Source organism: Tachyglossus aculeatus (genome assembly GCF_015852505.1).
Source record: "Tachyglossus aculeatus isolate mTacAcu1 chromosome 12 unlocalized genomic scaffold, mTacAcu1.pri SUPER_6_unloc_1, whole genome shotgun sequence".
Lineage (NCBI taxonomy): Eukaryota > Metazoa > Chordata > Mammalia > Monotremata > Tachyglossidae > Tachyglossus > Tachyglossus aculeatus.
The window spans coordinates 17,825,678-17,886,625 of NW_024044828.1; the positions used below are offsets into that span (position 1 = coordinate 17,825,678).

General features: G+C 47.7%; 3 protein-coding genes across 4 annotated transcripts in view; 1 reads left to right on the top strand and 2 right to left on the bottom strand.

Annotated features, from left to right (window-relative positions):
• SLC7A8 (solute carrier family 7 member 8) overlaps positions 1 to 465 on the bottom strand; it is a 74,836-nt gene extending 74,371 nt beyond the window's left edge. Inside the window, exon 1 of the mRNA XM_038741127.1 lies at positions 1 to 465. This exon is cut by the window's left edge and continues 484 nt beyond it. The gene's annotated coding sequence lies outside the window, so the exon portion shown is untranslated.
• Positions 466 to 12,812: 12,347 nt separating this feature from the next.
• On the top strand, positions 12,813 to 34,088 carry RNF212B (ring finger protein 212B). The gene is made up of 16 exons (XM_038741446.1): positions 12,813 to 12,875; positions 14,829 to 14,985; positions 16,251 to 16,351; positions 18,143 to 18,195; positions 18,683 to 18,757; positions 22,671 to 22,786; positions 23,388 to 23,448; positions 24,306 to 24,334; positions 24,837 to 24,883; positions 25,482 to 25,524; positions 25,682 to 25,736; positions 26,422 to 26,470; positions 28,232 to 28,271; positions 28,729 to 28,823; positions 32,846 to 32,886; positions 33,595 to 34,088. The coding sequence occupies exons 3-15, from the start codon at positions 16,252 to 16,254 to the stop codon at positions 32,848 to 32,850; spliced, it is 768 nt and encodes a 255-aa protein (XP_038597374.1). The 5' UTR covers positions 12,813 to 12,875; positions 14,829 to 14,985; position 16,251; the 3' UTR covers positions 32,851 to 32,886; positions 33,595 to 34,088.
• Positions 34,089 to 35,775: 1,687 nt separating this feature from the next.
• HOMEZ (homeobox and leucine zipper encoding) lies at positions 35,776 to 52,796 on the bottom strand. 2 transcript variants are annotated; one of them, XM_038741229.1, is made up of 3 exons: positions 52,748 to 52,796; positions 39,952 to 40,003; positions 35,776 to 38,608 (listed from the first exon to the last, which is right to left on the bottom strand). In XM_038741229.1, the coding sequence occupies exon 3, from the start codon at positions 38,575 to 38,577 to the stop codon at positions 37,021 to 37,023; it is 1,557 nt and encodes a 518-aa protein (XP_038597157.1). In that variant the 5' UTR covers positions 38,578 to 38,608; positions 39,952 to 40,003; positions 52,748 to 52,796; the 3' UTR covers positions 35,776 to 37,020. The 2 variants fall into 2 exon arrangements, with proteins under 2 accessions (XP_038597157.1, XP_038597158.1); XM_038741230.1 differs by lacking the exon at positions 52,748 to 52,796 and adding an exon at positions 49,784 to 49,839.
• Positions 52,797 to 60,948: the final 8,152 nt, after the last annotated feature.

The window sequence follows — 60,948 nt, forward strand, 5'->3', positions numbered from 1 at the left end:
GCTTTATACCAGCCGCTCCTTTGCTCAGATGTGCCCCCAAAAAAGGTTTGGATTTTCCTTCAGGTCTCTCCCTGAACCAGAACATAAATTGGCTTTTTGGCTCTTCTGTTGTCTCTTGTTGGAAGGTAAGGGGGTTTGTCACTGACTGGGGAAAAGACAATCCTCAGGTGCTTTCTTCTCTCAGAAAAACAGAGTGGAGACACAACCGGTTTGCACTTGATTTTGTTTCCAAAGCGTGGGCTTTCTTTTCCCCCTCCCCTTCTCCTCTTCAGAATTTTGCAATTGCTCTCTCCTTCTTTCCTAAAGTCTTCTCTTTTTTCCTTCTTGTTATGCTGGTTGTCTTTTCTCTTTTTTCAGTCCCTCTATCCTTGAACGTGCTGGTTAGTTTTCCATCTCTCTTCTTGGTTACAGGAGAGTAGCTCCTTCACATGTGCAAAGCCCTTTCCTTCTGCATGGGTTTTATTTCCTGAACTGAATAAGCAGGCTCCACCTCCTCGCTCTTTCCTCTCCATCCTCAACAGCTTTCTCCTCCCTCTTCAATTTCAATATTAGCACACACCACCAAAAATCCCTCTTTGAGAAAATAGAATAAGATGAGCCTTTCTGTGCCGGCAGTGTTTCCCTTTGCCATCTCTCTGCCGGCACAAAATGGATGTAAAATCCCTCCCCACAAAAATGATCCAAGAGAATGTATTAGTCAGTATAGCATTACATGTCAGCCAGCATATGTAAGCTTTAAAAATAAGAGAACAGTTGTGGAGACAGTTTTAACTCCATCTGAAATAAACTGGAGCCGGGACAAGTGACTAAAAGAATTATATTTGCATTACTTAGGGCCAGATGATGATGACTCGTGGGGGTTCAGGGGTTAAGATTAAAGATAACCACTTTGAAGTTATTAAAGGATGCAGTATCATTTTAGGGGAATCAAAATGGGAGGGTGGGGAAGGTGGGGGAGAACTGTGGGGAGAGAACTAAGGGTAATGAAATAGACTGACATCACCAAAATTGAGAAGTTTGTGGAAAATGGGACTCTCAGGGGCTGCGAGTCTCAGAGAAATGGTGGGAATCTCATTATTTAAATTCTTTGCCAAAAGGCCCTGGGTGAAGCACTGAGAATAGACAGACTAGACAAAACTCTTGCGGTGGCAGGGAAATGTGGAGGGGTGGGGAGTCTTGAAAGATGACCTAGCAATATTAAATTAGAAAAAACGAATCCGTCCGTGTTGCTCAAACTGGGTGTCACGGGGGAATCCAAAGTGGTTGCAGACCTAAAATTGCAGTGCTCTGAACAGCTGTTTGTTGGAGGTGGCCACCACAAGCTCCCCCGCCCCCCCACTATCTCATAGCCACCCTTCTCTTTTCCTTATGATCCAGTCAGCTCTGGGCTCTGCCCCGCCCTATTTTCACCTCCTCCTTCTCCTGTCCCTCCCTCTTAACCTCTCCTGTCCTGGGCAAAGATACTAAGGTTCTTTAAAGTTGCTTTTCCAGTCTCAACAGCTTTCATACCACAGTTTTCCTAGACAGGGTTAAGGTTTTGAGGGGACTAAGGGGTCCTGGGTGGGGGTCGGGGGGGTGAAACGAAACCCTTTGAAAACCTTTAGTTTAGAGGATGGTTGCCTCATTTCCATAGTAGTGTTATACTTCTATTCTCATTTCACCCCAGAGATAGCTGCATTTCAATCAGCTACTTCATTTCAGTGGTGAGGGCTGTGATTTCTCTTTTGAAATTTTCCAGCATGTAAGTACTAGTCACTCAGGGAACAAAACGATTCTGAGTTTAATTGTGCCAGTGACTAAGAGTGAACCTGTCTTCTTCCCGGTGTTAATTACAGCCTTCAAAAATTTGACCAAGGTCACCTTTTTTTTATAATGCCGACAGACCTTGACTTGTATTTTTTTAATCGTTTTAATGCTACCAACATTCAACACGTTGATAATAACCTTGCGTAGGATGCAGATTTTCAAAGAGAATTAAAAGTCACTGATCAAGCTTTTCACTCTTGCAAAACAAATTTTCTTCTCTCTGCCCCCTGATTGGGTTAGCACTATTAATAGGCTTCAAAGGTTATGGGCCTCTGTCCTCTGTCTGCCAATTCAAGACGGTGCAAACTGACAACATCAGCAAAAAGAGCCCACAGAGAAGGATTCCAGAAGATAACAGACAAGGCAGGCGATGAACAACTAAGATATAATACATAACTTCATGAGAGGCAGTGAGTCACTACAAACATGATTTCTTCTCAGCTGCCTCTGGCTTTTTCTCTACCACATTAGAATGGCGCTACTTGACATGCAGGAAGCATGACCTTCTCTCTGATGGATTGGCTCCTTAATCGATTTGATTGGTGGCTTCTGCAAAGATTCCAGCATTAGAGCACAATGTAGGAGTTATCTTTCATTTTCCTGTTCTTCCAAGCCCGGCTTGTCTCATTGTTTTCACATTTAATTAAAAGGACACTGATTGAAAGCCTGGGGAGATCATCAGTGGAATAAGTTTAAGGTCTCTGTGGCTCTACATCACCTACAAAACCAATCCCAAACTCCCTGAATGCTATTCAGAATGCTTTATGAATCTCATCTCGTAATTGACTAGAAAAGTGGCAAACATGGTCTTTTTGGCACAGGGTGCTGTCTAGGAAACAGAATTGGCAGGCAAAATTTGCTACTGATCGTTATTTCTCTTTTCTTAGCACTTAGCATGTGAGAAGTAATTTCTACTCATCTTTCATTCCCTTCTCCCATGTCAAAGTTAAGGTGCGGTTGTCCCCTGGTTACAGCTACTCCAATGTAAATAAATTACACAGGAATTATAAGGCCCTTTCCCAAATTGATCCTTGAATACAACAAAATTCTGTCCACGAAGAGAAGGAAAGGAATTCTAGGAAAGAAGCAAGATGCGGTGGAAAGAGGGAAGAGAAAAATCCCTAAGAGCACTTAACTGAGGCAAATTCCATTTCGTACTCGCATTTATCTTTCCCACTGTTGAAAGTCTTGTTTTCTCTTTCATCTGAACTCTTACAATAGTGATGGTATTTGCTAGTTCCTTACTCTATGCCAAGTATATTGTTAGGCACTGGGATAGATACAAGTTGTACTCTCCCAAGTGCTTAGTATAGTGCTCTGCACACATTAAGTGCTTAAGAAATACCATTGATAATTCATTCATTCAATTGTATTTATTGAGCGCTTACTGTGTGCAGAGCACTGTACTTAGCATTTGGAAAATACAATTCGGCGACAGATAGAGACGAGAGGATCCCTACCCAACAATGGGCTCACAGTCTATAAGGGGGAGACAGACAACAAAACAAAACAAATAGACAGGTGTCAATACAATCAAAATAAATAGAATTATAGATATGTACACACCATTAATAAAATTGAGTAATAAATATGTACAAATATACACAAGTGCTGTGGGGAGGGAAAAGGGATAGGGCAGAGGGAGAGAGTGGGGGTGATGGGGAGGGGAGGAGGAGCAGATAATAATGACGATGAAAAAGTCCGTGTCCCACACTGAGCTCACAATCTAAGGGACAGAAAGAACAGGTATTTTATTCCTATTTCACAGATGAGGAAATTGAGGCATGGAAAAGTGAATTGGAATTCACTTGGAATTCATTGGAATTCTGATGTTGGGGTTCATAATAATAATAATGGCATGTATTAAGTGCTTACTATGTGCAAAGCACTGTTCTAAGCGCTGGGGAGGTTACAAGGTGATCAGGTTGTCCCACAGGGGGCTCACAGTCTTAATCCCCATTTTACAGATGAGGTACCTGAGGCACAGAGAAGTTAAGTGACTTGCCCAAAGTCACACAGCTGACAATTGGCAGAGCCGGGATTCAAACCCATGACCTCTGACTCCAAAGCCCGTGCTCTTTCCACTGAGCCACGCTGCTTCTCATCGTGCAGGCTCCAATGCCAAGTGGTTGTTGTTTACAATGAAGCTGAACTGCTCCCCAGGAAAAGATTTGAGAAATGGTGGAGGAAAAGGAAGCTTACTCCCTTTAGCAATGTCATCTCAGGCTGGGTATGGGTGACATCTACTGAACAAAAATAGACAAAGCACGGGAGACATACTGCTTTAGTAGGACTGAATAAACAGTTCATATTTTATCTTTTTCAAACTAGGGGAAAAGGTCCTGGAATTAAAAAATGGAGTGTCAAATCACACTTTGTCCTGTATCTACCCCAGCGCTTAGAACAGGTTTTGCCATGTAATAAGTGCTTAACAAATACCTCAATCATTATCTTTCTCCTATTTTCTTTTTGTCCCTATTTGGTATATACTTATCTGTGGTAGGTGGGCACTGCGGGTCTGCCTGGGCCTCTTCTACAAATGCAATCGCTCAGCTTGGCCCACAGTTAAGACAATGGGGACAGAAGCAAGCCTGGGAGGATAAAGATCACCTTGTAACCCCCCCCCCAGTGCTTAGAACAGTGCTTTGCACATAGTAAGCGCTTAATAAATGCCATTATTATTATTATTATTATTATTATTATAAAGAGAAACAGTGTGGCCTAGTGAAAGAGCCCCAGACCTGCGAGTTAAAGGACATGGGTACAAGCCACCACTCCTCCACTTATTAATAATAATAATGATAATAATAATAATAATGATAAGGATATCTGTTAAATGCTTCCTATGTGTCACTGTTCTAAACTTCCTCTGTTCTAAATGCTGAGGTAGATACAAGCTAATCAGATTGGACCCAGTCCTTGTCCCGCACGGGGCTCAGAGTCTTAATCCACATTTTACAGATGGGTATTTTAATCCATAAAATCTCTGTATTTTATTATAGAGAAATGAAGTGACTTGCCTAAGGTCACACAGCAGACATATGGCAGAGCCAGGATTAGAACCCAGGTCCTTCTGATTCCCAGACCTATGCTCTATCCACTAGGTGACAGTTGCTTCTCTTGTCTTTTGTCATCTTAGGCAAGTCACTTCACTTTCCCGTGCCACAGTTCCCCCATCTGAAAAATGGGGTTCAAAACCTGTTCTCCCTCCTACTTAAACTGTGAGCCCCATTGTGGGACCTGATTATCTTGTATCTACCCCAGCACTTAGTATGGTATGTGGCCCATAATAAGTGCTCAAAAAATACCACAATTATTATAAAGGGACACTTACTCTCACATGCCAACACCCTCAGTCTGGAGTAGGACAGTAGTGGCAGGAGCAGTTAAGAACAGTGCCAGCGCTTAGTACAGTGCCTGGCACATAGTAAGTGCTTAACAAATACCATCATCATCATCAACAGAAATCTGGACCGCTGCTACTGACAGCAAGGCCACTGTGGCTGATAACCGGAGGCTGGTACCTGTGGTGACAACGGGGCCACGGGTAAGAGAAGCAGTGTGGACTAGGGGATCCAGCGCTTAGTACAGTGCCTGGTACATAGTAAGCACTTAACAAATGTCATTATTATGATTATTATTATAGAGCACGGGCCTGGGAGTCCTAAGGACCCGGGTTCTAATTCCGGCTCCACCACTTGTCTGCTTTGTGACTTGCACATCACTTCTTTATGCCTCAGTTGCCTCATCTGTAAAATGGGGATTAAGACTGTGAGCCCCATGTGGGACAGGGACTGTGTCCGATCTGATTAATTTATATCTACCCCAGGGCTTAGACTAGTGCCTGGCATGTAGTAAGCGTTTAACAAATACCACAATTATTATTATTATTATTAGCAGTAGCAATCAATCATATTTATTGAGCGCTTACTGTGTGCAGAGCACTGTACTAAGCGCTTGGGAAGTACAAGTTGGCAACATATAGAGACAGCCCCTACCCAACAGTGGGCTCACAGTCTAAAAGGGGGAGACAGAGAACAAAACCAAACATACTAACAAAATAAAATAAATAGAATAGATATGTACAAATAAAATAAATAAATAAATAGAGTGATAAATATGTACAATATTTGTACAATGTACAATAAGTAGCAGCCAGAGTGACTTGAGATTCTGCTCTTACCTAATCTTGCCACTGCTGATCTGCTTCTTGCTAGCCTCCAGTACAGGGAGGAATGCCTGGGATCAATCAATCAATCAATCAATCGTATTTATCGAGCACTGACTGTGTGCAGAGCACCGTACTGTACTACGCACAGAATTATATTGGGAGTAGGGAATGTGACAATAGTTTTCCTTTCTTTTGTTGGATTCCCTAGAGTTTTTGCTCCACTAGGAGCTTAGCAAGACAGCCTGTGTCAGCTGGCTGTGAGCATGATTGGGGCAGATGCATAGGGATATGATTTTTCCCTTATGTACACATTCACGTATGTTTCACTAAAGGGACTGAAATGTGAGACCCGGGGGCTGAAGGTAGAAGGAGCAAGGGACTAAAAAAAAAAAACAGGACAGGGTTCTTAACCCACATCTTCCCGGTTGTCCTGCTGGGTAACTTCCTGTAATATTACTTAAGTGAACCTCTTCAAACTGGCTTCAGTTCGATGATTTGTAAAACGGAGATAAAATGACAACTCTCCCTCCCTCTTAAACAGTGAGCCTGCTGAGGGACAGGGACCTGTATCCAATCTGATTATCTTGTAACTATCCTAGAATTTAGCTGTGTGTTTAGCACAAAATGAATATTTCATGCCACAATGATGATGACGGTTTGTTTTATGGTACTTGTTAAGCACATACTATGTGTCAAACACTGTTCAGATCTCTGGGGTACGTAGGAGTCAATTAGGGCAGACACAGTCCCTGTCCGACATGGGGCATGCACTCTTAAGAAGGTGGGAGAATGGGTATTTCATCCCCATTTTACAGTCGAGGAAACTGAGGCACAGCAAAGTTAAGTGACTTGCCCAAGGTCACACAGTTGACAATTGGCAGAGCTGGGATTAGAACCCAGGTCTTCTTCTCCCAGACCAGTGTTCTTTCCACTAGGCTGCTTCTGTGGTCCTTAATAATAATAATGATGGCATTTGTTAAGCGCTTACTATGTGCAGAGCACTGTTCTGCTAATTCCTCTCCATGCTGTCTAATCACAACTGAAAAATCATCTAAACCCAAAATGACTGCCCATTTCTTCCACGGCATTCTTGACCATTGGAAAATGGACTCGACCTCTGAGTTAATTTCCTAGAGGTCTATATTTCTTGGTTACTCTTTAGACACAAAAGAAATTGTAGACGAGACAGAATGAGACATAAAGAGAGAGGGGGGTGAAAGGACAGGAAAAAGACGAATTACAGGTGTCCTTTGAACAGATTCACAAATTCACAAGGAATACCACAGGAGGTTAAAATAATCCTGGGGCTTGGTATCAAGGCTGGCATGACCAGGCACTGTTTTGTTATGATAATTCACATTCCACTGCAGATGTTGCTAAATTCTTCCTCTGACCCTAAAGACAAAAGTTTCAGCAAATTGTTCTGTCTACCGCCCTTAAGCTTTGTTCTATGTGCTAGCTCAGCTAATAGCTGCAGGGGAAAATAAGCTGGGAAAGTAGTGGGTGGGAGAGAAGGAAGGCAACTGTAAAAGCCCAAGGCAAACTATACTTAATATAATTCTCTTCACCATTTCATTAAGTCGTTTTCAACCCCACCCCATTCCTTTAACCTAAATGCTTTACAGCATCTAATTAAATGCGTTTAAAAATGAATCAACTCAACGTAATGCAGTTACTTATTCTGCAATCGTTACAAGAGGTGGATTCCATGTCCTCTGAAGGAAGCAATTCATTCATTCAATCGTATTTATTGAGCACTTACTGTGTGCAGAGCACTGTACTAAGCGCTGGGGAAGTACAAGTTGGCAACATATAGAGATGGTCCCTACCCAACAGTGGGCTCACAGTCTAGAAGGGGGAGACAGAGAACAAAACAAAACATATTAACAAAATAAAATAAATAGCATAAATATGTACAAATAAAATAAAATTAATAAATAGAGTAATAAATACGTACAAGCATATATACATATATACAGGTGCTGTGGGGAGGGGAAGGAGGTAAGGCTGGGGGGATGGGGGGGAGGGGAAGAGGAAGGAGGGAGCTCAGTCTGGGAAGGCGTCCTGGATCAGATGGGTTGTTGGATGAAATCATTAGGGGCTAAAGAAATCATCTGAATTTAAAATGTGCAAGGGCTCCAGACCTTCATATAAAGAGAGTTACACTCCTCTGCGGAGGGACATATAGAAATAGCACATCAAGGAGCCCCAGAATTTCATCCTCAAGAACATCCTTACTTCATCAATCCTTTCTGCTCCATTACTTTATTAAAATTGTGTCAAGCTATTTGTCAAGCACTGTTCTAAACATTGGGTTAGATACAAAACAATGCAATGTGTGGCAGAGCATGGGTTAGGGGAAAACTGAGGGAGTGGAAGTTTCTACTTTATTTTAAATTTCCAGCTACTGCGAAGTGTGGCCTGTTTTCATTTAAATTAATCAGCTGTCAACTTTCTAACATTGTTACATTGTTATAGAACAAAATGACAGTCTCTGTCAGATTTCACAGCATTTAAACATCAGACAAAAAGAGACACAAAGCTCAAACACATAAAAATGACCGCAAATACGGTGGGCTCGGTTTTTCCATTATAGATTCGGATCTACGTATAATTCCATATGGACACACAAACCTGTGCAAAGATACAGAGTATAAACATACACACCTTATCATCAATGGTACTGATTGAGAGCTTACTATGTGCAGAGCACTGTACTAAGTGCTTGGAAGATTACAACAGAGTTGGTAGACCTGCTCCCTGCCCACAATGAGGTTACAGTCAAAGGGAGGCACACATTAGTATAAATCATTTATAATACATAATTTCTAAATATGCACATAAGTACTTTATCCCTTCAAAACCCAAGTCCCCAGAAGTTTCAATCTTCCTCTGTGGCAGAGGAAACCACCCAGCTTTTATGTTTAAACCACGAGAATAATTATGAAAGTTAATGCAACATATTTTCCCCTCATACATATATCTAAATAGGTTTTGTCAGTCATATTTGTTGAGCACTTACTGTGTGCAGAACACTGTACTAAGCACTTGGGAGAGTACCACAATAAAGACACTTTCCCTGCCCACAATGAGCTTACAATCTAAAGAGGAGACAAACATTAGCATTACAGATACGTACATAAGTGCTGTGGGGCTGGGAGGGGGGGAATGAATAAAGGAAGCAAGTCAGGGTGATGCAGAGTAATAATAATAATGATGGCATTTATTGGGCGCTTACTATCTGCAAAACACTGTTCTAAGCACTGAGCACTGTTCTAAGCGCTGAGCACTGTTCTAAGTGCAGAAGAGAGTGGGAGAAGAAGGAAGGTGGGCCTCAGGGAAGTAGTCAGGGAAGGCCTCTTGGAGGAGGTGGGCCTTCCATAAGGCTTTGAAGGGGGGGAGAATACTTGCCTGTTTTGTAAAAAGTCAATCATTTATTAAGCCCACTGTATTGTTGTTACAAAGGAAGTACCTTGGAGCTTAAAATACAAAGGAAATGGGATAAGATGGGGGAGTGGGACTCAGTCCAGGCTTTCTTATCACCAATATAAATGATCAGATGATCAGCTTTCTTCATTCCCCAACCCGCTCACCCGTTTTCCCCTCTACTTGCGTCCCACCCTGTGACTATTAATGCTTGGTTTTCTCATATCCGACAGACAAAGCCTTATTGAAAGCACATCTCCTCCAAGACTTCTTCCCTGATTAAGCCCTCCTTTCCTCCTCTCCCCCTCCCTCCTTGCATCACCCTGACTCACTCCCTTTATTCATCTCCCCCTCCCAGCCCCACAGCACTTATGTACGTAACTGTCATTTACTGATTTCTATTCATGTCTGTCTTCCCTTCCAGCCTGTAAGCTACTTAATAATAATAATAATAATGATGGTATTTGTAAAGCGCTTACTATGTGCAAAGCACTGTTCTAAGCGCTGGGGAGGATACAAGGTGATCAGGTTGTCCCAGGTGGGGCTCACAGTCTTCATCCCCATTTGGCAGATGAAGGAACTGAGGCCCAGAGAAGTAAAGTGACCGGCCCAAAGCCACACAGCTGACAAGTGGCAGAGCCGGGATTTGAGCCCATGACCTCTGACTCCAAAGCCCGGGCTCTTTCCACTGAGCCACACTGCTTCTCCAGTGACGATTGAATGAACGAATAAGACATTTCTCAGCCCCTCTCCACAGCATCCCCGAGGGCTGAGCCCATTTTGCCTGGGGGTGCAAAACAAACCACCATGCCTTCATTCATTCAATCGTATTTATTGAGCGCTTACTGTGTGCAGAGCACTGTACTAAGCGCTTGGGAAGTACAAAATGGCAGACCCCAGTCCTGGGAGCCAGAAGGACCTGAGTTCTAATCCCAGCTCTGCCACTTGTCTGCTGTGGGATTTCGGGCAGGTCACTTGACTCTTTGGGCCTCAGTTCCCTCATTTCTAAGGTGGGGATTAAGGCTGTGAGCCCATTTCTAGACTGTGAGCCTGTTGTTAGATCCCCCAGCCCCACAGCGCTTATGACGGCATGGCTCAGTGGAAAAGAGCCTGGGCTTTGGAGTCAGAGGTCATGGGTTCAAATCCAGCCTCTGCCAATTGCCAGCTGTGTGACTTTGGGCAAGTCACTTCACTTCTCTGGGCCTCAGTTATCTCATCTGGAAAATGGGGATTGAGACTGTGAGCCCCCCAGGGGACAACCTGATCACCTTGTAACCTCCCCAGCGCTTAGAACAGTGCTTTGCACATAGTAAGCGCTTAATAAATGCCTTCATCATTATCATCATCATAATTACAAGTCGGCAACATATAGCGACAGTTCCTACCCAACAATGGGCTCACAGTCTAGAAGGGGGAGACAGACAACAAAACAAAACAAGTAGACAGGTGTCAATGCCAACAGAATAAATAGAATTATAGCTCTATACACATCTTTAATAAAATAGAGTAATAAATACATACAAATATAAATCATGTCTCCTCCAAGAGGCTTTTTCCTGACTAAGCCCCCATTTCCCCTCCTCCCGCTCCCTTCTCCTCCTTGCATTAAAAACTGGGGTAGTAATATTCATTCATTCATTCAATCATATTGATTGAGCACTTACCGTTTGCAGAAAACTGGACTAAGCGCTTGGGAAGTACAAGTCGGCAACATATAGAGACGGTCCCTACCCAACAACGGTCTCACCATCTAGAAGGGAGAGACAGACAACAAAACAAGTAATAATGATAATAATGGTATTTGTTAAGCATTTACTTTGTGCAAGGCACTGTACTATGCGCTGGGGTGGATGCAAGCAACTCATTTATTCATTCAATCGTATTTATTCATTCATTCATTCAATTCATTTATTCAATAATATTTATTGAGCGCTTACTGGGTGCAGAGCACTGGACTAAGCACTTGCGAAGTACAAATCAGCAACATAGAGAGACGGTGCCAGTCTGACCTCTCTTATCCATTCATTCATTCATTCAATCAATCATATTTATTGAGCACTTACTGGGTGCAGAGCACTGGACTAAGTGATTGGGAAGTACAAGTTGGCAACATATAGAGATGGTCCCTACCCAACAACGGGCTCACGGTCTAGAAGGGGGAGACAGGCAACAAAACATGTGGACAGGTGTCAAGTCATCAGAATAAATAGAAATAAAGCTAGATGACCTCATTAACAAAATTAATAGGATAGTAAATATGTACAATATATCCACACGAAGAGGGAGGGGGCCGCCATCACCAGCCCCAAGATGGGAGGGACAACATTCCTCTGAGATGACTAGAGAAGCAGCGTGGCTCAGTGAAAAGAGCACAGGCTTTGGAGTCGGAGGTCATGGGTTCAAATCCCAGCTCCAGCAACTGTCAGCTGTGTGACTTGGGGCAAGTCACTTAACATCTCTGGGCTTCAGTTCCCTCATCTGGAAAATGGGGATTAAAACTGTGAGCCCCTGGTGGGACAACCTGATCACCTTGGAACCTCCCTGGCGCTTAGAACAGTGCTTTGCACGCGGTAAGCGCTTAATAAATGTCATTATTATTATTATAGAGGAGCTGGTTTCCGCCCCATGGGGCAGAAGGCCTAGAAGAGAGCCCCGTCCTGTGGAGCCATCTTATCTCCTTCCCTTCCCCACAGCACCTGTATATATGTATATATGTTTGTACATATTTATTACTCTATTTATTTATTTTACTTGTACATATCTATTCCATTTATTTTATTTTGTTAGTATGTTCGGTTTTGTTCTCCCTCTCCCCCTTTTAGACTGTGAGCCCACTGTTGGGTAGGGACTGTCTCTATATGTTGCCAACTTGGACTTCCCAAGCGCTTAGTGCAGTGCTCTGCACACGGTAAGCGCTCAATAAACACGATTGATTGATTGATTAGAACAGTGCTTTGCACATGTCCAGTGCTTAATAAATGTCATTATTATTATTATAGAGGGGCTGGTTTCCACAGGGCGGAAGGCCTAGAAGAGAGCCCCGTCCTGTGGAGACACCTGAGGCGTAATAGAAACACGCGTTCTCCCACTGCCGACGTTCTCCCAGCCCCACGTGACCTGCCACGTGACCGCCCGCGCGCCCGTCTCTGCAGCCCCATTGTCCTCGCGCTCTTCTTCGCGCGCTTCCCCCGGCGGCTCTGCGCATGCGCCTCGCCCCTCCCGCCCCCCGCGGCCTTGCGACCATCCGGGGACTTTCCCTTTCCCGCCTTTTTTTTTTACCTCAGGTCGGACATTTCTTCCCAGACGAAGCAGGTGGCTTAGGGGAGCGTCGAATGATTAAAAAGTGACAGGGTGGCCGCCCCTCCCGGCCACGTTTGCTTACAAAACTCAAGGGTGTGAAGTCCTTCCAGCCCGAGAGTTTTGAGAATGGCTTGCTTCAGCCCCCATTAGATTGTAAACTTCTTGAGGGCAGGTACACGGTTGCCATGACGTTCTCCCAAAGGCCCAGGCTGGTGTTCTGCCCACGGCAGTCACCACCCAACCTGTGAAAATTCATCCTTCTTTTATTATATTAATAAATAATAATAATAGCATTTATTAAGCGCTTACTATGTGCAAAGCACTGTTCTAAGCGCTGGGGAGGTTACAAGGTGATCAGGTTGTCCCACGGGGGGCTCACAGTCTTAATCCCCATTTTACAGATGAGGTAGCTGAGGCCCAGAGAAGTTAAGTGACTTGCCCAAAGTCACACAGCTGGCTATTGGCGGAGCCGGGATTTGAACCCATGACCTCTGACTCCAAAGCCCGGGCTCTTTCCACTGAGTCACGCTGCTTCTCTGTTATTCATAATAACAACAATAATAAGTAGCGTGGCTCAGTGGAAAGAGCCCGGGCTTGGGAGTCAGAGGTCATGGGTTCCAATCCCGGCTCCGCCACTTGTCAGATGGGTGATTTTCCCGACATGTGAAAATTCATCCTTCTTTTATTAATAATAACAACAGTAATAAGAAGCGTGGCTCAGTGGAAAGAGCCCGGGCTTGGGAGTCAGAGGTCATGGGTTCCAATCCTGGCTCCGCCACTTGTCAGCTGGGTGATTTTCCCAACCTGTGAAAATTCAGCCTTCTTTTATTCATCATCATCAATCGTATTTATTGAGCGCTTACTATGTGCAGAGCACTGGACTAAGCGCTTGGGAAGTACAAGTCGGCAACACATAGAGACAGTCCCTATCCAACTGCGGGCTCACAGTCTAGAAGGGGGAGACAGAGAACAAAACCAAACATACTAACAAAATAAAATAAATAGAATAGATATGTACAAGTAAGATAAATAATAAATAGAGTAGTAAATATGTACAAACATATATACATATACTTCACTTCTCTGGGCCTCAGTTGCCTCATCTGGAAAATGGGGATGAAGACTGTGAGCCCCCTGTGGGATCACCTGATCACCTTGTAACCTCCCCAGCGCTTAGAACAGTGCTTTGCACATAGTAAGCGCTAAATAAATGCCATTAAAAAAATTGTTAAGCGGTTACTATGGCAAAGCACTGTTCTAAGTGTTGGGGGGAGACACAAGGTGGGGCTCACAGTCTTCATCCCCATTTTACAGATGAGGTAACTGGGGCACAGAGAAGTTAAGTGATGCACAAAGTCACACAGCTGATAAGTGGGCCGTCTCTATATGTCGCCGACTTGTACTTCCCAAGCGCTCAGTACGGTGCTCTGCACACAGCGCTCAATAAATACGATTGAATGAATGAATGAAGTGGCGGAGTCGGGATTAGAACCCACGACCTCTGACTCCCAAGCCTGGGCTCTTTCCACTGAGCCACAACACTTCTCTTTTCATTCATTCATTCAGTCAGTGGTATTTCTTGAGTGCTTACTATGTGCAGAGCACTCTACTAAGCGCTTGGAAAGTACAATTCCGCTTCATTCTTTTCATTAAATGAGGAATTGTTAAATGAGAAATCAATCAATGGTATTTATTGAGTGCTTACTACGATGACTAATAATAATAACTGTGGTATTTGTTAAGCTTTCACTGTGTGTTGGGCACTGTACTATGCGCTGGGGAGGATATAAGCAAATCGGGTTGGACACAATCCCTGTCCCGCATGGGGCTTCCAGTTTCAATCCCTGTTTTATCATCATCATCAATCTTATTTATTGAGCGCTTACTATGTGCAGAGCACTGTACTAAGCGCTTGGGAAGTACAAATTGGCAACATATAGAGACAGTCCCTACCCAACATTGGGCTCACAGTCTAAAAGTCACTTCCGGAATAGTAAACTCACTTGCTTAGAGAAGCAGCATGGCGTAGTGGAAAGAGCACTGGCCTGGAAATCAGAAGGTCGTGGGTTCTAATTCCAGCTCCTCCACGTCTGCTGTGTGACCCCTGTTCTGATTTATTGCCCAGCTTTAACAGAAACGCTGTCTAAAGAAGGTAGATCTGGACTTGCCTCCAAGCTCCGGTAGGAATACGACCGTCAGCGTACAGATGAGGCAACGCGAACCACCATCGTGGTAATCAGGCTTTCAGTTCTGAAGTGTTCCCGATGAACGTACCAGAAGTGGTAAGTCGGAGGCTTGTTCGTCATCTGATGGGAGAGTCCATCAAGTAGATAGGACAGAGGTAGTAAGTCACTGCAAGTTATAAGAATTCTACACATATTTTGACTCTGACTAGTAGGATTGCCAGTGTTCTGATAATGGCCCTGAGAAAAATTAGCATCAAAGTGTGTATGTCAGTGTGCACGCTAATATACAGGTTCGCATGAGCGCTTCAACAATATAATAATAATAATAATAATAATGGCATTTGTTAAGCACTTACTATGTGCAAAGCACTGTTCTAAGCGCTGGGGGGATGCAAGATGATCAAGTTGTCCCACGTAGGACTCACAGTCTTAATCCCCATTTTACAGATGAGGTAACTGAGGCTCAGAGAAGTTAAGTGACTTGCCCAAGGTCACACAGCAGACATGTGGCAGTGCCAGGATTTGAACCCATGACCTCTGACTCCAAAGCCCGTGCTTTTTCCAGTTACAGATGAGGTAACTGAGGCATGGAGAAAAATAATAATTGTGGAATTTATTAAGCTCTTACTACATGCCAAGCACTGTTCTAAGTGCTGGGGTGGATATAAGCAAATCGGGTTGGAGACCCTAATGTGTTTTAATGTCTGTCTAGAGTCTAAGTTTCTTGTGGGCAAGGATCAAGTTTACTAATTCTGTTGAGTTTCCCAAGTGCTTAGTACAGTGTTCTACACAAAAAGGCACTCAATAAATACCACTGAATGGCTGATTGATATGTTAGCAATACAACCGTGTTCTTTTTAAAAAAATGAATTATTACATTAATTTTTGATTGGGTGGACATATTTTCATTTAAAACAAACCAATAAAATTCCCAAACTCTCCTGCTTTGGTATTTATTCTTTGAGTTAATCAATCAATCAGTGGTATTGACTGAGTGCTTACTGTGTTCAGAGCATTGTACTAAGCACTTGGGAGAGTACATTAGAGTCAATAAACACAATCCTTGCCCTCAAAGAGTTTCAGTCTACTATGTGCAGACTGCATAAGCTCTTGGGAGAGTATAATGGAGTTTAATATGATTCCTGCCCTTAAGGAGTGGGGGAGTTAAATAGACAGTAAGGGAAAAATAAATTATCACCCAATCTTTGTGTTAAAATATGTATAAAACTTAGTGTTCCAATTCTTTGTACTTTTGACAAGTCATTATTCACTTTGGGGTTGTCATGGTGTTGACAGATTTGTGTCAGCGTGCACAGGAATATGACTTTCTGAATGTTCTCTCTTCCTCTCTCCTGCTCCAGGATGGATTGGTTTCACTGCAACCAGTGCTTCTGCAAGGATGCGGCCCCCTTCTTTGTCACCAACTGTGGCCATGTTTTCTGTAGAAAGTGCGTAACTGAGGGTGAGTAATTTGTTTTGCATCCAGCTGGCAATATCTTCATTTGAGTGCAGCAGAGAGAATAATAATAATTATGTTAAGCGCTTATTATGTGCCAGGCACTCTACTAAGCGCTGGGGTAGATGCAAGGTAATTGGGTTGGACACGGACCCTGTCCCACATAGGGCTCACCGTCTTAATCCCCATTTTCCAGATGAGGGAACTGAGGCGCAGAAAAGAGAAGTGATTTGCCCAAGGTCACACAGTAGACAAGTGGCAGAACCGGGATTAGAACCCAGGTCTTTCTGACCCCCAGGCCCATACTCTCGCCACTAAACCACACTGCTTCTCTAGCAAAGAGTATTTTACCGAGGAGTTGAAAAGGGGCAGATCTTTTCCCCGACTTTGCTCATGGTGCAGGACTGCTCAAATGGAAAATGTAGTGAGTGAGGACCCTGTGATTACAGGAGCAGCAGGAATGTATTTTTTAGGAGATGGGTCATCAACTGGAGCCAATTTATTACTACTGGATACGGAACATATCCAACACTGTTGGGTAGAGAAAACATAAGGTGACCTTATTTTGAAAAGCAGGGCCTATGAGGGCAGAGTCATTAGCCTATAGAAGACTGTAAGGCCCAAAAGACAAAAATAGGCAGGGAGGCACAAAGAGATAAAGAAAAAGGCAGAAGGAAGGAGGTAGAGATGGGAAAAAGTCAGAAAGAAAAAGAAAACAGTAGAGTGACTAGCTGCCAAGGAAGAATTTTTAAAAAGTTGTCACCTTCCTGTACTTCACTGCTGCCATTGTAACTTGTCACCTTCTAGTCAAAAGCATGACTTTAATAGTCCTGTGGGAGACTTTCCAAGAACTTAAAAATTTGTAACCATCCCGCAGGATGTCTTTTTACATTAGGAAAACCCCAAGGGTTAATCGAAGGAGTAAAAGAAGGGGAGAAAATAAGAGGCATGGAAGAGAGGAAAAAGGCCAGCTGAACCTCAAGAAATATTCCCGTTATGATGAGGAACTGACTGCTTGGATGGCCTTTTACTCAAGGGACAAACCGAGACCTGGGAGAGCAGACTTCAGTGAACAGTTCAGTCGTTAAGGACAGGGCCCCTGGATTCATTCAATCGCATTTATTGAGTGCTTACTGTGTGCAGAGCACTGTACTAAGCCCTTGGAAAGTACAATTTGGCAACAGATAGAGACAATCCCTACCCAACAACAGGCTCACAATCTAGAAATGAAGTGGAATTTCATGAGGATTTTCCTCTCTGCAGCTTCTGACCAGGAGTTTATCTGCTGGTGTAGCAAAATTGTTTACTAAGACAACAGCAGCTCGCTTAGGAATTAGTCATCTGTGGGAATGTCACTGTGATACACATACAATATTTGCGTCTGACAGGTCATTTATATTAGCCAGTCACCAGCAAAGAAAGCAGCTCTCACTTTGAGAAATTTCGGTTTCTGTGTTCAGATTGGGAGAAGCTGGGGGAAGCTGCAAGGGACATTTATAAAATAGGAGGATCGCGTCAGAGGGCAATATAAAATGAGATGGGTGTGATTTAGGACTGGAATAGTAAGGAGAAGCTGCACGTTTGAATAAAGAGTAATCATCTGCTTTGGGAAGCTCAACTGAACTTAAAATTTCTCTCCCCTTTACATCTCATTTCTTTCTCAACCCCCTAAAAGAGCCCGCTCTTCCGTCTTTGGCCCCCTGCCCCATTCAGCTGCTTTTCACGTGTTACGAATGAACTCTTTGACCTTGTGTATGCGAAAGTCATTAACTCTCTCTTTCTTTTATCCCTGGTCAGAAAAATGTTCTATCTGCGGGACTGCATGTAAGCACCTGGCGCTTTCCGATAATGTGAGTGTATCCTTTATCCCAAAACATGCACAGTGTCTCTTACTCCTTCAGCCCTAGAGAAGTGTGCCTGAAACATAGGAGAGCAGAGCCTAGGGAAAAAACAAAACCTCATAAACAGCAATTGTGTCAGGTGGAAAGATTGCCTGTGTAGATCTGAGGTGAAAACATCTGGGAGATAATAATAATAATGGTATTTGTTAAGTACTTCTTATGTGCCATGCACTGTACAAGGGTCGGGTTAGATACAAGTTAATCAGGTTGGATATAGTCCCTGCCCCATGTGGGGCTCACAGTCCAAGGAAGGAGCAGGATTTAATTTCCATTTTACAGATGAGGTAACAGGCCATAGTGGGAAACAGGAAGCGTTTGGTAAGGAGGTATATTTCCTCTGCCACATTTATATTTCCTCTGCTACTTTCGTTGCATTCTGAATACTTATAGGCATGTTAATTCTTTTGCTGACATTCAGATTCTCTTTTCCAAATAGCTTAAACCCCAGGTGAAGATGTTCTTCAAAAGTCCTAAGGAGACAGCGTTGCGATATTTAAGTCACGTCTCCCAGGTGAAAGGACCCGTCCTGAACTATTTCTCTAATCATATGCCAGCTATAAAACTTTCTCATCTTTAAGACAGTCCCATGTTAAACTGCAGGGGGTCATAATGTAGATAAATTGCCTACTGTTTGATGTCTCTTTCCAGGACAAAAAAATGCCCCCTTCTTCCCTCTATTTTGGACACAAAATATTTACTCACCGTCTCCAACCTACCCTCAAGCTTTCTAGTTCTACTGCAGCAGTGTTATGGCTAAATGTGGGCTCTGACGTGTGGACCTCTGGGGGTGCTAGAAACAACCGTCAAGGTCATGAGCATTTAATTTTGTGCTTACACACATAAATTTAGAGTACAGGAAGAAATTTCCTGTCCATCTGCCCCTTCCCAACACATATAATAATAATTAATAATTGTCACATTGAATGCTTCCTATGTACTAAGTGCTGGCATAGATTCATTCATTCGATCATATTTATTGAGCGCTTACTGGGTACAAAACACTGTACTAAACTCTTGAGAGAGTACAATATAACAGGAAGCAGACACATTCCCTGCCCACAGTAAGCTTACATTCTAGAGGGGGAAACAGACATTTAATATAAAATAAACAAATAAATGTACATTTCTGCAGATACAAGGTTATGAGATTGAACACAGTCCCTTTCCTTCATGGGGCTCTCAATCTATTTTACCTCCATTAGGCCTGTGGCGGAGCTGGGACTTAAATCTGGGTCTTCTTTTTTTTATATTTTTTTTACAGTATAGGTCAAGCACTTTTCTAAATGCTGGGGTAGATACAAAATAATCAGATTAGATACCCCTGGGCCACCTGGGGCTCACAGGGAGGGAAACCAGGTATTTAGTCCCCATTTTACAGTTGAAACTGAAACACAGAGAAGTTAAGTGACTTTCCCTAGGTCACACAGCAAACAATTGGCAGAGTCAGGATTAGAACCCAGCTCCTCTGTCTCTGAGACTTGTGCTCTTTCCACCAGGGCACACTTAGCCCCTCATTCTGCTCTGCACAATCAGCAGGCACTATGCTGGGGAAATTTTTGTCTTCCCCATACACATGGGCCATGGTGAAAAGTGGATCCCTAAGTTGACCATTATCCCTATCTGATGAAACAAATGGTAGGAAACCGGGCTAGCACGATCATTAGGAAACTTTTTTTTTGGAAGTGATATTTGTTAAGCACCTACTAGGTGCTAGGCACTGTACTAAGTGCTGGGGTAGATACAAACTAATCAGGTTGGACATAGCCCCTGTCCCACATAGGGCTCACAGTCTTAATCCCCATTTTCCAGATGAGGTCACTGAGGCACAAAGAAGTGAAGTGACTTGCCCAACATCACAGAACAGCGTGGTGGAGCCGGGATTAGAACCCAGGTCATCTGACTCTTAGGCCAGCGCTTTTTCCACCAGGCCACCCTGCTTCTCATGTGCCAAACCATTATCCCAGTTCTCTTGTATATGCAAAGGACCCCAAAACAGTAAAGGTCTAGGGAGGGCACTGTAACCCCTTTTCTTGGCATTAAGTGATCGCCTCTTTGGAGAATGATGTGTAGGGAAGCAGGGTAAAATTAATCCCTGAGAGTCCATCTGCACAGCTCTTGTCAGTGTCCCAGCGAGGAGGGTTGGAAGCTTTAACGACATTCATTCAGCCACATAGGTAAGCATCATATCTAAGCCACCATGAACAGTACCAGGAGATAAAATCCAGCTGGGACTTAGGGCAAAATATAAACAAGGTCAAATGAACAAGAGAAAGAGAGAGGGACTTTGGTTAATAACCAAACCCTAGACTAGTTAATGATCAGTAGAGAAAATATATATAATAGGACTCCTAACTGGCCCAATCATGGAACTAATTAATCATGGTTAAATAATCAAGATAAGAAGATAAATGAAAAGGATTAGTTAATCATCACAGGATAGTTCAGTGAAGTCAGCAAAGTCTGAAAATGTGTTTTTCTGATCCCTTAGGTTGAATTGCTGGTCAGAAGGCTGTAGCGATTACTATGCTGTGTTAGTCCATGATTCATTAAGTCTTGTCTCGCTTCTCCTTCTGTCCCAGAACACCCTCTGACCCGTCCAGCTTGATACCCTCTTGCTGATTAGAGTGTCTATTCAAAATTCCCTTTTCAGCTAGTTTATTTGTCTGAGAGTTGGACCATAGTGGCTTATTTTCTGAACCCCCCTCCTGGCTCCAGGATCACGGGGCAGCAAAGCAGAGAACCTGCATTTTGTAATGGATTGTAAAATTCCTTCCTCACTTACAACTTCTATAGTTGCCATCTTCACCCCATTCCTCAGCTGCTAGTCTACAGAAGCTCAGGTCAAGAGGTAGAGGTTACAGTTACTGATCCTGAGACAAAGATTCTTATCAGGGATTTAATAATAATAATGGTATTTGTTAAACACTTACTGTGTGCCAGGCACTGTTTTGGATACAAGCAAGTCGGGTTGGACACAGTCCCTGTCCCATGTGGGGCTCACAGTCTTAATCCCCATTTTACAGGTGAGGTAATTGAGGTACAGAGAAGAGAGGTGACTTGCCCGAGGTCACCCAGCAGACAGTGGTGGAGCCCATGGGATTAGAACCCATGACCTCCTGATTCCCAAGCCCATGCTGTATCCATTAGGCCCTAACAAAACATCAACCATGGAGCAGCAGCCTCTCTGATTCCATCGGCCCTAAAAGGTGGTGAACTGGGTGGGCAGAGAAGTGGCCTTTTTTTTAAAAAAAAAGAAAATATAAAGTTGCTTCTCAGGAACTTTCCCTGCAACATTTTCCCAAGGGGTCAGGGTGGAAGGGAAGTCGCTTTATTTATTTATTTTTATTTAGAAAATGAAAATTGCTTCTTAGGAACTTTCCCTGCCAAGTTTTCCCAAGGTAGCTCTTTGGCCGGGAAAACCTATTTTTTAAAAAAGCAACTTTCAGTTCCCCCAAAAATCAAAAGTGGCTCCTCTCCCACTCCTGTGGGAGTTCCGTTCTCTCTTCCCTCAGTGATGATGAAGGCAGAAGTCCGACTGTATCGGGTGTCAGCTGCTCTCAGCACTCTCATTAGGGGTTGACACGCCAGGCTCTGACCCTGGTTTGGCTGACCCGAGCTTCACCATTATAAAAATAATAATCGCTGTGGTACTTGTTAAGTACTTACTATGTGCCAAGCCCTGTTCTAAGCGCTGGGGTAGATACAAGTTAATCGGGTTGGACACAGTCCCTATCCCACATTATTAATCCCCATTTTACAGATGAGATAACTGAGGCCCAGAGAAGTGAAGTGATTTGCCCACCCCTGGGACCCACCCCACTCCCTCACCCCTGCCACAAGCTAGCTCCCTACCAAATCCGTTCCAGTCCACCTCCATCTTTGCTCAGACGACAGGGGCCCTGAAAGATTCTGGGTGTGCCAACCCATGACTCCGACAGGACTGGCATGAGCTCCGCCAAACCCCTCTTCCACCATCAAGGCATGACTGGTGCTACTTGGGAATAATCGGGTATTTCAGCCATGTCTTAAAAGGGACCTTCAGCATAAGGCCACTGGACTGCATCACGCCTTCCCAAGATCCTGAACAAATGTCGGCCCTGAGGTTTTGCAGGCTAATGACCAATTTTCTCTCCAGTCCTCCTAAAAGTTTCAATTCCCTTGACCCCGGGCTAGATTCTAGTTGGCCTGTAGGAGGAAACCAATCAATCGTATTTATTGAGTCCTTACTGAGTGCAGGGTACTGTACTGAGCATTTGGGAGAGTACAACGTAACAGACATACTCCTGGCCCACAGCGAACTCGCAGTCTAGAGAAAAATGACTTAAGGAGGAGAATAACCAACAAGGCGGGTTTCCTTTTCATGAGGAGGAAGTGAGAAGAAAGATGGGGGGAGTCTGGGGGTGAGTAATCTTTTCTCCCAGCAGGTATGGAGTTTCCAGAAGAAGCAGATGGATCTCCTTATTGCCTTTTACAAAGACAGGCTCTCCAAATTAGAGCTAATGGTGCAGGAGTCTCAGCAGAGAGTGGCTAACCAGGAAAAGTGAGTAAAGGAGCCTGCCCTTTTTATTCCCTAATGGTATTTGTTAAGCACTTACTATGTGCCAGACACTGTACTAAGTGCTGGGGCAAATACAGGTACTCAGTTGGACACAACCCCTGGCCCACATGGGGCTCACAGTCTTAATCCTCATTTTACAGATGAGGGAACTGAGGCCCAGAGGAATTAGTTGACTCGCCCAAGGTCACACAGCAGACAAGTGGTAGAGCCGGGATTAGAAACCAGGACATTCAGATTTCCAGGCCTGTGCCCTCTCCATTAGGCAGGCTGCTTCTTAGCATGGCCCTTTCAGGGGCCTCCCCAGAGCACAGTGGACAGTTTCTTCTTAGAGAACTCAAGCATTCATTCACTTATCATTCATTCATTCATTCAGTTAGTCAGTCACCTCTGTCACCTCAACCCAGCCTCTGTCTCCCTGTTCACCCATGCCTTAATCAGTAACCACTGGGACTTCACCTTGTGTAGTTTGATACATCCCGAGCCATTCAATAATTCTTCGTGGATGATGAGAATTATCAGCAGGAGGAGGGTGGGGGGACTGAGGGAAAAACACCAAAATGGAGAGTTCTGATTTTCCTCTTAGGGAGTTGGCAGTCCTGAAGAAGGAGAATGGTGAACTGAAGAAGTTACTGTCCATTCTGAAGGTGAGAAAAAAAAAAGAAACACCCGATCCCCCCTTAACTATCCTCCCTTAGTTCCCTGATTGAGAAAAGTCTCATTCATTCATTCATTCAATCGTATTTATTGAGCGCTTACTGTGTGCAGAGCACTGTACTAAGTGCTTGGGAAGTACAAGTTGGCAACATATAGAGACAGTCCCTACCCAACAGCGGGCTCACAGTCTAGAAGGGGGAGACAGACAACAAAACAAAACATATTAATAAAATAAAATAAATAGAATAATTTGTACAAATAAAATAGAGTAATAAGTACATACAAACATATATACAGGTATATACATATATACCTTCCATAATTGCCCCAAATCATTTCAAATCTGTCTCTCCCCACCAGCAGCTTGGCCTAGTTGATAGAGCACGGGCTTGGGAGTCAGCAGGACCTGCGTTCCAATCCCGGTTCTGCCACTTGTCTGCTGTGTGACCATGGGGATGTCACTTTTCTGTGCTTCAGTTACCTTATCTGTAAAATGGGGATTAAGACTGTGAGTCCCATGTGGGACAGGAACTGTGTCCAACCTGATTATCTTATATTTACTCCAGCGCTTAGAACAATGCCTGACACACAGTAAGCACTTTGTAAATACCGTCATCATCTCTCAAACCTCAACTTTTTTCCATCCCTTAATTATCCTATTTGTATCCTGCCCCACTTTCCTGTTACCACTTGGTGTCTCCGGGTTTTCCATCCCTGTGGCCCTCCTGTCAGCTTTCATCTCCTCTAATTCCCTAGTATCCTCTCACCCACCCTCTTGTCCTCATCTTTCCCACCCTCATGGGGCAATGACAGCCCCCCTCAACTCCAGGCTTTCTTCCCCTTGCAGGAATGTCCCAACCGATGCCAAGGAAGCAGGTCAGTTCCGGAATTCCCTCCCAGGTGCTTTCCCTGTGAAAGTTCTGTTGCTCCTCATCCCAAGTCAGTGGGTCCTGGAAAGACCAAAAGATGTAATGGGAATGGGAGAGGGTGGATGATGGATTTAAATGCAGTCTGTCAAAAGCCGAGCTCCTCATGAAGACAATTAGACTGTTTAGTCTGTAGGCCCTCTACATTGGAAGCTCACTGGGGGCAGGGAACGTGTCAACCAACTCTGTTACTCTCTCCCAAGCGCTTAGCACAGTGCTCTGTACACAGTAAGCGCCCAAGAAATATGATTGATTAAGGAGACGGTGTGTGTGTGCTCCTCGTTCTTGACGAGTTTACTCTTGAAACAAATCAGAGATAGTCAGTGAGAGTTAGCGTCAGTGAACAACTGGTGGCCAAGGAGGGAGCTTCTCTCGGTTTTAGCTGCTGCCCTGATGGCCACTTTCTAATCTATTTGCTTACTGAAATAAAAGCTTTTTTTTTTTCCCTGCAGGACTTCTACACCCCGGCCAGTGGGCATTACCTCCCCCACACAGTTAAGTAAGTTTCCCATTCTCGCTTGCCCAAACAACTGAGGGGAAATTAATAAACCCCCTGCCACCTGTGTTTGAACTCCCTGGCTGGGCTTCTTTTACGGGAAGGACCACTTCCTCTTTGAAAGCCACCTTGCCATCCAGTTAATCTTATGTGGAAGTGAGAAAGAAAGACACCCTGCCAACCAGGCAAACGTACAAATATGCAAACAATTAGGAAAGGTGGAACTTGTTTTAGATTTAGGGAGGTAGCTAACCAGAGATCATGAGAATGGCCAATCCCTAAGAAGGAGCAGAGCCCAAGTGGAAAGAATTCCTGTTGCAGAGTCAGGGGACCAGGGTTCTAATCCTGGCTCCATCACTTGCCCGCTGTGTGACCTTGGGCAAGTCACGGCCTCTCTGTGCTTCGGTTTCCTCATCTGTACAATGGGGATTAAGTACTTGTTCTCCCTGTGAGCCCCGTGTGGGCCAGGGACTGTGTCTGACCTGATTATCCTGTATCTACCCCAGCGCTTAGTATAGTACTTGACAAATAATGAGGCACTTAACAAATACCACAATTATCATCATTTTGGTACCTTGACGATATCTCACTTCTCTTCCAGCTACTCCTCGCCCCAGCTCCCAGCCCGGTATCCACATGGTCAGGTGACTAGTAGGACAACACAAGGTGGGAGGCAGGTTAAAGCTCTGACAGATGGGGCGAAGAATGAAAATTTACCTATACATGGTACGGAGGGAACTGAGTTCAGATTCCAGGGATGTTTGACATTAATTTTTTGTTTTTTCATTTGGGTCACAATAGATCCTCCTCCCGGGAATCCACCCCCTATAGAACGGCGACTCTGGGCAGCTGGCAAGTACGTGTTTTATTTATCATTTATTTATTTATATTAATGTCTGTCTCCCTCTCTAGACTGTAAGCTCATTGGGGGCAGGAAATGTGTCTGTTTATAATTACATTATACTCTCCCAAGTGCTTAGTACAGTGCTCCGCACACAGTAAGCACTCAATAAATACGATTGAAGGGATGAAGGAATACTTTTCCCTTAGGCCAGGTCTTCTCTGTCAAACCAAAGAAGATTGAGGTGGAGCCTTCAAGTTAAAATATTTGGCTTTGGCCATAGAAACTTGGCAATAGGTAGATTTGTGGGAAGAGGGGGGAAGTGTTTAATCCAAGTATTGACTAGAGATTTCATCTAATTCCAGGAACAGAGGGAGGAGGTTAAAATGTGTGCCTGCACAGCTCTAGGTTTTCAGAGGCAGAGAGGGATACGAAAGCCTAAACCGAATGATAGTCGTAGCTGGAATTGGGAAAATACCTTCCTTTTTCCAAAGCACTTTTACATCAGCCCTCTCGTGACGCGGAGAGGTGGAATGACTCGCTCGCATAGGGCTGGGACTAGAACCCAGATCTCCTAATTCCCAAACCGGGGGACCCTCCATTAAGCCACACTACTCAGTGGCAATGTTTGTTCAGTCACACCGCCAAAGGGTCAGCGTGGTGTTTGCTCAGCTGTTCGTGTTTGTGATTTGTCCGGCAGGGAGGAAGAGGCTTGCAGGGAAGAAGCACTCCCAGAGAATCCGTCACTGGTGAGAAAAGGAGGCATCAGAGACCTCCGCACGCTATGCAAACACCAGACACATTGCGTACCCTTTTTCTTACTGCCCTTATGTGACGGTACATTCTCCCTCCAGCTCTTTGGGCCAATGATCTTTGTCTTCCCAATTGCCCTCCCTCCCGTATTTTCCAAAGTGATGATTCCCGTTCTCGGGCACGGAGGAGGAAACTTGGCGAGCCCCGGAAAAACAAGGCAACTGGTCTCTGTCCAGCAGAGGGGATTGACCAATTCCCTACTGTAGACAACAGCTCAGGACATCAAACAAAAGCCACAAGGCGGCAGCAAAGTCTAGAAAATAAGACGACGACTGCGGTCTGATATTCATTCATTCAATTAGTATTTACTGAGCGCTTACAATGAATCAATCGTATTTATTGAGCGCTTACAGTGTGCAGAACACTGGACTAAGCGCTGGGAAGTACAATCTGACTACTGTCGGGTCTCTGGCCCCTCACAGATAGGATCTTATTACTCTATTTTACTTGTACATATCTATCCTATTTATTTTATTTTGTTAGTATGTCTGGTTTTGTTCTCTGTCTCCCCCTTTTAGACTGTGAGCCCACTGTTGGGTAGGGACTGTTTCTATATGTAGCCAATTTGTACTTCCCAAGCGCTTAGTACAGTGCTCTGCACATAGTAAGCACTCAATAAATACGATTGATGATGATGATGATGATGATCACCAGGGCAGAAGCTGTCCAGTGATCCAATTTTTCCCCATCCCTAAGCCAAAGAGCAGAGCCCATTATTTCCCAGCCCCAGTGAGATGCCCTGGAGATTCCCCCCCTCTAGACTGTAAACTTGTTGTAGGCAGGGAAGGTGTCTGTTTATTGTTATCTTGTACTCTCCCAAGTGCCTAGTACAGTGCTCTACACCACAGTAAGCGCTCAATAAATACGATTGATTGATTGAATGGATCTGTCATTCTCCCATTGAACTGGGCTTCTGTAGTCCTGGAGGAAGCGTGTTCAGCAGCAGGAGTGAAAATGTCTGTTTGTTGTTGTCTTGTACTCTCCCAAGTGCCCAGTACAGTGCTCTACACCACAGTAAGCGCTCAATAAATACGATTGATTGATTGAATGAATCTGTCATTCTCCCATTGAACTGTGATTCTGTAGTCCTGGAGGAAGCTTGTTCAGCAGCAGGAGTGAAAGGAGCACGTTTGGAGAGGCCATCCCAATCAATTGTGTTTATTGAGCGTTTACTGGGTGCAGAGAACAGAACTAAGCGCTTGGGAGAGTACAGTATAACAGAGTTGGCATACATCCCCCAGCCACAGTGAGCTTACAGTCATAATGTGAACCATTTTCATTCACTTGAGGTCTCACCACAGAAGTGAAGGTCTCCAACCTTGGGATGAAAATGTAGGATGGGCTTTATCCCGGCTCCACCACTTTTTTCCTGTGTGGCCTTGGGCAAGTCACAACTTCTCCGGGCCTCAGTTCCCTCATCTCTAAAATGGGATTAAGACTGTGAGCCCTATGTGGGACAGGGACTGTGTCCAACCCAATTATCTTGTATCTATCCCAGCACTTAGAGCAGTGCCTGGCACATAGTGAGCACTTAATACCAAAATTATTATTATGTACCAAGCTACACTGCTGCTCCCTTCTTCATCTTTAAACCCCAGACCCGACACATTCACTTCCTCAGATCAAGTTGCCTCCCCCTCGCCTCTGTCTCCTCCTGTTCAGTGTCTTCTCAAATGACCCGTTTTTATGTTTTTCAGCAACTCCCTCACCAGGGGCTTCTCATAACCTGTCCTATAGGTGAGTAACATGGGACATTGCCCTCCCTTACTCAAACACCCTTCCAGTGGCTCCACATTTGGAGCCAAAGTAGGGGAGGGCCTCGCCTTGGCCTGGGAGCTAAATCCCTAAAGGAGATTGTAAGATCATTGTGGGCAGGGAATGTGTCTGTTCTATTGTCCTCTCCCAAGCTCTTAGTACAGTGATCTGCTCACAGTGCTCTTAATCGGTATGATTCACTGACAAGAGTTCTTTAGTTCCTTAGGCCCCCAGGGTCTGCATCACCGTAATATTCCAGATTTAAGCAAATACATTTTTTTTCCTGAATTCCAGAGACAACTCAGGTGAGCAGAGGGCTTTTTGCCAGAGGTAGCTAAATGGTTGTAATTCTGTTCAATGCAAATACTGCCTCCATATGCACCTTTAACCGGTTCATGACCTTTGCTAACTCTATTGTGTTCTTTTCCTTTATCCCTAGGGCTCCTTCTGCCTCCTTGGGTCTGGGGGTGATCTCTTCCAGGCCAGCCGGGCCCACCAGAGTCACCCCTAACTATTCTATGAGGATATTTTCCAGTGAGTGTAATTTATTTCCTGACGGAGCTGAGAGTTAATATTTCAAGCCGTATCGCAAAAATAAAATATGGGAGAAAGTGGGTTTTTTTGGTGAATGAAAGTCAGAAAGAACGGGAAAAGAAGAAATGGTTTTCAGTGAACAGGGAAGGTGGCCAAGAAGGCGAAGAACTGCCTACAGTTCAACCCAAAGATGGGGAAATAGGATAATAAGCCTGTTACCTCAAGAGAACCATGTCCCAACTAGCTCCAAAATGTCTGTGATCAGGGGTTGTAAAACACATTAAAAAGTCAGGCACAGGCTCCAAGCGTTTGGTCTTGTGGCGTCTTTCTTTTCCAGCCACAGTTACCTAACGCGTGAACCACCCACTCCACTCAAGGAGTCTCCCAAAAGGTGACTCTTCCTTCCTCTGCTTTGCCCCTTTAGAATGAAAGCGGCTCTGCAGAAAGCCTAGTGAGAGACCCTGTAATAATAATAATGGTAATAATTGTGATATTTGTTAAGTGCTTACTATGTGCCAATCATTCATTCAATCGTATTTATTGAGTGTTTTCTGTGTGCACAGCACTGTACTAAGCGCTTGGGAAGTACAAGTTGGCAACATACAGAGACGGTCCTTACCCAACAGGGGGCTCACAGTCTAGAAGGGGGAAACAGACAACAAAACATATTAACAAAATAAAATAAATAGAATAAATATGTACAAGTAAAATAGAGTAATAAGTATGGACAAACATATTCATATATACAGGTGCTGTGGGGAGGGGAAGGAGGTAAGGGGGGGGAGGGGGAGAGGAAGGAGGGGGCTCAGTCTTGGAAGGCCTCCTGGAGGAGGTGAGCTCTCAGTAGGGCTTTGAAGGGAGGAAGAGAGCTAGCTTGGCAGATATTGGGAGGGAGGGCATTGCAGGCCAGGGGGTGGACGTGGGCCGGGGTTCGACTGCGGGACAGGCGAGAATGAGGCACAGTGAGGAGGTGAGCGGCAGAGGAGCGGAGGGTGCGGGCTGGGCTGGAGAAGGAAAGAAGGGAGGTGAGGTAGGAGGGGACGAGGGGATGGACAGCCTTGAAGCCGAGAGTGAGGAGTTTTTGCCTGATGCGTAGATTGACTGGTAGCCACTGGAGATTTTTGAGGAGGGGAGTAACATGCCCAGAGCGTTTCTGCACAAAGACAATCCAGGCAGCGGCGGGAAGTATGGATTGAAGTGGGGAGAGACAGGAGGATGGGAGATCAGAGAGGAGGCTGATGCAGTAGTCCAGTCGGGATAGGATGAGAGATTGAACAAGCCGGGTAGCAGTTTGGATGGAGAGGAAAGGGCGGATCTTGGCGATGCTGCGGAGGTGAGACCTGGAGGTTTTGGTGACGGATTGGATGTGAGGGGTGAACAAGAGAGTGGATTCGAGGATGACACCAAGTCTGCGGGCTTGTGAGACAGGAAGGATGGTAGTGCCGTCAACAGTGATGGGAAAGTCAGGGAGAGGGCAGGGTTTGGGAGGGAAGATAAGGAGTTCAGTCTTGGACATATTGAGTTTTAGATGGCGGGCAGACATCCAGATGGCGATGTCCTGAAGGCAGGAGGAGATACGAGCCTGGAGGGAGGGGGAGAGAGCAGGGGCAGAGATGTAGACTTGGGTGTCATTAATGTAGAGATGATAGTTGAAGCCGTGGGAGTGAATGAGTTCACCAAGGGAGTGAGTGCAGATACTGAGAACAGAAAGGGACCGAGAACTGACCCTTGAGGAACCCCTATAGTAAGGGGATGGGAGGGGGAGGAGGAGCCTGCAAAAGAGACAGAATGAACGGCTGGAGAGATAAGAGGAGAACCAGGAGAGGACTGAGTCTGTGAAGCCAAGGTTGGATAGTGTGTTGAGGAGAAGGGGGTGGTTCACAGTATCGAAGGCAGCTGAGAGGTCAAGGAGGATTAGGATAGAGTAGGAGCCGTTGGATTTGTCAAGTAGGAGGTCATTGGTGACCTTTGAGAGGGCAGTTTCCGTGGAATGTAGGGGACGGAAGCCAGACTGGAGGGGGCCGAGGAGAGAGTTGGCGTTGAGGAATTCAAGGAATGTGCCAAGTTGAGGAATGTGCCAGGCACTGTACCAAGCACTGGGGTGGATACAAGCAAATCGGGTTGGAAAGAGTCCCTGTTCCACGTGGGGTTCAGTCTCAATCCCCATTTTACAGATGAGATAACTGAGGCACAGAGAAGGGAAATGAATTGCCCAAGGTCACACAGTAGACATGTGGTGGAGCCATGTCCTTCTGAGTCCCAGGTCTATGCTCTATCCACTACGCCATGCTGCTTCTGTTGGACTGTGCCCAACCTGATTAGCTTTTACCTACCCTGACGCTTATGTACATACATACATACCCTGACATGCCAGTCTGTTGGATTAACACACTTAGAACAGAGCTCCGCATTTAGAACAGGGCTTGGCACATAGTAAGCACTTGACTTAGAGAAGCAGCGTGGCTCAGTGGAAAGAGCCCGGGCTTTGGAGTCAGAGGTCATGGGTTCAAATCCCAGCTCCGCCAATTGTCAACTGTGTGACTTTGGGCAAGTCACTTAATTTCTCTGTGCCTCAGTTACCTCATCTGTAAAATGGGGATTAAGGCTGTGAGCCCCACATGGGACAACCTGATCACCCTGTTACCTCCCCAGCACTTAGAACAGTGCTTTACACATGGTAAGCGCTTAATAAATGCCATCATTATTATTATTCTACAGTATAACAGAATTGGCAGACACATCCCCCAGCCATAGTGAGCTTATTCGGTCTAATGTGAACCATTCTCATTCACTTGAGGTCTCACCACAGAAGTGAAAGTCCCCAACCCTGGGATGAGAATGTAAGATGGGCTTTGTCCCGGCTCCACCACTTTTCTCCTGTGTGGCCTTGGGCAAGTCACTTAACTTCTCCAGGCCTCTCAGTTCCCTCATCTGTAAAATGGGATTAAGACTGTGAGCCCTATGTGGGACAGGGACTGTGTCCAACCCAATTATCTTGTCTCTATCCCAGCACTTAGACCAGCACCCGGCACATAGTGAGCACTCAATACCATAATTATTATTATTTTGTACCAAGCTACACTGCTGCTCCCTTCTTCATCTTTAAACCCCAGACCCGACACATTTACTTCTTCAGATCAAGTTGCCTCCCCCTCGCCACTGCGTGCTGTCTGTCTCCTCCTGTTCAGTGTCTTCTCAAATGACCCGTTTTTATGTTTTTCAGCAACTCCCTCACCAGGGGCTTCATTCATTCTCTTTCTCTTTTTCTCTTTCTCTCTCTCGACAAAGCACGTGGGAATAACCAGGTGTTGCCTGGCCTCAGACTGGACTTATGTGGGCTGGGAAGATATGGGAATATTTGGACTTCAGGCTAAAATTTCTGCAGCAGATGGGAAGGCCACCTTCAAAGATTAACTTTTAAATTGCTGATCTGCTTCAAATTAACAGTGAGACTGGTAGACTGTGAGCTCTCTTTAGACAATAAGCTCCTTGTGGGCAGGGAATGTGACTACCAACTCTGATATACTGTACTCTAAATCAATCGTATTTTTTGAGCACTTACTGTGTGCAGAGCACTGTATAACAATATTACAGACACACTCCTGGCCCACAACGAGCTTACATCCTAGAGGGTGTTTAGTACACAGTTAGCACTCAGGAATTGCCATCAACAATAATAATGGCATTTGTTTAGTGCTTACTATGTGCAAAGCACTGTTCTAAGCGCTGGGGGGATACAAGGTCATCAGGTTGTCCCTCGTGGGGCTCAGTCTTAATCCCCATTTTACAGATGAGGGAACTGAGGCAGAGAAGTTAAGTGACTTGACCAAAGTCACACAGCTGGCAATTGGTGGAGCTGGGATTTGAACCCACAACCTCTGATTCCAAAGCCCGTACTCTTTCCAATGAGCCACACTGCTTCTTCATCAGTCGATATAAGGCCCAGTAATGGGGGCTTTTTGACTCATTTCCCCTTTGGCCCGATGCCTATGGTTAAGGCTAATATTTTCTCTTTTTCCCAGCTTAAGGCCACATCTCAGGCAGCTGTGTTTCACCTGACTAGGTAAGTGATCTGCCAGACCGTTCAAGGAACAGACGTGAGCCACCCCCAGACCTCACTGATTATGAAGGAACTCTGCACCCGAGCGGTGCCTTTGAACATCATCATCATCAATCGTATTTATTGAGCGCTTACTGTGTGCAGAGCACTGTACTAAGCGCTTGGGAAGTACAAATTGGCAACATATAGAGACAGTCCCTCCAGTCAGCTGTCCTATAACATCAAGGTCGCAGTCCCCCAAACCCCGTGTGTATCGCACAGCTCCTTGGCTGACTTGCCCAAGGTCACAGACGCCAAGAGCCCAGGTCCTTCTGACTCCCAGATCTGATTACCTCATAATAATAATAATAATAATGGCATTTATTAAGCGCTTACTATGTGCAAAGCACTGTTCTAAGCGCTGGGGAGGTTACAAGGTGATCAGGTTGTCCCATGGTGGGCTCACAGTCTTCATCCCCATTTTTTACAGATGAGGTAACCGAGGCCCAGAGAAGTGAAGTGACTTGCCCAAAGTCACACAGCTGACAATTGGCGGAGCCAGGAATTGAACCCATGATCTCTGACTCCAAAGCCCGGGCTCTTTCCACTGAGCCATGCTGCTTCTCATACCTACCCCAGCGCTTAGAATGGTGCTTTGGCCCAGAGTGCTTGATTAACAAATATCACAATTATTATTATTATTATACACCTCTACTCTTTTCTCCTCCGCAGGCTGACCTCCCAACAGTAGTAGCTACAGGTGGGGCTGCCCAAAAGGAAAGAAGCCTGGAGTCCCTCCCACCCTTCCCGGCTAGCAAGAAAAGGACAAGCTTGACTGGACTCAACTCATATTGCATCCTGGAACTTGGGCCCTAAGATTGGGGTCCCTTACCTAGTTCCTTTCTCCCAATTCTCAATTCCACTCTGCCCTTCTCAGACTTTCTTTATCCTAATGGTTCCGGTGAGACGACACATCAAGGGGGTCAAACATTTGTGTTTAATGAGGAAGCGTCACCTCCTCAAAGCATTAGTTCTCTTACGCTAGGTTGTAGAAAGCCCCACACTTGGCATGCCTCTCCCCAACCCCAGAATTGCTTTTTAGCTTCATTGCTTGGGTCAGTGCTTGGCACACAGTAAGCACTTACACTGTATTCATTTTCACCATCTTTCTGTGGATTGTCTGCAATAAATGCCTATTGCATTGCTTAATTTATAGCTTCCCCCACCTGGACCCAGTCATTAAAAAGGCTGATTTCCCTCATGACTCCTGCTCGTTTTCCTTCCGTTCTGCAAAGGTGGGGACACAGAGGAGCGTAACGACATAGGGCTGAGGAGTGGGACAGACTACAGCTCACTGTGGGTAGGGAATGTGTCGGCTTATTGTCATAGCGTACTCTCCCAAGCATTTAGTACAGTGCTCTGCACACAGTAAACACCCAATAAACACGATTGAATTAATGGTCATTTGTCATTCATTCATTCAATCATATTTATTGAGTGCTTACTGTGTGTAGAGCACTGTACTAAGCACTTGGGAAGTACAAGTTGGATTGTCCTCTCACTAGTGACTTGTATTTTGGTCTCTAAAGTCTATCATCAATCGTATTTATTGAGCACTTACTGTGTGCAGAGCACTGTACTAAGCGCTTGGGAAGTACAAGTTGGCAACATATAGAGACAGTCCCTACCCAACAGTGGGCTCACAGTCTATGACAGCCCTTCCTTAAAAAAACCTCTTTTCTGGGTCCAGTCACAAAGCATCGTTCTGGAGCCCACTGTTGGGTAGGGACTGTCCCTATATGTTGCCAACTTGTACTTCCCAAGCGCTTAGTACAGTGCTCTGCACACAGTAAGCGCTCAATGAATATGATTGATTGATTGACAGGGGCGATATCGCGATCTCCCTTATGCCCCAGGTGCCCCTGGGTCTTGGGCCTTTTTGAAGGTGAGGCCAGAGACCTGCCCATAAAGACCAGCATCACGGACTCCCCTGCATCTGACTGGGTTGGAACTCTCCCTCCCCCTGCACCACCTTTTTGGAGCCTATTTGGGGCTGAATAATAAGCGCTTAACAAATGCCGTCATTATTATTATTAATAATAATAATGACGGCATTTATTAAGCACTTACCATGTGCAAAGCACTGTACTAAGCGCTGGGGAGGTTACAAGGTGATCAGGTTGTCCCACGGGGGGGGGGGCTCACAGCCTTAATCCCCATTTTACAGATGCGGTAACCAGAGAAGTGACTTGCCCAAAGTCACACAGCTGACAATTGGTGGAGCTGGGATTTGAACCCATGACCCCCGACTCCAAAGCCCGAGCTCTTTCCACTGCGCCGCGAGAGGAACGGGATTCCACCAAACACGGACAACTTTTGCCCAACCCCTTCCGTGACAGAAGCGGCTCACTGGGATGGCTGAGAAAGCCCAGCGGCACCCCAAAATCCCGAGACCCGGTCTCAGACCAAACTCAGTCTCCACGGCCCTGTAACTGAGCTCAGGACGGACCAGGCCGGCCTAACAAAAAAGTTCGGTTCCCTCCGGACAGTAAGGGACCTCCCAGCAGGTAATTAATTAATGACCTCCCCGAACTCCTGTTAGAGACACCCCTGAGTTACTCGTTTCTGTGGCCGTCCCCACCGACCTCACTCTCCTCTCACTCCCAGCCCGGGTGGCTGGAGGAAACTGATTTTGATTTCGGTTTCTAGTTGGTGTGATGGTAAAGGTTCACTTGCCCACTAAACATCCTCACCCTTTCCTCCTTCCCGCTCACCCGGCCCCTCCAAAGAGTTTTGAAGACCAGAACTGAAATGTTAAGGGCATCTTCCCCACCCTGTTTTCCAAGGCTTTCGAGCCGGAAGCGCAGCCCCCGGGGACGGCAGAGGGGAGAGAACGGGAGACGGACACTTCCCTGGGTTCTTTCCTTTTGCCTTTTTATTATTTCCATCATTCTCGGGGTTCCCTCACCCCTATTCCCCCCTCATCAGATTAGGAAACCCTCCACTGACGTGCGCTTGCTTTCCAACTGACCGAAACTGGTGGAAACCTTTCCCGAACGTGGATCATTGCAGGGGAGTAACTACCTTCTCCTGTCCCGTTTACTATAAATTAAAAAATAAACACTCCCCCATACACACACACACACACATCCACACACACACACCCTCACACACAACCCCCACCCAATCATAAAAACCAATCCCAAAATTACATGAGAAGGCAGCCCCAGGGAACCAGCGTATGGCTCTGGGCTAGGGGGTGAGGGCTGGTTTGTAAAACCAAACCTGAAATTGGTCTCCCACCCGGGAGACCCTCTTCCCCTCCCCTTATCTGCCCAGTCCTCCCCCAAAACGGCTCCAGCCCCCTGTGGCAGCAGATCATCGGGGGTCTCAGGGAAGAAAACCCTGTAACTGAAGTAGGCAACGTGGCCGGCCCTGGATCCCAGCTGAAACAACCGTGGGAGAGGCAAGGTTGAATTAAAGCTTGTGGCAATAAAAAGGACCTGAGGTTCACTGGGGTTGGGGGGGGCCCTTCCTGGGGCTTGTAAGACACCAGGGTGGAGGGAGAATGTCTGAGGCTCAACTTTGCGGGGAGAATAAGAGAGGGTGTCTTATGGAGGGATGTAGACGCGGTCAGTTTTACCCTGAGAAGAGGATTTGGGGCGGGGGGGGGAACGGTTCTAGTCTACGTGGTGAGCGTCGCCTGTGTCTGTGCTCGGAGAAAGAGGAAGCTGAGACGGCTCTGACCAACCCAAGCTCAGTGGGAAATCCTGGAGGCCGGCAGGGCTCCCGGCCGCCGTCCCCGTCCTCTGTGCTCCAACGGGAAAACTCGGGGGATTCCGTGATTCCCGCCCGTGACTGGGAGAGGTGGTCCCTCTTCCCGAAGTAGGGGGAATGCAAAAAAAAAAAAAAAAAAGAAGGAGCTGAGGGAAAGGGCGGTCGTGTTCCAGGTTCACAAGGTAGTTCTCGGGAGAGCTGGCGATCCGGCCTCATCAGTGAGGGATTAAGGAGGATCCCCGCGCTCTTCCCCGAGGTTGCCCCAAACTCATAGCCCTTCAGTTCTCTGTCAACACGGTAGAAAAACGGTGGGTTTTTTCGTCTGCCCCAAGTCACCGTTTGTTTGCCTTCAGCAAATCCTCCAGCCCTCCTTCCCGCCACTCAATCCTGTATGATCAGATCCTCCTCTTCCTCCTCCTCTTCCTCCTCCTCCTCTTCCTCCTCCTCTTCCGTTAGCTCCTCGAGGCGCAGGGTCAGCTCCTCCTCTTCTTCCTCCTCTTCATCCAGACAGACCACGACCTCGGCCGGCTCGGGCGAGCGTGAATAAAACCAGTCCAGCACCCTCTGGGGAGGCAGCCCCGATTCCTGGCTGAGGCGCGGCAGGTCATCCTCCTTCAGCTGCTGGTGGGCCTCCCAGTACCGTTCCAGGGGGCGAGTGTCCGGGCCCCTGGCCGGCTCGGGCGCGGGGTGGGCCGGCGGCGGGGGTCCGGGGAGGCCCGGGTCCTGGACGCCGGGGGGCCCGGGTACCGCGTTGTCCCGGAACCACTTGAGCTGCCCGTGCTTCAGGGCGTAGCGCGTGTCGCCGAACCACTGGATGATCTCGGCCCGCGGCAGGCCGGTCATCGCCTCCAGCTGGCAGTAGTCCTCGCGCCGCGCCCACTGGCACCGCAGGAAGAAGGACTTGAGGACGGCCAGCTGCTCCTTGGTCTTCCTCCTCACCTTGCGCTGGGGCTGGGAGCAGGGGAAGAAGTCCTCGGCGGGGCCGGGCCGGGCCGGCCGCCCCCGGGACCACGTTGGCTCCAGGTGAGGGGGCAGCCCCTGTTCTGGGGGCGACGGCGGCGGCTCCGGGGGTTTGCAGAAGGTCGCTCCCTCCGTCGATACCTGAGAGGAAGAAGAGGAGGAGGAGGAAGAGGAGGAGGACGAGGAGGAGGAGGATGAAGACGACGGAGGGGTGAGTGGCAGAGGCTCCTGCCTGGCTCCGTTGGCCAGCAGCGAGACGGGTGGGTGGGGCAGGTCGAAGGCGGCGGTGTGGCCCCAGGAGGAGGCACCCAGGCTGTGCGCCTGGCAGTCGGACCCTCTGCCCTTCAACTCCTTGGAGAGGTCCCTGGGTCGCTCCTGCCAGGGGTCAGGCTGGGGAGGGGAGTGCGAGGCCCCGCTTTCGGGGGCCCCCGGGTGCTCCCTGATCTTTTGGCAGCTTGGGGCCGAGGTCCTGGGGGGCTCCTCCGCCTCCATCTTCGGCCTCTTCACCCGAGGGAGCTCCCGGGGGCTCAGGGCGGCGGCCGGGGGCCCGTCCCGGGATCCGGGAGGCTCCTCGGGGGGCCCGGAGGCCGGGGCGTCGCCCCCGGCGGCCCGCCAAGCGTGGGGGGCGAACGAGAGGAGCGACTTGAAGTGGAGCTGGTCCCGGCGGTAGACGACCCGGGCCCGCGTCTCCTCGATCTCCTCCGAGGACCAGCTGATCCCGCAGCGGAGCCGCTGGGCCATGAACCACGTCTTCACCTTCTCCATCTGCAGCCCGTAGCGCAGGCAGAGCAGGGCGATGTCGGCCAGGCTCGGGTAGGGGAAGAAGCTGAACGTGCGGAGCAGGTGCTCGTTGCTGTCCAGCTCGCTGGTCTGGGCCGCCTGGGTCCACACCAGCTGCAGCTCCGCCGAGATGGGCGGGAGGCAGATGAGTCCGGCCAGGGGGCCGGCGAAGCCATTGGCTTCTTTGTTGGGGGGCATGGCTCTCCGGACCCGAGTCCCTCTGGAACGGCTGCAACCGAGAGAGGGGAGATGGTCAGACGTTCAGGGTCCCCCCCGGACCGCCACGATAAGCCATAGCGTGACCCGGGCCGGGAAGGGGAGGTCCGGCCTGGAGCCTCGAGGCTGAGGACTTCAACAAAGGGTGATGATGCGTTAAGCGCCAACTCTGAATCAGGCGCCGTAACCGAGCGCCGGGGCCTAGGCACGGGGCGACCGCGTCGGACACGGTCCCTGTCCCTCACCGGGCTCCCGTCTACTTTCGTTCATTCATTCAATCATATTTATTGGGTGCTTGCTGTGTGCAGGGCACTGTAAGGCCTTTCCAGACTGTGCCCCCTTTTTCCTCTCCTCCTCCCCATAAGAATAATAATAATAATAATGATGATGATGATGGCATTTATTGAGCGCTTACTATGTGCAAAGCACTGTTCTAAATGCTGGGGAGGACACAAGGTGATCAGGTTGTCCCACATGGGGCTCACAGTCTTAAACCCCATTTTGCAGATGAGGGAACTGAGGCACAGAGAAGTGAAGTGACTTGCCCAAGGTCACACGGCTGACAACTGGCGGAGCCGGGATTTGAACCCATGACCTCTGACTCCCGAGACCGTGCTCTTCCTATCGAGCCATGCTGCTACCCTCATTAACAATAATAACAGTAACAGTGGTCCTTGTTAAGCGCTTACCACATGACTTTCGAAAATCCTTTAGGGTTGTCACCCCCGGACGGGGTTGCGGGAGACTGTCCTCTAGACTCCACGCTCATTGTGGGCAGGGAACGTGTCTGTTCTATTGTACTCTCCTAAACGCTTAGTACAGTGCTCTGCACACAGCGAGCGCTCAATAGATATAACTGATTGGCAAAGCCAACGTGGTGCTCTGAAAAGTCTCCGGTCCCCTCGCTTCCTCCCTCCCTTCTCTGAAGGGGCTCGGGGTTCCCACCCCTCCCTTCTGAAATGGCACCTCTCCATCTCCGTTCATTCATTCAGTCGTATTTATTGAGCGCTTACTGTGTGCAGAGCACTGTAATAATAATAATAATAATAATGATAGCATTTATTAAGCGCTTACTATGTGCAAAGCACTGTTCTAAGCGCTGGGGAGGTTACAAGGTGATCAGGTTGCCCCACAGGGGGCTCACAGTCTTAATCCCCATTTTACAGATGAGGTAACTGAAGCCCAGAAGTGAAGTGACTTGCCAAAGTCACACAGCTGGCTATTGGCGGAGCCGGGATTTGAACCCACGACCTCTGACTCCAAAGCCCGGGCTCTTTCCACTGAGCCACGCTTAAGCTCTTGGGAAGTCTCCAGGCCGGGGAAGGGAGAAGGGAAAGGGCAGCAGGCGGCGGATACCTGTTTCCGGCCCGAACCGATTCCCTCCGTGGGTCCGCTCGGGATCCAACACCTGATGGGAGACAAGTGACAGGTCAGGCAGGGTTGCCTCTTCCCATTCATCATCATCATCATCATCAATTGTATTTATTGAGCGCTTACTGTGTGCAGAGCACTGTACTAAGCACTTGGGATGTACAAGTTGGCAACATAAATTGGATGAAGACTGAGCCCCAAGTGCGACAACCTGATCACCTTGTATCTATCCCAGTGCTTAGAGCAGTGCTTGGCATATAGAAAGCACTTAAACAAATAATGATGGCATTTATTAAGTGCTTACAATGTGCAACACGCTGTCCTAAGCGCTGGGGAGTTTACAAGGTGATCAGGTTGTCCCAAGGGGGGGCTCAGTCTTCATCCCCATTTTACAGATGAGGGAACTGAGGCCCAGAGAAGTGAAGTGACTCGCCCGAAGTCCCACCGCTGACAATTGGCAGAGCCGGGATTTGAACCCATAACTCCCAACTCCAACTGACTCCAAAAGCTCTGGCTCAGACACACAGACGAAGGTCACGTGTGTTGGTGGTGGTGGTGGGGGGTTTCTTCCACAATGTCAGGAGGAACAAAGGTTAACCCCTCCCCATCTTCAGCCTTTGTCTCCTCCAGCTGCTCAGCAGATCCCTAGGGAGCCCGGGGGGCTCACCGGGGCCACATTTGGGCTAGGAACTCTTTTCACTTCCTGTGGGGAAGCCCCAAGTTTCTCAGCAGCACCGGTGACATTTCCCAGGCCCTAAAACTTCCCTGTAAACAATCTCCCTCCCCTCCACCGAAAAATAAAACGCTGGCATTAAAGGGCAGCTGATGGACTTCCTCTCTATTCCTTGCAGATCTCAATCCCCTGTTCCTGCCTTTTATCAGCAGCGTTCGCCAGCTTTCTGGGCCAGACCAAACTCCCACGGACAGAATTTGAACCCAGTACTGCGGGAACCCTGTCCCCCAAGTTAGAGCCCGGTCTGCGCTCCCCTCCCCTGCTCCCGGGTGGTAGCAGGCCTGGGTTCTTTCACCTGCTGCGTGATTCCTCTGCGCGTGATTCTGCACAGTCTTCTAGACTGTGAGCCCACTGTTGGGTAGGGACCGTCTCTATATGTTGCCAACTTGGACTTCCCAAGCGCTTAGTACAGTGCTCTGCACACAGTAAGCGCTCAATAAATACGACTGAACGAATGAATGAATTTGAACAAGTCCCTTTGTTTCTCAGTGCCTCGCTCCCTGCTCCCTCTCTTAAGATTGTAAGCCCCTTGTGGGGCAGAGACCGTTTCATCTGATTTTCTCTAACCCCAGTGCTTGGCACACAGTAAGTGCCTAACAAATCCCCCAAAGCAACTGTGCTTCCACTAAGCTGCCAATGCAAGAGCCCCCTTCCTCTCAAGAGGTGGGTTCTAATCCCCGGGGCCGCCGCTTGTCCGCCGGGTGACTTTGGGCAAGTCACTTCACTTCTCTATGCCTCAGTTGCCTCTTCTATAAAATGGAGATTAAATCTTATTCCCTCCTACTTAGTCTGTGAGCTCCACGTGGGACTGTGTCCACCCTGATTAACTTGTATCTCCCCCAGGGCTTAGTACAGTGCTTGGCACAGAGTAAGTGCTTAAGAATTACCTTAAAAAAAAAAAAAGGTAAGGTTGGGCAGCCCCTTGAGGCCAGGATAGACCACTCAATAATAATAATAACTGGAATTTTTTAAGTGCTTACTATGTGCTAAGCAATGTTCTAAGTGCTAGGCAATCAGGTTGGACACAGTCCATGTCCCTCAAGGGGCTCACAATCTCGATCCCCATTTTACAGATGAGGCAACTGAGGCACAGGGAAGTTAAGTGACTTGTCCAAGGTCGCACAGCAGACAAGTGGCAGTGCCAGGATTAGAACCCATGACCTTTGATTCCCAGGCCTGGGCTCTTTCCATTAGGCCATGCTGCTTCTCTGAAAAACACAACTGGCCCAGCCTGTGGTTAGCCAAAGCTCTTGGTCTGGGCAGAGCCTAGAAAGGCAAGTTGTCTTGGGAGAGGCACGTGTAAAAATCCAAATAATTATGGGATGGTTCGAGAAGAGGAGAATCCTGACTCCTGTTGAATCCCAATCCATCATCATCATCAATCGTATTTATTGAGCGCTAAGTGCACAGCACTGTACTAAGTGCTTGGGAAGTACAAATTGGCAACATATAGAGACAGTCCCTACCCAACAGTGGGTTCACAGTCTAAAAGGGGGAGACAGAGAACAAAACCAAACATACTAACAAAATAAAATAAATAGAATAGATATGTACAAGTAAAATAAATAGAGTAATAAATATGTACAAACACATATACATATATAAAGGTGCTGTGGGGAAGGGAAGGAGGTAAGATGGGGGGATGGAGACGGGGACGAAGGGGAGAGGAAGGAAGGGGCTCAGTCTGGGAAGGCTAGACTGGGAAGCAGCATGGCTCATTGGAAAGAGCCTGGGCTTGGGAGCCAGAGGTCATGGGTTCTAATCCCGGCTCTGCCACTTGTCAGCTGTGTGACTTTGGGCAAGTCACTTCTCTGGGCCTCAGTTCCCTCCTCTGTAAAATGAGGATAAAGACTTTGAGCCCCACCTGGGACAACCTGATCACCTTGTATCCCTCCCAGCACTTAGAACAGTGCTTTGCCCATAGTAAGTGCTTAACAAATGCCATTATCATCATCATCAATCGTATTTATTGAGCGCTTACTATGTGCAGAGCACTGTACTAAGCGCTTGGGAAGTACAAATTGGCAACATATGGAGACAGTCCCTACCCAACAGTGGGCTCACAGTCTAAAAGGGGGAGACAGAGAACTAAACCAAACATACTAACAAAATAAAATAGATAGAATAGATATGTATAAATAGATAGAATGGATATGTAATAGATAGAATAGATATGTAACCTGGGGAGGGGGAAGGAGGCTGGGATACAAAGTTAAGGGGAGGGATCTTTGCTTCTCATGCTTCCTAAATCTCCATGGGACAGGGTGTGGGTTGTGAGAAGCAGCATGGCCTAGAACAGAGCTTTGCACATATTAAGGGCTTAACAAATGCCATTATTATTATTATTAGTGGATAGAGCAATGGGCCTTGGAGTCAGGAGGACCTGGGTTCTAATCCTGGCTCTGCCACCTGTCTGTTGTGTGACCTTGGGCAAGTCAGTTCACTCCGCTGGGCTCCATCTGTAAAATGGGGATTGAGACTGTGAGCCCCTTGTGGGACCGGGACTGTGCCCACCCTAATTAGCTTGGATCTACCCCAGTGCCTGACACATAGTAAGCATTAAAGAAAAATCATTATTATTATTATTATTATTATTAATTATTATTATTATTATGAGCTTTCTGGTAGACACAAGGAGGGCTGGAGTTTAAAGCGGGGAAAGCTCAGGCTAGGGTGAGAAGGCTCGGATTCATGATCATCATCATCATCAATCATATTTATTGAGCGCTTACTGTGTGCAGAGCACTGTACTAAGCGCTTGGGAAGTACAAATTGGGTCGGGCTTCTTCCTAGCAGTCAGGATTGATCCACGATTAGGGCCCCTTCTCCCCTCGGCACCCCTTCACCCGTCCATCCGGTCCTATGGCTGGAGATGGAGAAGAGGAAGAAAGGAAAAAAGGAGCAAAGTTGTGGAGGTCCAGAATTGAAAACAATCCATATAACCTGCCCCCTTCCACAGAGCTTAACTGAAATCCAGTGTGGTCTAATGGAAAGAGCCCGGTTTGGGGAATCGGAGGACTTGGGTTCTGATCCTGACCTGCCCACTGGGTGAGGATGATGATGATCATAATAGTACTTGTTAAGCATGTACTACGTGCCAAACACTGTTCTAAGCCCTGGGGTAATGATAATAATAATAATGGCATTTGTTCTCTTCCTCTCTCTTCCTCCCTTCAAGGCCCTACTGAGAGCTCACCTCCTCCAGAAGGCCTTCCCACACTGAGCCCCTTCCTTCCTCTCCCCCTCGTCCCCCTCTCCATCCCCCCATCTTACCTCCTTCCCTTCCCCACTGCACCTGTATATATGGATATATGTTTGTACATATTTATTACTCTATTTGTTTATTCATTTTACTTGTACATATCTACTCTATTTATTTTATTTTGTTAATATGTTTGGTTTTGTTCTCTGTCTCCCCCTTTTAGACTGTGAGCCCACTGTTGGGTAGGGACTGTCTCTATCTGTTGCCAACTTGTACTTCCCAAGCGCTTAGTACAGTGCTCTGCACACAGTAAGCGCTCAATAAATATGATTGATTGATTGATTGTTACTATGCCAAAGCGCTGTCCCAAGCGCTGGGAAGGATACAAGGTGATCAGGTTGTCCCACGTGGGGCTCACAGTCTTAATCCCCATTTTACAGATGAGGTAACTGAGGCACAGAGAAGTTAAGTGACTGGCCCAATGTCACACAGCTGACAAGCGACGGAGCCGGGATTAGAACCCATGAACTCTGACCCCCAAAGCCCGTGCTCTTTCCACTGAGCCATGCTGCTTCCTGTGGAGTAGATACCAGTTAATCATCATCAATCGTATTTATTGAGCGCTTCCCTGTCCCTTTACAGATGAGGTGACGGGAACAGAAAAGTGACTTGCCCAAGGTCACGCAGCAGACAAATGGTGGAGCTGAGATCAGAGCTGCCATTATTATTATTATTATTATTATTATTATTACCCCAGGGCTTAGAACAGTGTTTGGCACGTAGTACATGGGAGTTCTGACTCCCAGTGAGGCAAATCACTAAACGTCTCTGTGCCTCAGTTTCCTCATCTGTAAAATGGGGATTAAACACCTGTTCTCCCTCCCTCTTTCATTCATTCATTCAATCGTATTTATTGAGTGCTTACTGTGTGCAGAGCACTGTACTAAGCGCTTGGGAAGTACAAGTCAGCAACATATAGACAGTCCCTACCCAACAACGGGCTCACGGTCTAGAATTGTTTCATTAGGAAGAATGCAAGTGACCCGATGAGATGATAATAATAATTGCAGTATTTGTTAAGCGCTTAGTATGTGTTAGGCAGCGTGGCTCAGGGGCAAGAGCCCGGGCTCGGGAGTCAGAGGTCGTGGGTTCTAATCCCGACTGCGCCACTTGTCTGCTGTGTGATCTTGGGCCAGTCACTTAACTTCTCTGTGCCTCAGTTACCTCACCTGTAAAATGGGGATTAAGACTGGGAGCCCCACGTGGGACAACCTGATTACCTTGTATCTACCCCAGCACTTAGAACAACGTTTGGCACAGAGACAGTCCCTACCCAACACTTCTCTGTGCCTCAGTTACTTCACCTGCAAAATGGGGATTAAGACTGGGAGCCCCACGTGGGACAACCTGATTACCTTGTATCTACCTCAGCACTTAGAACAATGTTTGGCACAGAGACAGTCCCTACCCAACAGTGCGCTCACAGTCTAGAAGGGGGAGACAGGGAACAAAACGAATTAACAAAATAAAATAAATATGTACAAATAAAATAGAGTAACAGACTCTTAGACTGTGAACCCCAAGTGGGGCAGGGACTGTGTCCGACTTAATTATCTTGCACTACCCCAGGATCTGGTTCAGTGTTTGGCAAATAGTAAGTGCTTAAACATCACTATTATTCATTTATTTTGGAAAGGTGGGGGGGGGGGGTCAGAAAAAAAAAGAAAAAGTTGCGGACTTTTTTCTTTTTTCTATTCCGTTCTCTATCTCTCCGGGCCTTTACATTTCCATGACATGGCCATGATCTACGGCGTTTCCCCCCGACCCTCCCTCCGCACCCCAGACCCTGGAATCTTTCCACCCAGATTTTGGGACCTTCCCCAGGCTCCAGGCTGGGAAACGCTTCGCGCGAGGCTCGAGGAATTTGGTTTGGAGCGGGGAGGAAGCCACAGACCACATCCAGGGGCTGATTCACGAAAAACACAGCCCCAACACTTAGGGCAGGCCCTTTCAGTAAATGAAGAAGGGGGCTGGCTCCATCAGCACTATTTTGGATGAACGGCAGAAAAGTTAGTAGGGGGGAAACAGGAGAACAAGGGGGAGGTGAGGCAAGGAAGCCACGGGTTTATAAAAGTGGATGAGGAGTAAGAAATAGGCAGCTTCACCAAGTGCATGCACTCCTTTGTTCAGGGATAATAATAATAATAATGGCATTTATTAATCCATCAATCGTATTTATTGAGCGCTTACTCAGCGTGGCTCAGTGGAAAGAGCACGGGCTTTGGAGTCAGAGGTCATGGGTTCACATCATCATCATCATCACCAATCGCATTTATTGAGCGCTTCCTATGTGCAGAGCACTGTACTAAGTGCTTGGGAAGTACAAATTGGCAACATATACAGTCCCTACCCAACAGTGGGCTCACCGTCTAAAAGGGGGAGACAGAGAACAAAACCAAACATACTAACAAAATAAAATAAATAGAATAGATATGTACAAATAAAATAAATAAATAAATAGAGTGAAAAATATGTACAAACATATATACATATATACAGGTGCTGTGGGGAAGGGAAGGAGGTAAGATGGGGGGATGGAGAGGGGGACGAGGGGGAGAGGAAGGAAGGGGCTCAGTCTGGGAAGGCCTCCTGGAGGAGGTGAGCTCTCAGCAGGGCCTTGAGAATCCCGCCTGTGCCACTTGTCAGCTGTGTGACTTTGGGCAAGACACTTCACTTCTCTGGGCCTCAGTTCCCTCATCTGTAAAATGGGGATTAAGACTGTGAGCCACCCGTGGGACAACCTGATCACCTTGTAACCTCCCCAGCGCTTGGAACAGTGCTTTGCACATAGTAAGTGCTTAATAAATGCCATTATTATTAAGCGCTTACTATATGCAAAGCACTGTTCTAAGCACAGGGATGAGATACAGCATTGCCTAGTGGATAAAGCTTAGCCTGGGAGTCAGAAGGACGTGGGTTCTAATCCCGGCTCTGCCACACGTCTGCTGTGTGACCTTGGGCAAGTCACTTCACTTCTCTGTGCCTCAGCTACCTCACCTGTAAAATGGGACTGTGAGCCCCGTGTGGGACAGGGACTGTGTCCAACCTGATTAGCTTGTATCTCCCCCAGCTCTTAGAACATGGGGCTTGACACATAGTAAGCGCTTAAGTACCAACATTTATTTTTTCTTAATTTTACAGTTCAGCTACTTCCATAAGCAAAGGTGTCAGTTCATTCAATCCTATTTATTGAGCGCTTACTGTGTGCAGAGCACTGTACTAAGCGCTTGGGAAGTCCAAGTCGGCAACATATAGAGATGGTCCCTACCCAACAGCGGGCTCACAGTCTAGAGGGGGGGAGACAGACAACAAAACAAAACATGTAGACAGGTTTATTGAGGCGGTCCTCTTGGATTTTCGGAGAAGCAGTGTGGCTCGGTGGACAGAGCCCGGGCTTTGGAGTCAAAGGTCATGGGTTCAAATCCCGGCTCCGCCAACTGTCAGCTGTGTGACTTTGGGCAAGTCACTTCACTGCTCTGTGCCTCAGTTACCTCATCTGTAAAACGGGGTTGAAGGCTGTGAGCCCCCTGTGGGACAACCTGATCACCTTGTAACCTTAGAACAGTGCTTTGCACATAGTAAGCAATTAACAAATACCATTATATATATATATATATATATATATATATATATATAAATATTTGCCTCTCACCTAGACCCAGCAGGGAAGATGGCCAGATTGCCCCAGCCTCCCACCCCCATGAGCTCATCCCGAGTTCCTCCCCTACTTATAGCAAGGAAGGAGACCCCGATACTCCACTTCGGGATTGAATCTTGGTCAGAAAGAGGGAAAGAGTCGAGAAAGTAGTTTTCGGGACATAAGCCTGGAAAAGTTCCCTCGGCCCCCTTCCCCGTCTCGCCACCTTCCAGGGAGAAGGCGAAGGGGACTAAGGTCTAACCCAGCTGGATCCAGTAGGCAACTCTTACAATAGGACTTGCTAAGCGCTCAGTGCCAAAGTCACTTAACTTCTCCGGGCCTCAGTTACCTCATCTGTAAAACGGGGATTAAGACTGTGAGCCCTCCGTGGGACAACCTGATCACCCTGTAACCTCCCCAGCGCTTACAACAGTGCTTTGCACATAGTAAGCGCTGCTAAGCACTGGGGTAGACAGAGAAGCAGTGTGACTTAGTGGAAAGAGCACGGTTTTGGGAGTCAGAGGATGTGGGTTCTAATCCCAGCTCCACCACTTGTCTGCTGTGTGACCTTGGGCAAGACACTTCACTTCTCTGTGCCTCCGTTACCTCATCTGTAAAATGGGAATTAAGACTGTGAGCCTCACGTGGGACAACCTGTTTACCTTGTACCTACCCTAGCGCCTAGAATAATAGTAATGATGGCATTTCTTAAGCGCTATGTGCAAAGCACTGTTCTACGCGCTGGGGGGGATGCAGGGTGATCAAGTTGTCCCACGGGGGGGCTCACAGTCTTCATCCCCATTTTACAGATGAGGGAACTGAGGCTCAGAGAAGCGAAGCGACTTGCCCTAGGTCACACGGCAGACATGTGGCGCAGCTGGGATTTGAACCCATGACCTCTGATTCCAAAGCCTGAGCTCTTTCCACTGAGCCACGCCGCCGCGTGGCACGTAGTAAGCGCTTAACAAACACATAATAATAATAATTAGGTTGTTCACAGTACCTGTCCCTCTTGGGGTTCTAGGGCTACTCTGGCCCAGTTAATTTACGGTCCCGATAGGGGTGCAGCGGAACCTAAGAGCTGTGCTTGGGCGGGCCACTGCCGGCCCTAATCCTAAAGTTTTTATTCCAAGGGGTAGGAGCTGTTGCAGTGGGAGGCGGGGAAGGATAGGAGGAAGTCTGAGGAGTCCTCTGCTCCCGCTGGGCCTGGAAACCGGTTAGGCCTCTGGTCAGCTCGCAAGGAATAACAATAACAATGATGGTGTTCTAGACTGTTGTTGGGTAGGGACTGTCTCTATATGTTGCTGACTTGTACTTCCCAAGCGCTTAGTACGGTGCTCTGCACACAGTAAGCGCTCAATAAATACGACTGAATGAATGGCGTTGGATAAGCGCTCCCTATATGCCAAGTGCTGGGGTAGATACAAGGTGTTCAGGTTGTCCCACGTGGGGCTCGCGGTCTTATTCCCCATTTTACAGACGAGGTAACTGAGGCACAGAGGTAGTCCCCCTCTCCATTCCCCCCAATCTTACCTCCTTCCCTTCCCCACAGCACCTGTATATATGCATGTACATATTTATTACTCTATATTACTTGTACATATCTATTCTATTTATTTTATTTTGTTAGTATGTTTGGTTTTGTTCTCCGTCCCCCCCCTTTTAGACTGTGAGCCCACCGTTGGGTAGGGACCGTCTCTCTATGTTGCCAACTTGGACTTCCCAAGCGCTTAGTCCAGTGCTCTGCACACTGTAAGCGCTCACTAAATACGATTGATTGATTGATTAAGTGACTTGGCCAAAGTGACCCAGCTGCCAAGCGGTGGGGCCGGGCCTTCCGGGATTGGGGAAGCGGCTCCCGTCCCTCTCCGGCCTCAGACTTTCACCCCCGCCCAGGGGACCCCGGCCTCAGTTTCCACCCCGCCCCTCGGGGTCGGTGCAGGGGGGCAGAGCAGGGTTCCCCGGGGGAATTTCTGGCTCCGGAGTCCGAGATGTTTGTGGGCGGGGGGGCCGGACACCCAAAGACAAGTTGCTGCGTTGCTGGTCCCCCCCCCCCCTCCCCGCGGCGCTCAGTACGGTGTCTGGCCCGTGGTGGGCGCTTCCCAAGCAGGGCGATTGCAGCGATTGTCGTCCGGGGCTCGGCGGGCGTCCCGGGGTCAGGGGTCGGGGGTCAGAGGTCACTCACCTGGGGCTGGGGCTGGGGCCGGGCCCCGGCCTGGGTCTCGTGGGTGCCCCTCCGCTGCCCCGCCGCCTGCCCCGCCGAGCCGGGCCGGGCCGGAGCTGGGGAGGGGGGCCGGGGGGCGGGGCCCGGGGGCGGCTCCGCGCTGTGATTGGCGGAGGCCGGGCCGGGGGCCCCGGGCGGGCCCCGCCATTGGCTGCGGGGGGCGGGGCTCAGGACGCCATTGGTTGGCTGCGGGGGGACGGGACGGGACGGGACGGGACGGCTGAGGGGGGGGGGGGAGGAGGAGGAGGGCATCTCTCTCTCTCTCTCTCTCTCTCCCTCTCTCTCTCCCTCTCCCCCTCTCCCTCTCCCTCCCCCTCCCTCCCTCTCCCTCTCCCTCTCCCCCTCCCTCCCCCTCTCCCCCTCCCTCCCCCCCTCCTCTCCCGCCTCCTCTCTCTCCCCCCCTCCTCTCTCCCCCTCCTCTCTCCCTTCTCTCCCCCTCCTCTCTCCCTCCCTCTCCCCGTGCCTCCTCTCCCTCTCTCCCCCCTCTTCTCTCTCTCCCCCCTCCCTCTCCCCCTCCCTCTCCCCGTCCCTCCTCTCCCTCTCTCCCCCTGTCCCTCCTCTCCCCCCTCTTCTCTCTCTCCCCCTCCCCTCCCCCTCTTCTCTCTCTCTCCCCCCTCTTCTCTCTCTCCCCCCTCCCCTCCCCCCTCTTCTCTTCTCTCCGCCCCTCCTCCCTCCTCTCTCTCCCTCCTTCTCCCCACTCCTCTCTCCCTCCTTCTCCCCCATCTTCTCTCTCCGTCCCTCCTCCTCTCCCCCCTCTTCTCTCTCCGTCCCTCCTCCTCTCCCCCCTCTTCTCTCTGTCCCTCCTCTTCCTCTCTCCCCCCTCCTCTCTCTCCCTCCCTCTCCCCCCTCCGTCCCTCCTCTCCCTCTCCCCCCTCCGTCCCTCCTCTCCCTCCTTCCCTCTCCCCCCTCTCCCCTCTCCCCTCTCTTGGTCCCTCCTCTCCCTCCTTCCCTCTCCCCTCTCTTCGTCCCTCCTCTCCCCTCTCTTCTCCCCTCTCTTCGTCCCTCCTCTCCCTCCTTCCCTCTCCCCCCTCCGTCCCTCCTCTCCTCCCTCCTCTCTCTCTAATAATAATAAGAATGGCATTTACTAAGTGCTTACTGTTGTGCAACGCACTGTTCTAAGCGCTGGGGAGGTTACAAGGTGATCAGGTTGTCACAGTCTTCATCCCCATTTTTCAGATGAGGTAACCGAGGCCCAGCGAAGTGAAGTGACTTGCCCAAAGTCACACGGCTGACAATTGGTGGAGCCGGGATATGAACCCACGACCTCTGACTCCAAAGCCCGTACTCTTTCCACTAAGCCACGCTGCTTCTCTCTGTCCCTCCTCTCCCTCCCTCTGTCTCCCCTCCTCTCCCTCTCCCCTCTCTTTGCACATAGTAAGCGCTTAATAAATGCCATTATTATTATTATTAGTCTCTACCCCCTCTTCCCTTCCCCCTCCCCCTCTATCTCTCCCCCCTTCTTTCTCTCCCTTCCCTCTCCCCCTCTTCTTTCTCCCCCTTCCCTCTCCCCCTCTTCTTTCTCTCCCTTCCCTCTCCCCCTCTCCTCTTTCTCCCCCCTTTTTCCTCTTTCTCTCCCCTCCCCTCCCCCCCCAAGACTCCGGCCTTTGAGCCCCCCGCCCCTCCCACCCCCTAAACCATCACTTTACACCGTCCCTTCCCCGCCTCCCCCCCACCCACTTAAAAAAAAATATTTGTTTAACGCTTACTATGTGCCAGGCGCCCTAGATACATGCTAATCAGGTTGATGATGATTGTAGTACTTTGTTAAGCGCTTACTACGGGCCAGGCACTGTCAGCTGTGTGACTTTGGGCAAGTCACTTCACTTCTCTGTGCCTCGGTTACCTCATCTGGAAAATGGGGATGTAGACTGTGAGCCCCATGTGATCACCTTGTATCCCCCCCAGCGCTTAGAACAGTGCTTCGCACACAGTAAGCGTTTAACAAATGCCATCATTATTATTATTACTAAGCGCTGGGGTAGACCCAAGCCAATCAGGTTGGACCCAATCCACGACCCACATGGGGCTCACAGCCTTCATCCCCATTTTACAGATGAGGGAACTGGGGCACAGAGAAGGTAAGCGACTTGTCTAGGGTAACACAGCAGACAAGTGGCCGAGGAGGAATTAGAACCCACGTCTTTCTGACTCCCAAGCCCCTGTTCTAGCCACTGGACCACTCTGCCCAGGCATGTATACGCCTCCCCCTGGTATGTCCTCATTGCTGGGGGGGAGATCCGCCCCGGCAGCCCCCTCTGATGAGGTGATAAAGCAGCTGAGCCCGGGGAAGGAGAAGGCCCAGTCTCAAGAACCCCACCCACCAAAATAGGAAAAAAGAAGAGACTCTTGGAGGAGGGGGTCTCAATGTCAGGGACCCAGCCCGCCTGTACCCCATTTGGTGCCCTCTGGGACTCTGGGCATCCTCCTCCCCGTTCTTGGGCCTCTGAGTTTTGGGGGTAGTGCCACCCCCTAACTCTTTTCATAATAATAATAATGATGATGATGGCATTTATTAAGCGCTTACTATGTGCAAGCACTGTTCTAAGCGCTGGGGGGATACAAGGTGATCAGGTTGTCCCACGGGGGGGCTCACAGTCAATCCCCATTTTACAGCTGAGGTAACTGAGGCCCAGAGAAGTGAAGTGACTCGCCCAAAGTCACACAGCTGACAAGTGGCGGAGCCGGGATTTGAACCCATGCCCACTGACTCCAAAGCCCGGGCTCCTTTCCACTGAGGCACGCTGCTTTTTCATCCCCCCCCCCCGCACCAGGTTTTGTCTTAGTTGCCTTGTAACCTCCAACCTCCCGTTCCCCCATCCACCTTCAGCCCCTTTTCTGTCCTCAACCCGGGTCTTCATTCACCCAGTCAGTCGGGGTGGGGGGATCCAAACTAGGAGGGTTTGGGGGTTTGGGGGGGTAACTTACTCAGTCCTCTGCCTCTTGTGAATCCAACTGCTAGGTCTGGGCTTGAGAAAGGGAGCGGGCCCGAGCGCATGTGATTAAAAAAAAAACCAGGGGAGGGGAGAGGAGGGGAGGGGAGGGCACTTTCAAGAGACAGACAGAGGGCTGGGGGTTTGCAAAGACATCATCCTCAAATTGGGAAGGGAGGAGGGGGCTTCCAAGTCTGCCCAGCCCCCAGCCGGTTGCTTGCTCGACGGGATACAGATGACCGGGCTGTGGGAGCTGCCCCTTGAATCCAAGGCCTTGAACCCAAGGCGCCAGGGAGAAAAGGAATCAGGTCAGACGCTTTGTCATAATAAAATAGTGGCATTTATTAAGCGCTTCCTGGGTGCCAGTCACTACACTAAGCGCTGGGTTGGATAGGAGCAAATCCTTCCAGACTGTGAGCCCGTTGTTGGGTAGGGACCATCTCTCTCTCTATATTTTTAATGGCATTTATTAAGCGCTTACTATGTGCCAAGACTGTGAGCCCACTGTTGGGTAGGGACTGTCTCTATATGTTGCCAACTTGTACTTCCCAAGCGCTTAGAACAGTGCTCTGCACACAGTAAGCGCTCAATAAATATGATTGATTGCAAAGCACTGTTCTAAGCACTGGGGAGGTTACAAGGTGATCAGGTTGTCCCACGAGGGGCTCACAATCTTCATCCCCATTTTACAGATGAGGGAACTGAGGCCCAGGGAAGTGAAGTGACTTGCCCAAAGTCACGCAGCTGACAATTGGCGGAGGCGGGATTCGAACCCATGAACTCTGACTCCAAAGCCCGGGTTCTTTCCTTTGAGCCACGCTGCTTGCCGACTTGTACTTCCCAAGCGCGTAGTACAGCAGCGTGGCTCAGTGGAAAGAGCCCGGGCTTTGGAGTCAGAGGCCGTGGGTTCAAGTCCTGGCTCCGCCACTTGTCAGCTGGGTGACTTTGGGCAAGTCACTTCACTTCTCTGGGCGTCAGTGCCCTCATCTGGAAAATGGGGATGAAGACTGTGAGCCCCTCGTGGGACAACCTGATTACCTTGTATCTACCCCAGCGCTTCGAACAGTGCTTTGCACATAGTAAGCGCTTAACAAATACCCCTCGTGGGACAACATGATTACCTTGTATCTACCCCAGCGCTTCGAACAGTGCTTTGCACATAGTATGCGCTTAACAAATACCAACATTATTATTATTATTATTATTACAGTGCTCTGCACACAGTAAGCGCTCAATAAATACAATTGAATGAATGAATGAATTGGGGTGGGGAGGTGGAAGGGGTTTGGGAGAGCCAGATGGGGGAAAATGGAGCTGAAAAGGGCCTTGGGGGGAGGGGGCTTCGTTTGCAAGACAAAAAGCCCCCTCTACGACTGGTCCCCAAAGGGACTGAGCTCTTTCACCCCATTCCTTCCCCCTTGGCATTGGTCCCTCCCTCCATGGCCTGATGGGAGCCCCAGCAGAGGAGGACATGCCCCACTTCTCCTCATCTGTAGGAATTACACGCTCCCCAGCGCTTAGTACAGTGCTCGGCCCATTGCTTTCAATAAATACCACTGGTTGATCTCTGGGAAGAAGTGAAATCGAGGATTGCAGGACAACTCGAAGCTGAGAGACAGTCAATCAATCAATCAATTGTATTTATTGAGCACTTACTGTGTGCAGAGCACTGTACTAATCAATCAATCGTATTTATTGAGCGCTTACTGTGTGCAGAGCACTGTACTAAGCGCTTGGGAAGTCCAAGTTGGCAACATATACAGTCCCTATCCAACAGTGGGCTCACAGTCTAAAAGGGGGAGACAGACAACAAAACCAAACATACTAACAAAATAAAATAAATAGAATAGACAACTAGAGTGTAGCAGTTGAAGGGGATGTTTAATAATAATAATAATGGATTCATTAAGCGCTTACTATGCGCAAAGCACTGTTCTAAGCGCTGGGGAGGTTACAAGGTGATCAGGTTGTCCCACGGGGGGCTCACAGTCTTAATCCCCATTTTACAGATGAGGGAACTGAGGCCCAGAGAAGTGAAGTGACTTGCCCAAAGTCACACAGCTGACAATTGGCGGGGCCGGGATTTGAACCCATGACCTCTGACTCCAAAGCCCGGGCTCTTTCCATTGAGCCACGCTGCTTCTCATAAACGTTTAGTATGAGAAACACAATACTTGTATGTTCCCAAGCGCTTAGTACAGTGCTCTGAGCACAGAAAGTGCTCAATAAATACGATTGAATGAATGAATCCATACAGCTGCAGCATGGCTGCGCAAGGGCCTGGGAATCAGAGGACCTGAGTTCTAATCCCATCCTGCTCCTTGTCTGCTGTGTGTCCTAGGGCCATGCACTTCACTTCTCTGGGCCTCCATTCCCTCATCTGTAAAATGGGGATTAAGACCGTGAGCCCTATGAGGGGCAGGGACTGCGTCCAACCTGATTATCTTGCATCAGCCCCCAGCGCTTAGTACAGTGCCTGCCCCATAGTAACTGCTTAGTATGTCATTTTTTAAAAAAGGATGCGCGGCCTCAACTTTCACAGGATCCCTACCCCTCGTTCAGAGCTCAGTCTTCCGATTTCAAATTCTTTTCGTTCCTGGGATGGGAGGGGCTTCCTGCTGACAGCACAGGGCGTCCAGTATGACATCACCGAAAGGGCCTGACCCTTTTTGGACGCCCCCACCCCTCTTGGCCTTGAGCCCTGTTTGAATTTGAACCGTCGGATTGCACCACCAGAGGAGGAAAAGGCGGGGGGAGGGCCTGGGTTGGAGGGTTGACCTTTTATTATTTCATTCTTTCATTGAATCGTATTTATTGAGCGCTTACTGTGTGCACAGCACCGTACTAAGCGCTTGGAAAGTACAGTTTGGCAACAGATAGATGCCATCCTGTATATATGTATATGTGTTTGTACATATTTATTACTCTATTTATTTATTTATTTTATTTGTACATATCTATTCTATTTATTTTATTTTGTTGGTATGTTTGGTTTTGTTTTCTGTCTCCCCCTTTTAGACTGTGAGCCCACTGCTGGGTAGGGACTGTCTCTAGATGTTGCCAATTTGTACTTCCCAAGAGCTTAGTACAGTGCTCTGCACAAAGTAAGCGCTCAATAAATACGATTGATGATGATGATGATCCCTCCCCAACAACGAGCTCACATCCTAATTAACGCTCACCCCCTTTTGTGTCTTTCCGTATTAATAATAATAACAATTCTGGTATTTGGTAAGCAATATGTGCCAGGCACTGTACTAAGCACTTGGGGTGGATACAAAGAAATCGGGTTGGACACAGCCCCTGTCCCACATAATAATAATAATTATGGTATTTGTTAAGCGCTTACTATGTGCCGAGCACTGTTGTAAGCGCTGGGGTAGATACAAGGTAATCAGGTTGTCCCACTTGGGGCTCCCAGTCTTAATCAGAGAAGCGGTGTGGCTCAGTGGAAAGAGCAAGGGCTTTGGAGTCAGAGGTCATGGGTTCAAATCCCAGCTCTGCCAATTGTCAGCTGTGTGACTTTGGGCAAGCCACTTAACTTCTCTGTGCCTCAGTTACTTCATCTGTAAAACGGGGATTAATAATAATAATAATAGATTTCCACCAGCTGCATTCACTTCTCCACATTTAAGCAGTAAGGCACAAGAAACTAGTCCATCCCTGGTTTCTGTTATTTTGTACTCTCCCAAGCGTGATTAAGACTGTGAGCCCCCCGTGGGACAACCTGATCACCTTGTAACTTCCCCAGCGCTTAGAACAGTGCTTTGCACATAGTAAACGCTTAATAAATGCCAGCATTATTATTATAATCCGCATTTGACAGATGAGGTAACTGAGGTCCAGAGAAGTGACCAAGGCCACGCAGCAGAGAAGTGGAAGAGCTGGAATTAGAACCCATGGCCTTCTGTTTCCCAGGCCGGTGCTCTAGCCACTAGGTCATGCTTTGTATATCATCATCATCATCAATCGTATTTATTGAGCGCTTACTATGTGCAGAGCACTGTACTAAGCGCTTGGGAAGTACAAATTGGCAACATATAGAGACAGTCCCTACCCAACAGTGGGCTCACAGTCTAAAGGGGTCAAGCTTTGTATATATGTGTATATATATATATATATGTGTATATATATATATATATATATGTTTGTACATATTATTACTCTATTTTACTTGTACATATCTATTCTATTTATTTTATTTTGTTAGTATGTTTGGTTTTGTTCTCTGTCTCCCCCTTTTAGACTGTGAGCCCACTGTTGGGTAGGGACTGTCTCTATATGTTGCCAACTTGTAATAATAATAATAATAATAATAATGATGGCATTTGTTAAGGGCTTACTATGTACAGAGCACTGTTCTAAGCGCTGGATACAAGGTGATCAAGTTGTCCCACATGGGGCTCACAGTCTTAATCCCCATTTTACAGATGAGGTAACTGAGGCTCAGAGAAGTTAAGTGAGTTGCCCAAGGTCACACAGCAGACATGTGGCAGAGCTGGGATTCGAACCCATGCCCTCTGACTCCAAAGCCCATGCTCTTCTCAACTGAGCCACGCTGCTCCTCTGTACTTCCCAAGCGCTTAGTACAGTGCTCTGCACACAGTAAGCGCTCAATAAATACAATTGATTGATTGATTGTTGGACAAGGGCGCCTTTCCCTTCCCTTTCTGTTCCACAGGGACCAGTTCTCTCCCCTTCCCCACCCCATGGCTCTATTTCTCTGCCTTAGCGAGGGAAAAAGGGAAGGGCGCCCAACCACCCATTGTGGGATTTTCCAGAGGATTTTGGGAAACCCCTGCGACCCTTCTCATCCTCCCCTACTTGGTTTGGCCCAGGCCCCCGGGAATGGATGTAACACAAACAACACACTGGTAATTTAAGTGTCCCAACCCCACCCTGTCTGAGTTAAAGGGTCTTCCTGATCCTTTCTACCTGGGGGATGCAGGGACTCATTCCCTTTTCCAGTGGTTTTCCCAGAAAGGGCTTGGGAGTCATGGGAAGAACCCAGCCCTGATAAGGGCTGAAGGTGGAGGGAGGCTAGTCCCCAGGAGGGAGTGTGGAAATTATATTAATATATAATATTATATCATCATATATTATATTAATATTATATTATTATATTAATGACAGTTGTGTTGTCTGTTAAGCACTTACAACTCCACAACAGAGTCAATCCCTGCCCACAACGGGCTCACGGGTATAGAAGGGGGAGACGGACAACAAAACAAGTAAACAAGCATCAGTAGCATCATTATAAATAAAAAGAATTATAGATAATAATGGCATTTGTTAAGCATTTACTATGTGGCAAGCACTGTTCTAAGCGCTGGGGGGGATACAGGGTGATCAGGTTGTCCCACATGGGGGCTCACAGTCTTAATCCCCATTTTACAGATGAGGTAACGGAGGCTCAGAGAAGTTAAGTGACTTGCCCAAGGTCACACAGCAGACATGGGGTGGAGTAGGGATTCGAACCCATGACCTCTGACTCCAAAGCCCGTGCCCTTTCCACTGAGCCATGCTGCTTCTCTTAAGATCTATATACATCATTAATATAAATAAATAGAATTATTACTATGTACGTATATTCATAGTATATAGAGAAGCAGCGTGGCTCAGTGGAAAGAGCCCGGGGTTTGGAGTCAGAGGTCATGGGTTCAAATCCCGGCTCCGACAATTGTCAGCTGGGTGACTTTGGGCAAGTCGCTTTACTTCTCTGGGCCTCAGTTACCTCATCTGTAAAATGGGAATTAAGACTGTGAGCCCCCCGTGGGACAACCTGATCACCTTGTAACCTCCCCAGCGCTTAGAACAGTGCTTTACACATAGTAAGTGCTTAGTAAATGCCATCATTATTATTATTATTATTAACAAATAGAGACAATCCCTGCCCACAACAGGCTCACAGTATAGAAGGGGGAGACGGACAACAAAACAAGTAAACAGGCATCAGTAGCATCATTATAAATAAAAAGAATTATAGATCTATATACATCATTAATATAAATAAACAGAATTATTACTATGTACATATATTCATACTATATAGAGAAGCAGCGTGGCTCAGTGGAAAGAACCCGGGCTTTGGAGTCAGAGGTCATGGGTTCAAATTCCGGCCCCGCCAATTGTCAGCTGGGTGACTTTGGGCAAGTCGCTTCACTTCTCTGGGCCTCAGTTACCTCATCTGTAAAATGGGAATTAAGACTGTGAGCCCCCCGTGGGACAACCTGATCACCTTGTAACCTCCCCAGCGCTTAGAACAGTGCTTGGCACATACTAAGGGCTTAATAAATGCCATTATTATTATTATTAACAAATAGAGACAATCCCTGCCCACAGCAGGCTCACAGTATGGAAGGGGGAGACAGACAACAAAACAAGTAAACAGGCATCAGTAGCATCATTATAAATAAAAAGAATTATAGGTCTATACCCATCATTAATATAAATAAATAGAATTATTACCACGTGCATATATACATAGTATACAGAGAAGCAGCGTGGCTCAGTGAAAAGAGCACTGGCTTTGGAGTCAGAGGTCGTGGGTTCAAATGCCGACTCCGTCAACTGTCAGCTGTGTGACTTTGGGCAAGTCACTTCCCTTCTCTGAGCCTCAGTTCCCTCATCTGTAAAATGGGGATGAAGACTGTGAGCCCCACGAGGGACACCCTGATCACCTTGTAACCTCCCCAGCACTTAGAACAGTGCTTGGCACATAGTAAGCGCTTAATAAATGCCATTATTATTATTATACACGAGTGCTGTGAGACGGGGAGGGTGGTAGAGCAGAGGGAGCGAGTCGGGGCGATGGGGAGGGGAGGAGGAGCGGAAGGAAAGGGGGAGCTTAGTCTGGGAAGGCCTCTTGGAGGAGGAGGTGAGCTTTCATCATCATCATCAATCGTATTTATTGAGCGCTTACTGTGTGCAGAGCACTGTACTAAGCACTTGGTAAGTCCAAGTTGGCAACATATAGAGACAGTCCCTACCCAACAGTGGGCTCACAGTCTAAAAGGGGGAGACAGAGAGCTAAACCAAACATACTAACAAAATAAAATAAATAGAATAGATATGTACAAGTAGCGTGGCTCAGTGGAAAAAGCACAGACTTTGGAGTCAGAGGTCATGGGTTCAAATCCTGGCTCTGCCAATTGTCAGCTGTGTGACTTTGGGCAAGTCACTGCACTTCTCCGTGCCTCAGTTACCTCATCTGGAAAATGGGGAATAAGACTGTGAGCCCCCTGTGGGACAACCTGATCACCTTGTCACCTCCCCATCATCATCATCATCAATCGTATTTATTGAGCGCTTACTATGTGCAGAGCACTGTACTAAGCACTTGGGAAGTACAAATTGGCAACATATAGAGTGCTTTGCACATAGTGAGTGCTTAATAAATGCCATTATTATTATTATTATTCAGTAGGGCTTTGTAGGGGGGATGTGTGCTAGTTTGAGGAGAGAGGGCGTTCCAGGCCAGAGGTAGGTGAGAAAAAGGCACAGTGAGCATGACTATGTGCCAGGCACTGTACTAAACGCTGGGGTGGATATAAGCAAATTGGGTTGGACACAATACCTGACTCACCTGGGGCTCACAGTCTCAATCCCCATTTTACAAATGAGGTAATTGAGGCATAGAGATGTGAAGTGATTTGCCCAAGGCCACACAGCAGACAAATGGCAGAGCCACAAAGGCATGAATGTGAAGGGGAAGGCAAAAAGCGGGGGTCGCCCTGAAGCCCCTTGTTGGGTAGGGACCGTCTCTCTATGTTGCCGACTTGTACTTCCCAAGCGCTTAGTACAGTGCTCTTCACACAGTAAGTGCTCAATAAATACGATTGAATGAATGAACAGGGAAGCAGTGTGGCCTGATGGCTAGAACATGGGCTGGGGAATCAGACGGACCTGGGTTCTAATCCTTGCTCTGCCGTGTGACTTTGGGTAAGTCACTTCACTTCTCTGGGCCTCCCTTACCTCACTGCAAAATGGGGATTAAGACTGTGGGACATGGACTGTGTCCGACCTGATTGCTTTGTATTTTGTTAATGATGTGCATCTAGCTCTATTTCTATTTATTTTGATAACTTGAAACCCGTCCCCATGTTTTGTTTTGTTGTCTGTCTCCCCCTTCTAGACTGTGAGCCCGTTGTTGGGGAGGGACCGTCTCTATAAGAGACGGAGAAGCAGAGAAGCAGG

Coding starts and splice junctions, on each gene's coding strand:
- RNF212B (XM_038741446.1), top strand. CDS start 16,252: ATGGATTGGTTTCACTGCAACCAGTGCTTCTGCAAGGATGCGGCCCCC. Junction 18,196..18,682: donor ACCTGGCGCTTTCCGATAAT/GTGAGTGTATCC, acceptor TTTTCCAAATAG/CTTAAACCCCAGGTGAAGAT. Junction 22,787..23,387: donor AGAGTGGCTAACCAGGAAAA/GTGAGTAAAGGA, acceptor TTTTCCTCTTAG/GGAGTTGGCAGTCCTGAAGA.
- HOMEZ (XM_038741229.1), bottom strand. CDS start 38,577: ATGCCCCCCAACAAAGAAGCCAATGGCTTCGCCGGCCCCCTGGCCGGA.